The following is a 72,089-nucleotide window of genomic DNA, read 5'->3' on the forward strand; positions in this document are numbered from 1 at the left end:
AGCTGTATAGTTAAATTTTAGTGAATAAACCGTTACAACGCATGTAACCAAGGGGTGAAAGGAGTGTCATACGTCAATGTGAATATCAAATTGTTCGAAAATTTGTTAAGATTGACACTTCTGACGTGTTTTCGACTTTTGTGTCTTATTTGTGTCAAATTTAACAGTTGATAACCCTTATGTGACCTTTATATGACCTCTGAGGTCAAAATGGAGATCACCATTGAATTCGGGGTTAAATTTCAGTTGAAATTGAAATAGATATGTCCTATGACCTTTACATGACCTCTGAGGTCAAAATGGAGGTCACCATTGAATTTGACATTGAAAAATAGTTAAAAATGACGTGTCACATGTCACAACTGAAAAGAGACACTTTTTCGTCACTTTTCGTCACCGTGACGATGTCATCGTCACAGGTGACGTCCAAACACAAAATGACATGAATTTTCGAATTCCTCATTGAAAAATAGTTAAAAATGATGTGTCACATGTCAAAACTGACAAGTGACACTTTTTCGTCCCTTTTCGTCACTGTGACGACGTCATCGTCACAGGTGACGATGTCACAGTGTCCAACTTCGAACTCGTCCTGTCCATTGACGTTAGGAGTTTACGTTCAAAATTTCAAGTGTCTATGTCTTTTCGTTCAAAAGTTATCGGAGCTACGGACAGACGGACGGACGGACGGACGGACGGACAGACAGACAGACGGACATAACGATCTTATAAAGGGCTTTCACCCCTTAATAAATATGAGGAAAATCTATGTACAATGCTTAAACACGATTAAATATTTCTTGGATTTTGAATACCTTGAACAAATAATGCATTATGGACTTTTCTTTTTTATTCATTGGAGAATAAATTGTATATATTCGCAGAGTATGCATTATACATGTATTCCATTTTGTTTAAAAAAGCTAAATGACCATCGCTGCACAAAATTGTCCCCACCCTTTAAGGACAACTTAGTTCCTTCCTTTACATATTTGGTACACTTGTATGCAACACATAAAAGCCAATAGTTGGATAAATTTTATTTATATAGTATTATTATTTTCTGTAAAAGTAACTTGCTTCAGCAGACTCATGAATTGAGCATTTTGTGACAAAGTACCTAAAATTAAATAATAAATTTACGAATGAGTGAGGATGTAGATGAGATTCGGCTTGAAAATGGGAATGCTTGTGACCAACAACGTAGCGTACTTATGTAGACTAAATCCTATAGCAGGTGGATCACTTGGTGGTTAGTACAGCTACCTAGTCAAAAACAAGTTTAGAAATCTGAAATTATTGTTGAATAAGAATAAGGTAAATGTATACTGTCCCTAAAATTTCACAAGTTTTTCTCGAAAGAAAAATTTCCGATCCCATTTCAAAGCGAGTAAGTCGAGAAACGAACTTTTTGTAAGTACCAAAATCTGAGCGGGAAATACTCCAAGAAGGCCCGACTACATTTCAACGGAGAAAGGTGTGGCCGTGTAAAAATTAAGACATACATACAAAGGTATGGAGAATCCGAAAATGTAAACTACAAATGACCACCATTTGAAAAAACCATCATATCGACCCCTCAAAAGTTAAAAAAGATTAAATTTTCTTTTGAAAATTATCCATCCACGTCGGTGCCTGATGCGGCCATGAAGTCAAAGATGAATACAAACCACTTCTATCATATTAAGGCCTATAAAATAGGGGTCAGAGGGTATGCAAAGAAATCTCCAGCAAAACATACGGGAACTGAAGAAAAAGTGGTAACCGCACGACCTCCGAAGCTTTACAAAAAAAATCACCAAAAAAGTTGGTCATTCACGACCAGGCCTTAAATACGTGGCTGAAACTCCGGGGAGGCAATTTTTCATGGGAAATATATCTTACAACTGAAAACCGAAGAGAAATTAAAATGTTGTCGAAATTTCATAAAAAATCTCAGGTTTGGCTGGCGTTGGGTCTATTTGGGCATGTTTCAGACCCCTCAGTTTAGTTTGGCTGTGAGGATGCAGAGGTTTATTTTCAGAAATCTGTGATAAACGGTCTGATTCCTTTCATCAAAGAGTATCAGAAAATATACAATGTAATTTATTGGACCGACCACGGACCAATCCACAATCCAACAACTATCAAGTAAGAAATCGAAATTTGGGAGGGGATGGAGGTGGAATTATAAATGCCGAGTGATTTGGCGTTCTTTCTCCCCACTGGCTACCTACTTCAATACCAGAGAAAGGGTGAAGTCCTTGACTTCCAACCGACGGTATAAAATGAATGGACGGCGAGACTCGGCGTCACTATTCTCTCAACGTCAAAAGTTGTTGTTTGTTTAATGGCGACCAGGTCCAAAAAGAGCTTGTCTAACATATACCTTCCCGACCTCTTAATTAAAAAAACATTCAAATAGGCGAACAAGCCTTGACTTATTTACAAAAGTCTTAAAAATAAATCAGTTTACTAGTGCTGGTACGAGTTGACTCTTTTCCTGGAATTTCCATATTTAGTCGTGGGCATCTTCTAGTCCCCTCACATAAAATTCCTTGTACTTTTGAAATTACTACGACAAAAGTTTAATAGCCTCTGTTGGACCGAACCTCCCGAAGTTCTTCAGACAATAGAATACGAAGGGGAGGATGGATATGAATCAGATGCAACTACATATATTCCCTCAATACAAAGTAGCCCAAACACCCAGTGAAAGTGGGTATGAAAGTGAGAACGATGAACAACAACCCCAACAACAGTCCCACTGAGGAGGGGAGCTTCACCACCTGCACCCCTCAGATCCTGATGTGCTTTGAATATGTGGAAGTGTCCCACGAGTGTATTAAAACCACCCTGAAGTGGTTTGACTCCATGGCCATAGTTACACCCACTCAAAGGCGCAAAAAACACGAAAAAACCTGTTTTCACTCGTTCAAACCCTCGCCAAAAATTCAATTTTGCTCGGATTTTAATAAAATTTACATTTTTATGATCCCAGATACTTGTGTGATTATATCCAATAGATATTTCAAGCTTTTTGAAATTTTGAATTTTTTCGAATAATTCATCAGCCCTAAAATTCCCTAAAATTTCGAAAATGTCAAGAAAGTTGAGACTGCTACTGGATATGATCAAACAAGTATCTGGGATTACAAAAACGTAAATTTTATCAAAATCCGAGCAAAATTGGATTTTTGGTGGATTTTTGAAGTTGGTAACTTTAGTAGTTTTCATCCCTTTGAGTGGGTGTTGCGGGCGCAAAAGTGGCCATGGGGTCAAACCATTAGGGTTATAGTACACTCATCGGACACTACCACATATCCAAAGCACATTAAGATCATGAGAGAAGCAGGTGGTGAACCTCTCCTCCTGAATACGGCCTGGGTAAAGCTAGAATTATATTTAGTAATGCAAGGTTTGGACCTTAGCGTTATAAGTCCTTCTGTCGAGAACTGAATAGATTCATTACCCCTTGTCGCCCTGTCCCCTGAACGTCCTTTGGATGACACAGTTACTCCCTCATCGCCCTGTTCAAGTGCATTTTGCGAAATACTTCGCAAATACACGCTTGGAGGATATCACGCTGCATTCTCCAGTCGACCCAGAAGTAGGTAATACTTTGTATATTGTGGTGTATTAATTGGTTTATGCAATTTCTATCTCTCAAATATAAAATATATTCCATTTTTGATTGCAGTTGAGGACCAGGTTGTAAGTTTGGAAAGAGCTTTGGACATAAGTCAAATGCACCGAGAGGAGCTGAAATTGCCCAAGTCGACCTCAGTTTTGGCCTCGAGACCAGAATTCAAAAACTGGAGGAGGAGGTTCTTAACCTGAGGAAGACTAATGCAAATCTTCAGGAAAGCCTTGGTTATCGCCGAGCCACCAACAATGCACGATATCATCCCTACAGATGTCCCGGCGTAATCAGCGTGTTGAATTTTGTGTAAATATATATGTTACAGCAGCACTTTGCATGGATTTGCACGATGTTAGCTCGTGTTTGCATGAGCTGTCTCATGTGTGTGAGTCATTTTCTAGTCCTTCGTATCTTGTCTAAATAAAGTAAACATGATCTCCAAAGATATCAAATTTCAGCAAGTCTCAGAGATCGATTTTGCATATACATACAGAATTGCAACATCCGTCATCTCATCTCATTCCATTCCATTCGCTCAGTCTGAGTCAATCCTTTGGGACTTAAGGAACTCTCATTTTTGGGCACTCGCTGTCCTTGTCCACTATCGCTTCATATGACGATGAAGCTAGCCGAGAAACTAATTCTCGGAATGGTGTATTTTCAATTTTTTCAACTAACAATTCAAGGATAAATATTAAACTGTCCAGTTCAAAGTCATTGACATGAATGTATGTGGGTTCTTGTTCCAAGTCCCCAAACTAGTTTAGATTCATTCATGATAAACACACATTTTAGAGATTTTGAAAGGTTAAATTCTCTGCGTAAGAAGAAATTCGCTCCAATTTTCACTCTATTTTTTTAATCAACGAACCCTTCCTTTCGACCGGGGGAATAAAATTCAATTTCTGAGTCGCTCATAATTGAATCCAAAATTTTTGGCTGGACTACTTTTCGTTGACTTTGACGGATGCAAAGTAAATCGGACTCTCGAGATTGATTTAAGTCCGAAACTGATCTTGAATTAATGTTAGTCACGTGTTGTATATTCTCCGGCGAGTAATCTCTCTTGGAGCGTTTATTCTGTGAACTGCTCAATATAACTTTTATGTTTGTGGTTGTTGCTAAATTTGCTGTCTTTACTTCCTTTAATAATATTTGTGGATGAAGCGTGGATGAAGCTGGATTTAGAAGATGTGGAATGAAAAAGCGTTCCGTTCGAACTACTAGCAATACGCTGTTACCGGCTTTATATAGACAGTGATGCATGCAAAATCATCAAATTTCACCCAGAACCAAGCTGCAAATAAATTGAGCACCAAGCTTTTCATCTTTTACTTTCTCGTGAACTTTTCAGATATCGAAAGTTCTCGAATTCACCCCTCCTTGAACCTTGTGTGGGGTGACTCGTGTGTGCCTGTCAGAGTGGGTTTATCAGGTCTAGCTTGAGGCTCACCCTCATTTAATTTTCCAGGTACGGAGGCCAGGTGCTGGAGCCAGGTACTTTCTCCTCCTGGAATAACTAACTGGAATAACCACCGAACTTGGTAACGGAAGTTTCCACACTTCTAGTTTTCATATGCATGCATTGACTTTTGTGAAATGAAATAAGAAATGACTTCTTCAGGTGGAGTAGCCTGAGCAGCAAGTGCAATGAACAGCAGCAGCAACAACAACTGCAGCAGTAAGTGCACTTACAGCCAAGTGTCCACATTTGGGGGACTTGGCCCATCGCATATAAATAAGGCTCCGCCTCAGTACAGACCTCAGTCCTGTTTGACTTCTGACCTCCTCATCTTCTCTCTTCTTGCAAAATCATCAGAATACTCTGATATGTGAGCCGGAGTCTCAATTAGTGGCACCCCATTTGGCTCCACTCATCTCTACCAGCCCAGTATGCCAGTGCCCATTCTGCCAATGGCGGTGCCACCGGTACTTTGTCTGACTGTTATAATCCAAAAAAAATGATTTGATTTGTTTCCGTCTCTGATTTTGGGAAAAATGAAAAATAATATTTTATTTTATTTCTAATTTTTTTAAAATTACAAAAAACAGAAAACTTAAACACTAGGTAGCCTAACCTGAAAAATAATGGTACGAGTGTAAGGTATGAATCGTGAATGGTGGATGATGCTGGTTTTGTTGACAGTCAGTCCGAGGACCTTACTATCGGTCAGTATTACAAGTACATACTCGGTGAAAACCTGAGTCAATACTGACACCGTTTCTTTGAATCCCTTCGCCTTTTATAGGGGTCTTGACCCCACTCTCTCAGTGCTGGACATCTTCAGTAAATATGTACAACACTGCCTATGTATATGAAATAATACTAACACTTCTTATATATATGGAATAATATTAACACTGCTTATATATATATGGAATATAACACTGACACCCCATTTGATAACCGCCATCAGGCCACCACGCCCAGATAACCACCATCAGGCCGCAACATTCTGATAACCACAACTTGGCCGCAACATTCTTATAACCACCATCGAACAATAAGGACCCAATAACCTCACATTCATTTCAAAAATTAAGATTTTTGAATTGGCTATTCTGAACCAGAGGTCAACACCGCCGATCATACGCCGCCGCGCCGCCAGACGCCGAACCGTTTTGACGCGGCGCCGCCGCCGCGAAAATCTGGTCGGCGCGCCGGCGGCAATATTCGGCCGCCGATTTACATTTAAATCTGATGAACTTTTTAATTTAGTGTATTTTTAAATATTTTTTTAACTTTTCTAAAATTTTAACAGTTTTTTAAATATTATTTTTGTTTAGTTTTGAAAATTGATATTTTAAAAATAGTCGTATTGAAATTTACCAGATCACATTTACGATACCATCAAATTCAAGTTGACCACTTGATGTTCCAGGCAAGAAATAGGGACAAAGACTTAATACCTAGTTTAAACCCCTAAAATAGGGATGCATAATAAAATTATGTAAGAAATGTTACAACCAACTGCGTGAAATGAAAAAGCCGTGATCTTTGACACAGTTTTAATGAGCACCTCAAATAGTCAAAATTTGGGCGTCAAATATAACATGTTCAATTTTTCTCTAAAATATTTCTAAAGTGCATGAAGAAACAGTTAATGAAAATATACATTCTCCAAGAAATATTGCAAATTTTAGATTATTAACAATGTTAATTTAGCGTGTTTCAGTTCCTTCCAATTTAGCGTATATACGTTTAGTAATTAATGTAGGCGCCGCCTAAGACATTTGATCACCGCGCCGCGGCGCGCCGCCGCCGCCGACCAATATAAATTTTCACGCCGCCGCCGCCGCGTAAACCGTCGGCGTTGAACTCTGTTCTGAACTTGACTTTCCATAATTTCACTTCTGTTGCGGAACATTTACTTTCACTTCCATTGCCGACAGACATTTCCGGCATATAATATAGATATGTGTACATATGTACATAGTTAAATATTGAGCGTACTCACGTCAAACTTCGCATATCTCGCATATCTCGAAAATTAAGCATAGCAATATAACTTGCGAAGTTTTGCGAGATATGCGAGATTTCGCAAAAATTTTGCTGGAAAACCATCGGATTTTTTTCGCAAATTTACCCAGCAATTGAGCATGTCCTTATTTCGCAAAATTATTTCGCAAAGTAATTCTGCAAGAGAAATTACAGAAATCCATGGAAACAATACCAAAATAGGTGTTTGTCTGTAGATTTGCGGGATAAGGGAGTTTTGCGAATCCCCTCACGACAGAAATATTTTGATATTTGCAAGTTTGTTAAATGAGTTGCGATGCGAAATAAGAAGTTGTCGTGAGTACGCCCAATACGAAAATAGGTGTTTTTGAGTAGATTTGCGAGATTGGAGAAATTTGCGGAGTTATATTTTGCGAATCCCCTCACGACATAAATATTTTGATTTTCACAAGTTTGCTAAATGAGTTGCGATTCGAAATAATACGTTGTTATGAGTACGCCCATGATTTGCATTTATGTAAAATGTACGTATAATGTATGTGAAATGATTTCATGGAAACAACAATAATAATCCTTAATGTTCCATTTGCATATACATATGTACGTGCCTTGGATAAGCTGGAGTAAATGTAGATCCATGCTGGAGGGCAAACTCGATCTTGACGCTTATCATGTGTTCATGAAGGTTCCTTGTCGTTTAATCCATGCAATTGTGGCTTTAAGCTCATTATTCTTAGTGAGGCAAATACCTGACAACGAAAAAAATTTGCTAAGTATGCATTTACCCCACCCAAAAAAAGTGACATAAGTCGATTTCTCAGCCATTTCTCAACCGATTTTGATGAAACTTTGCACAGATCATTGTCAGGTAATTTAGAAAAGATGTGCTAGTCGACTTGGCGAATTTTTGATTTTTACCCAAGTTATGTGCCAAAATGTGCAAAAATTTTCCTCTGAAAACATATTTATTTTTATGACTCATAAGTGGTGTATCCCAGCATGCTCGCTTATTGAAAATATTTTAGTCAAAGTCATTCCGGACATTTTAAGCGCAAAATGACCTAAATCGGTTGAGAAATAAGGGCGTTATTCAAGTTTGAAAATCAAAAATTTAATAAAAATATTCAAGGTGCCGATAATAACGGCGGTTGTGCAGTAAAAATAATGTCTTTGACAACCAAATTACAAGTTTTAAATAAACAAGGCCCCAAAAAATGGGAAATCTTAGTAAGTCAGCACAATCACAGTTAATAAATAAAATTAGATTGAATAACTTTTGCATCACCGCTCTCGGGATAATTTTTACTGGGTCCACTGTAAATTTAGTTTTGCATACGCATGAACTCTTGCATTCATTAAATTAATTGAGATTACAAGATGACGTTTTTACTATTGAACGAGAAGTTGAATAAATTAATCGATATGAAATATAATTGTGAACTGCGAATTTTAAATTTAGAAAGATTTGAAAATCTACAATTTCGATATACAAATTTGGATATCCTATTAATTCCTATTCTGATGAAATCTGCAGACCCTTTGAGGGGGGGGGCAATTATTCTAAATGATTAATTAATGCTTCCATGAAAAATTATACCGAGAGCGGTGATGAAAAATTATTCAATCTAATTTTATTTATTAACTGTGATTGCGCTGACTCACTAAGATTTCCCATTTTTTGGGGCCTTGTTTATTGCCCTTGCCTTTGGTCTGTAGTCGTTGCGGGATATGTCTAATGTGATGGAACATGCTTGTAATGCAGTAATTCATGCGTTTAATACGACTGACTTTAACAATGCGAAACCAATACTAGACGCTAAATCCTGCTCGGGCCCAAATATCAATGTTCAGACAATAAAAATGTTACCGACACAACGGGCTAGTCCCTTGTTTCCCTTCTAATAAATTTGGAGGGTCTAAATACAATAAGTGACCAGAAATTCATAAACTCACGCTATTCATGCTATTTGATTTACCGCCTTGAATACATTAGCCGAATTAAATATTTTATTATTGGACACCAGTTATCTTTATTTTGACGTGAAAATCATACGAAATTGAATAATTTAAACGCCAAAATAAAAATAACTGGTGTCCAATAATAAAATATTTAATTCGGCTAATGTATTCAAGGCGGTAAATCAAATAATTTGGCTCGTTCGGCTCATGTACTCCATGTGACAAAATTGAGTAATGTGAAACAGAGTTTAGCCATGTATGTGTGCACATACCTGTTCACTTTCAATCAGTTGACTGATTATGACTATGAGTGAATGGTACTGAATGGAACTGAATTCCCTGTCATTTGGCTGAAAATCATTGAAGGATTTATTCATTTAAGATGAATGATATTACGATGCGCACGTAACGTGGCACCTAAGGCCGAGCGAATTTAGGATCGATATCTTTAATTCTCATGGTATGATGAGGCCAACCTTGAAAAGAATTACCATCGATTTAGATATGTAATTAGCCTCAGAAAAACAAAAATCGAAAACGCAATTTGTTTCGGAAATATACTTTATTCTCTGACGTTCAAAAGGACGTAGCAAACATATTTATATCAGGTGGAAAACGTGCATGAGAATCTTGATGTTGATTTAACACAATTATTTGCAACGTCGTGCTGTTCAAAGAATTCTCAGGATCGGAAAGGTGTTTAAACCTAATTCACGTCTATGATTATATGGAAACAGAAGTTTCGATATATTTCTGTGGTTTGACAGGCTAAAGGTACGATACATAGGTTCATACTGAATTATTAATTAAGATGCTTGCTTGAAAATGGGGCTTAGAATTTTCATATAAAATTCCATTGTAATTTAATAAGGTTTACCAAGTATTCGTTAATAAAATAAATACATTAAACTAAATAAACCTAAAGATCAATATTATTTTTATGTATAATGGTATGATTTATTTTCAAAATAATCAGTAACATATACCTACATGTCTTCACAACTTTGCCTTAATTGAAAAATACTGATAGCGTCGCCTCACCCAATTGCATAGCTTTTCACGCCAAAAAATTAAGCATCGAAACAATACGAATTCTTAAACCATTATGAGCAAATTTACAGTTTGAATCAGGCTAAATTGCTGAATTACTAGAGGCGTCAACTCATCTACAAAGTTACTCCCGAACCTAACCTTCAGTGGTGTCAAGGATTTCAAAATTTTCATTTTAACCTTCCAATTTCTCCTGCCCTTCATTTCTCCCAAGTATGAGCGACTTGTCCCGTACAGCATTCCCGTTCCCGTTAGTAGCACCAAGTTGAAGGTGAACGAATCCAAGAAGGCGATAGACACCAGGATCAGATGGGTCAGTTGCATGGCGGTGCGGTGCTTTATGCAGGCGTACGCTCCGAGCACTTGCATCGTCGGAATTGCTGCCAGAAATGTAGGAAAAAGTCTGGATCCTATACATGAATTTAGCAATTTCTCTAGAATTTTGACTTTTTGAAAGTTCCGAGCGTTTAGGTGCTCCTTCAATTTTCGCAACTCGACCCAAATGTGCATGCATCCCGTGAATATGATATAAATCCCGTACTGCATCCCGATCAGGACGATATTGAAGAATTATATGAGTTCCAGGGTTGCCAAAAATATTCGAACGATGGCAAAACATGGGTGACAATGCCAAATTGGTAGATTGCATTGAGTCGTGGGTAGAATTAGAGAACCGAGGAAGGGTAGCTGGCATGGTGATAGGAAAACCATGACTCCCACGACGACTAGGATCAGGTATGTTACTTCCATTACTGTGAATAAAATGTTGGGTAGGAGAAAGATGCCTGTATTTTTGGACGAGTTTGGTTGATCTTTATTTATAGAGAAAGAGAAATATACACTGGAATTGTTTTAGAAATTATCGGTACAAAATCGTAATTAAAGTTGTTACCATTATCCGAAGTGATGACATTCATCAACTGAATGTTTCCTTGGTCTGCGCTCCATTCCGCGGAAAATGATACGGCCGTCGCATACAATAAAGTGCAGAAGATCGGAACAATTTTATCTGCCAGGATAACTGGTGAAATCGAAAGTGTTACAATTTGTAGCATGATGTAGACATGATTAACCAAAGTAAAAGCTGTGGCCCAGTAACGGTCAAGTATTGGAGCAGCTACTACCCTATTTTGTCCACAACTAGACCAAGCATAATGCAATCCATGGATATTTTTGGCAACTGTAAAATGCCGGTTTAAATGAGGAATTACAACATGTGCCAGCATGTCAAATAGAGGCAAATGTATGTATGTATGAATACTGTACTGAACGAGATGAATGTTGCATGCACTCTACAAAATCTGGTAGAGTCACATACTAATGTATGTATGTAGTCCTTCCTGGTATTTATTTGGTAGTAACTTTCAACTGAATTAGCATTAATTTGATTTGCTTCTGAGTGGCAAATTTTTCGTTACAACATTACTAAACGGTGGTAATGCCTATTATTACCAGTGCGGGTAAAGAATATACACATCTGTATTTTGGTAAGTATTGATTTAATACCAGTTTTAAAGCTTGTGAATAAATCATTTCATAAATGTCATCTATACGATCTGTTAATTCTATTCTATCTACCTTAAATTTTGAATTTCTTTCGTTTGATGGAGTTAACATCCTCAGTTACATACAGATAAATATATGTACATATGTATGTAGATGATAGTTAAAATTTCAGCAATGCAAATTATCTAAATGAAGTATATAATGTTCCCCAAACGGTTATTAAATAACGCATTTATGCACTTAATTGCTCTTACTCTTGCCAAGGCTACTTCCACGTAGAGAATCAGCTACTACAGAAATCGTAAATTTACCCTGCTTTAATACGCAGAATATGGAAAATTCAAGACTAAGAGAATCAGCTCCTTTTGACGTTGAACACAGCGAATGTGGGATTCGGATTGAAAACTTTACCACTTGGTTTAAAATTGAATATACCTACTTATGCCATTCAAGTATTTGCTCATTTTATGTCAGCACGTAATTTTACATTGTCAAGTTCAAATATCAAAATTATTTAAATAGCAAATCCTTATTTATTTATAGGAGTTTCTGAACACGTTAAAGTACTTGGCTATGTACATATTCAACCCTTCAGAGAAATTCTAGCATTTTTGGTTCATTTGATTCAAACGATTTTATTATTCAACACAAAGGTCATTTATTAAAATGTATCCACGTTTGCTAAACATGGCCAAAAAGAAGGTACATTCTGGCAATGAGAGACAAGTTATCCTTATAAATTCATTTATTCCACGTGCAAACATTACGTGCTCCAATCCTTGTAAATAAATACCCTAGCTAGTATAATATTTACACTTTTACACAACGGACTGTATTATTGCTGACCGGTAAAGTTGTGGTAATGTAAACCTAGCCACTCAGAAACAAATCATTACTAATCCGGAAAGAACTATTACGAAATCAATACCAGTATGGAGTATGAATATATGCGAGTCTATAAGATTTCTAACTGTGTATAGATATGTACATTGTCGGTTAACATGCTAAATTCATGGCAATGAAAGCTAGTAATTAATTACAGGTTTCAAGACGTCGATTTTTTTCACCTACCCATTATAATTGTTGAACATGCCAGCCAAGGGAACACGGAGAGTAGAAAAATTCAGCCAATTTTGCACGTTATCTTTTCATCTTACATACGCAATCACAACTTATGTAACCAAAGTTATTTAATAGTTCACACATATCAACATGCACATGTAATTTAGGTACATATGTTTATATATTGTAATATGCCGACTAGCTTGGTAAATAGAAACTGAGATTGGAGGTGCAAATCTATGTACATATTTGTAAGAAATCAGAACATTCTTCGCTATCGCTATTTGATACCTACATATGTAGAGGTTAAACACGCTGGCTCAGAATATTTCGCTGAAATTTAAGAAATCCATTCAATAATTTTACTGAAACTGGGTAAGTCTTGAGTAAGTCATGTACAATTACATAGAGATTTAAAACTTAAAAAATATAAGTATACAATTCATGATTGATAATGTAAACAATTGAAATTTTAATTTTATTCACGTATAAATTATTGAATATCAAAACATATTTATTCTTAAAAAATCGAGGGACAGATCAAACTCAATTAAGTGCCCATCTTTTGTCCATCGTCGTAAGTATGTATGTAACAAAATTCAAAGCCTTTTCAATATTTGTATAGGGAAATGTGTCACAAATTATCCGTATTAATTAGGACTGAAAAACATATGTATGTACATACCTTGCGGTGCGGAGACGAAATGAAATCCACCTATTTAAGATTATGTTAGACTCTTAGAAATCCAGTGATAATATATGTAAGTAATACCAAGCGGTATTAGTTTATGGTTACATCAAAGTGGGATTGATAAGTAACACACTGTACTAAAAGCTTCGGATTAAACCTTTATCATATCGATGGCAAATTTTTGAACACCGGGATAATTTTAATACCAAGTGGTACCAACTTTAATACCGAGAGATCAATACCTGCTTGACTAACCGTGTGCTCTTTTACAGGTCCTTCGCATGACCATCATGCACAAGCCAAGCAGTCTACACGTATGCTATTTCCTCCTGGTTTCCATAATCTTGACCACTTTCTATATTTGTGTGGCAACCCAAGAGACAACCAATCCTCCCCCTGTCCGTCCCACAGATGAACAGAAACACGCCACAAGTATTCTGGTAATAACATGTCCTAAGGGTCAACATTACTCTCAACATCAAGGAAGATGTGTCAAAATGGCACGTAGACTGGGGAGGCGATGAGTTTCACGGAAAATTTGATTTGTTAATATGCAAACTTTAAAGAAATTCGTAAAGAGTTTAATTTTGTAAAAAAGGGAATTCGGAAAAAGATGCGTATTTCTTAATTTGAAATTGTATCAGTAAAAATGTTATCCATCTCGTAATGTACACTTCAAGGTTAAATGATGGAAAACCGGAAACCAAATGTTCAAGTTGTGTTCACTGTGTAATATAATATGCAATCAATTTATGGGTTGTGTTCTCCCTGATTAATTAATTAGTCTAAATAAATGTCGACAAATAAAATTAAAAAAACACATTTTACAAAAATCTTTATTTATGGATCTAACAAGCTCCTAATTCCCCCACCCCCTGCAATCGAAGCAATCCCCCCACTTCCCGCTTCCCCCTTATTCATTATTCCACTTAAACTCTTTACATTCGCAATACCCGTTAATTTATCCGATTTAATTTCTAGTCCATCCTTTGCATGTGATTCTGTCGGCCCTTCCGTCGTATGATCTCCAATGGACACTCCTAATAATACGAATATTTTATTTAAAAAATGGTGATGTGGAAATCACACTCTTAAAAATAATGTCACCATTTTGTAAATTAAACACTCTCTGAATTATTACTACATAAAATATACTAAATCCAGAGTAACGGTAATTTGATCAAAAGCAAGGTTTACGCAGGATTTAGTATAGTTTTCTTAGAATTGAATTTGTAATTACAATTAACATTTAATATAATAACTTTTCAAAAAGGGTCACATTATTTTTAAGAGTGAATCTGAAAACAAAGTCAAAATTTTGGACATACCAACCAGACCCAAACTACGATCTTGATGATCTACCAATTTGTATTTATTATTCTTCTTTTGAATTCGTACTGATGGGATTGGGACGCAACCATGGAAACATCGAATTTTGTCGTTGCAGAATTTGGGGCCTTGTTTTTCTAGGGGAGGAATTTTTTTATGATTTAAACAGAACCACAATTTCCATGCGGATTTAATTTAATTTTTTTTACTTAAACATGATGAGAATTTTTTGTCACAAAATGCTGATCCATTTGTTTCCATGAACACTGTAAATTTTGTACAATTTAACAACAAATTTTACTTGCATTTAATGAGGCAATTCACGCCCTCCTTCGTAACTACGTAAACAGCGTAAAATCCGTAAACTTACAAACGTTTACAAACTTTTACAAAAATTGTCAAGGAAAATCAGTTTACAAACTTTTGTAAACTTACGCAGCTCACAGGCGTCTTTAAATTTTGTAAAGTATTTTGTAAACTCAATTTGCGGAAGAAAAAAATTTGCTCGATACAGAAATTTGGCATAGAGGTTGCTAATGGCCCCTAATGGAAGAATATGAAGTGGAATTGGTAAAAAATCACATCCGGGACCCGTTGGGGTGACCCATACCGATTTTCATAACTTGTCTCAAAAAGCTGAAATTCGGAACGGTGATAGCTTCTCATGAACGAATATGAAGTCAAAGATGAACAAAAAATAACCAGATGGGCAATAAGGGAGGGGCACCGATACCGATTTCTAAGAAGTTATATATTCAGCTAAGATTTAGTGTGATTTAGGATTAGAATTTAGGAGGGTTGAATTTCGAAATTTTTATAGGAACAGCCTTCACTGTTCGTGGTATTTATTATATCAATAAATGCAGCTCCACAAATTTCTTCCATTAATTTCCGTTTTCTGGAAATGATCGGCATTTTGTTTCAATTATCAGATAAATTTTTACGAAAATAATTGCGAAAGTGAATTCACGGGAAGCTGTTTGTAAACGTTTGTAAGTTTACGGATTTTACGCTGTTTACGTAGTTACCAAGGGTGCGTGAATACCCTCAATTTAAATTAAACTCACGCAGAAAGATGGTAAAAACCCAAAATGTAAATTTCCACGCACTTGTTTCCATGATAATTGAAGAAGAGTGAATGGAAGGAAATCGTAAAATAGGTAATGAACAGAGAGAAATGGTTACATAATTTTAACGACGACATTTCCTTTAAATTGATAAATTACAGCCTGTTCCATTGTTTCAAATTATAATCAAGTAAGAATGTTATACATATGTAAGTGAAGGATGCCCCCAATCTACAAAAAACACTTAAAAATCCGGTACAGCCACCTAAATGTGGATATAAGTGCTTACATATATACAGTTACTCAAATTATTGATGGCATCATTCACTGTCATGACACAAACCTTAGTGTTTTCACGTTCTGGGAATATGTCATTATTGTGAAATATATCGATTCTAAAGAAAATTTAATGGGGGTTATAAAAATCAAATCAGTTTAACGCTAACTGTAACAGTTTTAAAGATATTTTAAATAGAGCCATTAAACTTCCAAAGTGCATGCAAAATAATTAAAGGCACCATGCTAATTTTTTATTGAAATATACTTGTAAGTTCTTATCACTACTTTGTGATGCCACCTTTTGCACCAATTACTGTTTGAATGTCACGTGAAATAGAACCCTCCAAGGTTTTGACCACTTCCGGTCCTAGATTACCCCATTTCTTGCTGATGATCACTTGTAACTAATTTTTTGGTTTTGGAGTGCTGTTAAAAATTCTTTGCCCCAATTCGGCACATCAAAAGTATATGTGGTTTAGTCCTGGACATTGGGCAACGCAATAAAGATTTGTTACCGGAGTTTCCTCGAAGTACAGCTTGATGATATTCGCCGAATGCTGGAAGTACCCATACTGCTGGAATTCAAAGTTATCCCCAAGACGCCGATATCTGCATAAAGTTATCAAATTGTCCCACAAAATGGTCTTCTGTACTTCCTTAGTTATAATTATAACAATAAAGTGCGATGTGTCAACTTAACCCAATGGTTAAGGGCCCAAGATCATGACATTTCCGCCACCATGCTTCATCGTCTTCCTCATGCGCTGCAATTTCAGGGCTTCCGAAGGATCCTACTAGATTTTTAGAGTCCCATAGGACCCAAATAGGTTAAATATGCTATAATCACTCTAAATAATTCGTTAACAGTCTTTGATAGTCCAATAACTGGTTGCTTTTGCCCATCCGAGGTGATCCTTCATATTCTGAATATTGATGAATGGTTTCTTCAGCGCCACTTGGCGTTTAAATACAATTTCTCGAATTTTGTTGCAATTCGTTTGAGGTGTAAAATGTACTTTGAATTGTTGGTGACCTTCAGAAGTGATTTTAGGATAAAAGGTCCTCGGTGGGTCAAAATCTTACGGGCTATATTTGGACCATTCCGCGCAATGGACGTCCCTTTCGGTTCCCGGCCGCGTAAATTCGCCTCTGTTCCGGTTTCCTTCTATTTTTTAACTATATATCGCAAAATACACGTCGAAAGCTTGGTTTTGGAGCACTTCTTCGAGTATCCTAACCCTTTCTCGCGGACAGCGGTGACATTTTTTCGTTGCTCAATCCTCAAGTCTGTCCAACCAATTGTAGTCGACCTTATCAATATTTGCAACTGTCAAATTGCATTTGGCACATTTAAAACTAATGGCAACTCAAACTTACCTGGTGATTTTTAGCTTGGAGTTTGTATACCAATAGCAATGCCGAAAGATGATAAAGGTGCCATTGATTGTTTGGCATGAATTTTGGAAGTTTTGCCACTCTATTTGAAATATTTCGGAAACGGTTAAAGTAAGCAATAAACTGCTTTGATTTTTGAAATCTCGATTAAATTTCCCATGGGATCGATGTATTTCACAATGATAACACATTTCCAGAATGCAAAGACACTACGGTTTGTGTCACGACTTGGAATGGTGCCATCAATAATTTGAGTAACTGTATATGCATTTATACAAGGTGGTTTAAATCTCATAGGACAATGCAAAATTTTTAGATGGACAAAACCCCTAAATCTACATATCTGTATTTACATTAGTTACAGGATTTTGGGATTGGGATTTTTATTAAAGGGTGTTAATAAAGTCCGATCCCATGCATTTTTTGGAGCGTGGTTGTTACAAATTCAGCTGGAACTTTTGAACCAGTGAAGTTATTTATTTCAAATTTTTACCATGGGAGGAACAACTAAACGTGTAAGTCATGAGCATCTTAGAGTTGAGATACAAACATTGCATCAGCAGGGGCTTAAACCTACAGAAATTGTGCAAAAATTGGGCTGCAGCCGCAGAACGGTTTGGAAATGGAAGAATAAAAATTTTGTCCACGACAAAAAGCGACCAGGGCGACCCAGAAAGGTGTCACCTACCACAAAAAGAATGATTAAAAACAGACTTTGCAAGAAAACCGGTAGTTCATTACGTAATTGAGCAAGGGAGTTAAATGACTCAAAACGCTATAAAGAGAAGAAGAAGCAAATTAACTGTGTGACCGTGCAAAAATTTGTGAAAACTACGAAGTGGGGTCACACAGCTTACAAACTAACCAAAAAAACCTCTCATGTCACAAAAATATATCGATGACCGTCTGAAATTTGAAGAACTCCTTCAGAAAAGTGCCCATTTGAGTGAAAAAAGACTTGGTGAAGAATTGCGCAGTCACATCCTTTCAACTGACGAATCTATTATTGAACTATATCCAAAATTGAACCAACAAAATGTTCGTTACAGGACAGAAAACAAATCGGATGTACCATCAAGAGCGATCCCAAAATTCGGGCTTAAAGTTATGGTAGCGGGTGGATTTTGTGCACGTTGCGTGACCCCTCTACATATCATACCAAAAGGCAAATCAGTCAATGCAAAGCATTATATGGAAAAAATATTACCTATCTATTTCGATAGCATGGGGAACAAGGAAATATTTCCGAATGAAAGAAAAATAGTTTTCATGCAGGATGGTGCTATAGCCCATACAGCAAAAGCGAGTTTGAGTCTCATCAAGACGCAAGTTTCAACGGTCTGGAGCAAGGGGGTGTGGGCCGCTAACGGCCCAGATTTGAATCCCCTGAAGAACCAGTGGTCCATACTTAAGGAAAATGTATACAAAGAGCCACAACCCCGGACGAGGGAAGAGCTAGTAAAAAAAAGTTCAAGATGTATGGAATTCGATTTCCAGAGGCACATTGGAAAAATTAGCACAGAGCCTTAAACAAAGAGTTGAGGGCATGGTTAAAGTAAATGGTAACAAGACCAAATACTAAGGTAAATATGTCGAACATTTTTTGTAAGTATCACGGGTAGTTTTTTTTAATACTAGCCTTCACTTTTTTACAGGAAAAATGGGATCGGACTTTATTAACACCCTGTATTATCATCAAAACGGATGACGACAAAGTTCTTAGCATGTTGAATTTCAGAGATAACATTTCCGTAACTAATGTGAATTTACGAATTTTTCTTATCGACAAATTATCCATTGTAGCGTAACATTTTCTACAAACCACCCTGTACTTTACACTACACATTATTAAACATTACTAAACGGTTATACTCATGTATGTTACAGTGCCTGTAGCGCAATATATAGATATCTACACTTATACCCCAGGATGAAACGACTAATGCCAGTTTTCGAAGAGTATATATAATAAAGAAAAAGATACCTTTCATTGTACCCAAAACAATCTTTATACGTTTATGTACATATGATCAAAGTAAAAACTGCTTCCTTTTGGTCAGGTCCGAAGTCTGGAAAAACTTGATTGTACATATTCTAAGTAAAAATAAATTCATAGTTATAACCTTAGCTCAATGACTTGTGTAAAACGAGCCGTTAATTACCTACTCAACGTCAGAAAAACACCAAATCTAGCAAAACAATCTTTACAAACTTGAGATTTCTTACCCATCTGCATGCCATTGATCACTAAAAATCGTAGTGTCTTATTAAAAAATAAGAAAGCGAAACTTGTTTATTATCGGCAGGAAAATAACCTGATATGCACACCAACTTATAAATTACTCTTACCCCCGGAATATCGCTACATATATACGCAACCAATAATAAATGTTCATGCTACATATTTTCCCAGTTTTTGATATACTTAATGGAAAAACCGTGTGAAAAAATCAGAGTATTGACTTTTGCATACTTATGTATGAAACTACTGTGGTTAATTCCATAGCTCATTTATCATTCGCCACGTGTGAAGGTTGGCAAGTTGATATCGGTTCATATGAGCACACGCAAATTTCGCAATCTATGTATCATGAAATACCGGAATCTATTTACGCAGCCAATTTGCTTGTTTATTTGCAATTAGGAAATTTACTTAGGTAGCCTGAATAAATTCGTAATTTTATGTTTAGTTCCGTGAGAAAATATTTATACAGAGCGTTAGGCGCATTAATGCGAACGAGTAATAGATAGATAGATTTATAATTTGTACTTCCCAGTTCCCCCTTTTCCACTGTACTTTGGCACGTTTTTGCATGTTTAGCGAATAGTTTGGAATTGTTAACAACTAAATGTATGCTCTGTTGAACCATTCCAGGTTCACGTACATAAGTTGCATATATACACTCATGTTCATGCAAACGGTCAAATCGTGCAACAACCCCTCTGTAGTAACGATTTGGTCAGAATGTTGGTATCAAACTCGTTTTTTTCTGTATCATTCCTCTCATCAAGTCGACTGTATTTACATAAAATTGTGCTTCTCACCTCATCAAATTTTAGCCCATGAATTTATAAACTTGAGACAAGTAACAAATTTTAAATACACTGACATAAATATACATACGTACAGATTTGCTAACTTTTAATTAAGCTGAAATCGGATCATTACATGGACTGTTTAAAGATGGACCTCAATTGCAGTATCGTGGACATCAATAAGGATTTAATATTTGGCTTCCGGCCACAATCTTCCTTCACTTTACTCGAATTTACAAAGTTTGCTCCTGACTTTAAGTATTTATTAATAATTATCCCTCCACTACTGGTACTCTGGTATTATTTTTTCTGGAAAACTCTCGACTATTATCGGGTAATTTGCAAAGTTTCCCTTAATTTAAGGTGTTATCTTAAAAGGTTAAATTATTTACAGGATTACACCGAATTCGGGTACGATGACGCCAAGCGGATAAACGGGAGTGACGCTTCGAGACGTCATGCAATTAATGAAATGCGCAATCAAAGAAAAGTCGGTGACATTCCGCCCGTCTATCCAAACGGTTGGTTTAACATTTTGGAATCGCGCGATCTTCCCGCTCAAGGCGCGAAAGAAGTGTGCTGTTTAGGTAAATATTTAAATTTTTGGGAACATATCGAATTGGTTTTAGGGTGGGGTTTAGGGTGGTTAATTAAGTTAAATACATCGGATTCGTCGGATTTTTTTTATCCGGCCATTTACTAATGGATTCGACCGGGTATTATCGGATCGGATCCATGTTATCCGGTCGGATCGGATTCTCCGGATTATCATCCCTAATTGTTTTATTAATAGTGTCGGCCATTTATATTTTCTTAGGTTTGAATTTGGTCGTTTGGCGGGGCGAGAGTGGAAAGTCGTACGTGGCGGATGCATACTGTCCCCATTTGGGGGCACATCTTGGTGTTGGTGGCGTCGTAAAGGGCGACTGTATCGAGTGTCCCTTTCACAAGTGGGTATTCCAAGGGGGGAGTGGCGATTGTGTCCATGTTCCTTACTCTGACTCTGGTAAATACTACTGATTTACATATGTAATTCAGATTTTAAACGAAAACTTCTCCTAATTATGTATGTCTACTAGTCCCGGAATTTGCACATTTAAAAATGTGGGAAACACTGGAACTGAACGGTTTTATTTATCTCTGGTATCACGCTGAAGGTGAAAAGGTGGGTAAAATAATTACCAGTTCGCATGGGTGGTAAAGAAGTAAATAAGTTCGCAAAAAAATGGTTTGAAAATTTATGTATTTACGAACTTGCGAATATTGGTTGTATGTATTTATGTGGCTCGCATTTTTTAAAAATCATTTACGATGCGAACATGCGAAATAAAATAAATACTCGTAATGTTGACGAGGTGACATAAATACTGACATTTTATCATTTTTTGCATATTCAGCCCTCTTGGAAACCCGACGAAATTCCACAAGTTTCTAGTGGAGAGTGGATTTATCGTGGAAGGTCGGTCTTTATTACGGCGTGTCACATTCAGGTAGAAAAAAAGTTTGAAAATGCACGCATAAACTTTTGGAAATTTTTTCCGTAAAAATTTCCTCGTTGTTCAGGATGTCGGTGAAAACGGGGCTGATATGACGCATTTCAATGCTGTTCACAAACCTTCCGTTTTTGCCGGAGGAAACATTGCAGGGTTGAAATCGGCCTGGGAATTCATAAGCCATATCTGGTCTGGAAGTTGGGAACCTAACCCTGACCCAAAATTAGGCCACAAAGCAATCATGTCCTTAAATCACAGAGTAAAATTACTTAACCGTTTTACCTTAATGGATGTCCCCTTTGCCAACGTGGCAGCGAATCATGTAAGGAAAATCTCTAAAAAATGAGGGTATTCACTTCGTATTTTGCAAAAAAAGTTCGCAAAATGGTTTTTCAAAATACATACATACATATGTTGCGATACGAACATGCAAGCTCTTAGTGAATACCCGCATTTTCAGAAAGATTGAAAATTTAAGTTTTAAATGGTATGTAGCTACATATGCATATTTTTGCAGGTTGGTCCCGGAATGGTTTACCTGCATTATAAAGGATTTGGTGGCAATGGCGTCTTCTTTTTCATGACGACGCCTCTGGCACCGCTTGTTATGAAACTTACTCTAACGTTTTACTCTTCTCGGTTTCTTTTGCACCCAATCGCACTGCTATTCATGAAGGGTCAAGCTAGCCAGGTACGTAGTACACTCTGAAAAATGATGTTACCGTTTTGAACAATAATGTGTGTTACATATGTAAGTAAACGATACTTCATAAATCCAGAGTAAACTTCACTATTTAACAAGTTAACGTAAATCTGGATTTAATACAGTTTACTCATAATTTAGAATATTTAAATCGAATTTACCTTTTTCAAAAGGGTGAAATTATTTCTAAGCTTGTATGATTATCTGTAATTTAGAAATATTAAATCAGTCCGAGGTAAATTTGGTCATGCATTTTTTACCCGAATTATCTAAATATGTAGTTGGAAAGGGACATTGCCATCTGGAACAGAAAAACGTATCTGAGTAGGCCAATTCTCATGAAGGAGGATAAAGCCGTCAAAACTTTTCGTCGCTGGTTTAATCAGTTTTATTCGGAGAATAGCCCACGCTTACAAAATCAATCAGTCGTACCGGATGGGAGAATTGGTGTGAAAACTGAATTAAATTGGTAACTAAATGGGAAATACAGAAATATTTATGAAAACGCTAATAATCAATCATGAATGTATATGTTTGTATCTTCCATATGCATTTTTCCCAACGATTGTAATTACTGATTTAGTTATGTACATATCTGTAATTAAGGATGCGCTGTGATGTAAAGTGTAAATACTGCTCCGTTGCAAAATTGTATAAATTTGTAGCATAATGTGAACAAATAATATTTATGTGAATATGTATGTATGGTTCAATAATTATTTATTAAACTTAATCTCGCGTAAACATAAATATTTACGCCAAATCTTCTAATTTAAATAGCATTACAGTAAATAAATTAAGGTAAGTAAATAAATATGTGTAATAAATTATATTAACTGTCTTGATACATGAATGGTGCACATTACAACAAACCAAAATACTTACGTACACAATATCATAACGAACTCACGACGTACTTCGGCAATATTTCTGATAAATCACAAATAATTACACTTAATTCAGTAAAACTACGATAAATACAAACATAACCAGAAATTTGCTGCACTTTGAAAAAAACTATGCACGCGTATTTAAAACCCAGTCAGCAATACGACCAAATAAGATATCTCGTAATTTCTCATGGGAAGCAAAACCTGATTTCTCACATGCTTAATATTCCTCAAACACATATGTAAGCAATTCCTGCTCTGCTCCATAAATCCAGCGCTTCGATGTTTACCTGGGGAATTTTACATACGAGAATGCAAATAAATATGAAGCAGACGAAGAAATATTATGAATACTAAACCGCAACCAGAACCAAGTTATTCATTAAGAAGTAAAGTTCGGCTGGAAAATAAATCCATAATCATTCAATGTATCGCGTAATTGTGATCCCATTTCTGTACATTTGTGTCCTCATACTCCTCCCACTTTTCCTCGTACTGATCACCCCTCTTCTGCTATACCGCCGAATTGTGGCCCGCCTTTGTCAGCTGGTTGGAGGCCCATCAATTGGGAAAATTCTAAACGCCACGGCAACATCACACGCATGCATTGGCGGGAAAGGAAGCAACATCCTCCCCTTAACGGTGGAGGGGGTCCCAGATCTTGCCCATATTAAGGCACAGTTCACTGAAAAAATTTTAAATGCAAAAGATCCCGCTGGTGGTGATGCCCCACTTTACCCTGAACTCAGGCAGACAATCGTTTCCTGGGGCGGGTATTTCTTTTGGGCAGATATTCCCAACTTTACCCTGCCCATACGGTTGTTGGATATCGATCCGATCGATATTGACTCCAAGGAGGGGATCAATTTACTAAGGACGCTGTACAAAAGGGAGTGGAAATTTGGTCAGGAAGCGTTCTGGGAGCTGGTCATCGTTCCCGGTGTCGGGGGGAAATTTTGCGTCCTTTTTATCATGCATCACGCCCTAGCAGATGGCTTCTCTATGCAAAAGTTGGTGAATAAGGTTAGCCAGCCGCCAATTGTGGAAGCGAAGAAGAAGGTGACTTTACAAGTTCCGGGAAAACGTGGAGCGGCTGTGGTATCTCTGGTAAATTACGAAGTTAAGAAATGAATTAGACAAATAATACCAAGCGGTATTAAAGTTTTGCCATATCGGCAGCAAATTTTTACGGATCGATATTCATAATTTTAATACCAAGTAGTATCAGGTTTAATACCGAGAAATCACAATCTATGTGATTATTTATACCAGATTACTACTCCTAAGTATACAAAATTTTGTTAAATTTGCGATTTTTTCCAGGTGAAAACCTTACTTAGAATTCCATACGACATTGCGACGTACCTTGAGGCGCTTTTAACAACTCTTTTACGAAGTCCTGGACAAGTTAATTCCGGGAATATGCAAGAAATTGAAAAAATTCCAAATGCAGGAATGACCATATCCACGGCGTCAGTAAGCTTGGCAGAGATGAAACAGATTTCAACAGGTCATGCCGTTTCGTTAAGCACCCTCCTCATCTCTGCGGTGCAAGGATCAATCCGGAAATTCGGAAATACGCCTAATGGACTTTTGTACTTCCCGCTGCCTCAACCATTTCATCCTGAGAAATTAAGAAATGTTGCGTACGTTCAGGGAAATTTTATAAAGATATAATTACATATTTCAAAAAATGCTAACACTAGAGGCCACTTAGCGTTTGCTCTTGGATTTTGCCCAAATTATTTAAATATTGTCCACCGATCAAAGATTTAATTAATATGAAATTAGCAAAATACACTATCTTCCAATGTGAGGCTTTGGCAGAGATATTTGCATCCACAGAGGAGAAAACGTGCCTTAAAGTCGACAAGTTTTATCGACAAATTTACTCCAGTTTCTCCTCCTCTAATGCAAATATCTTTTCAAAACATTGGGAGATTGTGCCCGCAAATTTCATACAGATTAAACATTTGATCGACTGACAGTAATTTTGCCAAAAAATTGGAGGGCATTCGTTGAGAGACCTCCATTATAAGTACGTAAATATTTTGTTGTTGTATAAACATTTTCAGGGGGATGGGATACATCGAACTATCGCAAAATGTTACTTGTCCCGACAATCTGAAACGAGTTGAACAACAATTTCAAACCTTGAAAGTGTCCACTTTTCCTGGGATGGTAAACTTTCTGGGTTCCTTGAGCGGAAGTTTGCCCCCGTTTCTCCTGCGTAGGACGATAAGCGGTGCAAAGTCTGCTAGAAACATGAGAAATTACGTGGCCTCGATTTTTGTCGTGTACCGAAATCCATTTCATCTCTTTGGATATCCGGTAGTCGGACTGGGATCTTGTGGATCTGGGCTGGAGGACACAAACGGTTGGTTTGCCAATTTATGTATGTATGTACCTTGTCAAATTCGCGAAATAATTTAGCAACATATTTATTATTTTGCAGCTATTGCATTTTTTATAATTTCGTCACACGACAAGATTTGTATAAGTGTGATGGGTGACAGTGAAATTTTGACGGAACAGGAAGGGAAATCTCTGCTCGATGGAATGCTAGGAGAAGTGGAACTATTTAGAGATGCGTTGGACCCACGTGACCATGTCCAAATTGCAATTGACAAGAATTAATTAAGCCGTGGATTACGTTAATGGAAATTAATTAGTGAGACGAGTGAAATTTGTAAAAAAAATTGCACGCGAATATGACTCATAACTTTTGCAAATTTTGTAATTTAGTTTGTTCTACATAAAAGATTTATAAACTGAGATACCTATGAACATACATACATAAATCTTTTAATAATTTCATTCAATCTAAAATGTGCCAATAAATCTGAATATGTGTACGTGCGAATATTTATTTACATTATTTTCCTACTTTTATTATATAGGTATTCGTGAAAATAAATATTGAGCGTATTCACAATTGTCTTCGTATCCTTCACATATTTTTGTTAGTATCGTAAAACAGTTTACGAATAGAAACCAAGGGCCCAACTTCGTAAAAAATCGTAAGCTTTTTTACCACCTCGAAGAGAGATTTCTATCGACAACGTATTCCGGCCTTCGACAAGACTAATATTCGCGAAGGTATATTGACTTTTGGGTTATTTATCTAAAATTATGAAGCGTGCGATAAACCCTGACTTAGCAATTGTACTCCACGATGATGACATTTGGTTTTCTTCTTGGGGCCTCACATGCACATGTTATCTTTTAAGAATTATTTTGTCGTCCGTTATTTTTGTGTGCAAATTTCGATACGTATGTATCATAAAATGGTCTGATATCGTGTTTAGCGGGTGTCATAAATCTTTTTTTAAATTAGTTAATGCCTTCCTTAAAGGTTACCACTTCATCCACCGATATGGACATGAAAGTTAAGATGTTATGATGTTAATATAGAATTGAGACTGCATTAATTATTCAAAAGGGTGACATTAGCCTTAATGGCGTGGCCTGCATGAACAAACTGATGAAAATATTTAAATCGTATAGCTATGTACATATGTATAAATATTTATTAATAACCGCGACATTTGCAAATTCGTGACTGTCTTGGCATGTCTATTTTAGAAAAATACATAAGTGGAGAGAAAACGCGATGGAACTATTGCATATGTCGCTCACGATACATACTTCAATTTCTGTATATATGTCGCATAAGTCGATAATATAGACATCACCATGATAAGGACTAAAGGAGGGAAAAGAACTATATTTAAATAGAAGGCAAAGCTTGTGACAAAAATTGTTTTTCTTAGGTGACAGCAAATGACACGATTACGGCAAATCTTAAATACACTTAAATTTACATTCCTACACTGCCAAAATCTGGTAGAGTCACATACTTATGTGCACTCTAAATAATGTTAGTAAATCAAGGATTTGCAAATGATACAACCGATCTATAAAATTTACTCAAGGTTGAGGCAAAATTCTACAACGTTCGATAACTTGTAATTTTCATATGGTAAATTGTACCTAGCCAGTTGTGTCATCGTTAGCAATTTGTGAGAAAATGTTGATCATATATATTTAGGGCGTTGGTTTGATAATAAAGGAGGACGCACCCCTTCTTATGAGAAAATCCCCCCCCGTGATATTTGCCCCAAATTTTGATATGTTGTACACCTCGAGGTGCTGATCAAAAAATGTATTGGTCCCTAAGCCCTAAGTGACCTGGTTCGACCGGAAACCGAGGTCAAAGGTCAGTGCACTTTTTCGCTCGAAACCCCACAAACCGTATATTCTTGGAAAGCTACGGACCTCACGAGTCCCAATATACACCATAATAGGGTCAAAGGTCAAGTCTTGACCTTTCGAGGTCAAGCAAAAAGTTGCAAATGTGTGTTGCTGTTGCAACACAGTTGTACACACAACAGCCATAGAGTCGACTAAGCTTGCTCGACATGCACTCGGCTGACCGGAGTGCAGCGGAGCGTGTAAAAATGTCCGTAAGGTCCATAAACGGTCACCTTGCCTAAATAGCTGACCTCAAAAGGTCAGGGGTTGACCTTTGACCCAAGTATGGTGTATATTCGGACTGATGAGGTCCGTAGCTTTCCAAGAATATACGGTTTGTGGGGTTTCGAGCGAAAAAGTGCACTGACCTTTGACCTCGGTTTCCGGTCGAACCAGGTCACTTAGGGCTTAGGGACCAATACAGTTTTTGATCAGCACCTCGAGGTGTACAACATATCAAAATTTGGGGCAAATATCACTGGGGGGGATTTTCTCATAAGAAGGGTGCGTCCTCCTTGTTACTGGATTGGTAGTAAATAGTTCGTTTTTGAGTACTTATCCGCAGTATAATTCTCATTACTATTTTTGCTTACTTAACCAGAATGGCGGTGATTGTCACGCCGGAACTAAATATAAGTACTGCATGATATTTATCTGTACTGCGCCCACTATTAATTCAAGACCAGTTTTCTAAGAGTGTGCATATATTTCGCTGCATAACCAGTGTTTCGGGTGCAAGTAACCACCTGCAACAAATAACCACAAGAAAATGGTTTCTTGCAGCTATTTTACCCTCAAGAAACTCCTTCCCGCCGCTGTAATTCTTAGGGCGCTTCGCTAGAAGGCGCTGTGTTTCTTAAATTTCTTGCAGTGCACCTTGGATTTCTTGTATTTCTTGCTTTGCAGTGCAAGAAATGAAGCAAACCCGCAAGAAACGAATCACTGTGCATAACAGAAATTACACATGTTAAAGTGGTTTGCAATCATCGTGACTAGCGGTTGGCACGAAACCAAGAAAGTCAAGAAAACAAAGTTATCAGTAATAAGTTATCACGAAGCCAACTCTTTTAGAAAATAAGTTACCGCCCACTCTAAGCTTCACCACTTCATCCACCGACATGTACATGAATAATAAGTTTTCGTCTAATACCAGTGAGTGCATTTTCATCGCCCAACCTTATCGAACACTCTAAAAAAGTCTAGTAATAAAATTAAACAGCGTTGTGTGATATGAATGACTCTGTCAATGTCGTAATCGTAAATGTTTGCTTAAAACCTAAAAGTAATGTATGTGTATGCAGCTCGGTAACAAACTATCACCATACCTGCACCCAATTTTCACAGGTGTCCGTATTCATGCGCAAATCAACCTTTACAATTTCAGCTCCATACACAATTTCCAAGCGCGTGATTTCCACACCAATTATTTTCACCAAGCGGTAAAATTTTTCTATCAATTTGTGGAAATTTTAATGTCGAGAAATCCTTATCAACATATCTGCACTACATTTCTACGAGTGCATGTTATTCGCTCCACGTATTATTTGTTCAACTCGATACCTTAATTTCCCAGCCTACATGACTTCTTCGTGTAGTCAGCATCACACTGACGCCAATAGTTGACTTCAGTTTTCAGTCATAACGATAAAAGAATCGGATTATATATTAATCTATACATACATACCTGAATTATCGAAAAATGTATTCCTTCTTGATATTCCTAATTTTCTTAACCTTCATTTCATACTGGACAGCGGGGAAGAGGACATTTGGGAATCTAGATTAGAAAATTGCTTACCTCTTTCGTACCATGACAGTATAAAAGTTATACGAAATTTTAATTCTCCCGCAAATATCACCTCGTTAGCGCAAATCGAAAACCGAATTAAAAGATCTCCCCGTTCAGAAATATTATTTATTTCAAAACCGTCCTTATATTCTGTCGAATTCTATACTTCTGTCAACTCAAAAACCGAATACATCTTTGTCTTTCGGTCTCATGCATTGCACCACGTTAATGAACTTTCCGATGTAATCGGGACATCCAAGATAATACTTTTCGGCGAAGATGGCATTTATATTCCTTGCTTTCCCTGTCAAAATTTTATGTTTGTTAAAAGTCAACTTTTTTTGTTTGAAATGATCAATTCAATTTGGCACCATCAAAACGAGATCAACATGCAGGGAAATATTTTAGGTGTCCCAAACAGGCGCTTTGCAACAGAGATATCTGATCAAGCAAACTCTTGTGGGCCAAATCTAAGTAAATTCCTCCCCCCAGATTCTTATCGATATTGTATGACTTTTACGATTGGAACGCAACTCAATTGCACCACGATGTATGTAAAGCTTATAGAGACTCTTAGTTTGGAGCGTTTGGATACTGGAATAAGCTCGACTATCTTTTTTTATTCTCTGTTACGAGATGATATCTTAAACGACTTTTACAAAAGGAGACACCAAAAAATTCTCACCTTAACATTTCAAAGGTTTAGATTTTCCATAGTCACCCAATTTCCGATAGCGGAAAGTAGTTTTGGGAACGTTTTTACCCCGTTTGATCTTTCGACGTGGACCTTAATTTTATCTTCTTGCATTTTAATAACTGTTGTGATTCAATTTAACCGGGATATGCACAATCTGCCTAATAACAAAATAGAATATAGTGCTATATTTATGCGTGATTTAATAACATTTACCTCAATTTTGATGAGTCAGTATGGCAGTGATATCGTACACTTATTACAAAAACAGAGAAAAGCTGTTCCGATGCTTTTCGTGTGGTTTTTGGGGTGTTACGTTCTCATGCAAAATTTGTACAAGGGATCTATAACGTCAGACTTGACCGCTACACCCTTTCCCGTGGTCCCCAGAAGTTTCAAAGAATTAACGCAGTCAAATCTCACCATAATTACAACTAGCACAATGAACTGGGCAAACGGAAAGCATGGGTCGCTCATAGACTATCATCTATCAAAGTCACTTGCATCGATTAGAAAGGATTCGTCAACAAGCGGGAAAACATTTGCCACCCTTCTTTCAACCTTTTTACACCGGTGTATCTACGTTTCGCGCAAAACGTACAATTTGTCCTTAATTGTGAATAATATTTCTAACTCAGAAATAATTTGGACCAAAGATGCGGGAATTCCGACGCGGCACACGTTTGCAATTGCAGATGACGAAGGTGTCTTAGCATTGTGGACTTCGTCAATAAAAACAATTGGGCAGCGGTTGGTTCTCGATAACCTGCACGACGTTCCCTTCCAGTATAACGTCGTAAGGTCTGCAAGCTACAATTATATTTCGGGGACGATATCCACATGTTTCGTATGATTAATGGAATCAGGTATATCTGGGAGATGGCTTGCCATCGAGCTTACGGGGTTGCAGCTACGTAACATGCAATATTTTGGTCCAGATTTAACGTCAAAGTTAATTCGAAAATATAATTCAAACTTTAAAGAACCAAACGTCCAAATTTTGAATTCTCACGAAGAAGCCTTTCCCGCTCTATTTTATGTTCTGGGTTTATGCGCCACGATTATAGCAGTGGCGGTCGTAACTTTGCTGGTTGAGTGCAGGTGGGCGGTCAAGAGGGTTCTAGTAACAACCGCCAGAGTTTCATGCGACACATTGGCAACTATATGTTCGGCTACTTGGCACGGTTGCGGTATACTAGGAGAATGCAAAGGTGGCGGTTAAACTTGTATAGATATTTGCATATTGGTGCATAATACTTATTTAAGATTGTTCAAGGTCCATAGAGTAAGTCTGTATAGTATACTAAAACGTTTGTTTAATTGGTATTTAATTATGAAAATTGATTAAAATATTGCTCATGAATGCATGAGCTTTTTGTATTATTTTGTAAAATGTTCGAACCAGATTTTCATATTCGCGAAACTATTTATGTTCCTGATTTCTTAAATTATGTAAGTCTAATTGGAATTAAAAAACATTAGTTTGAAAACCTATAGCCATTAGTACAAAGGCTTCCTGTTAACGATTTGGAAACTTTATAATTTTAATACTTGAAGTGTCAATGACCAAATTTATTTGATTTTAATGTAATTTGTCCACATAATATGAAAATATATTTAGCTGTGTGTCACAATTCGCTAATAAAATGCATAAAAAGTCATACCCATCCATCCAATTAAGGTGGAAATAAACTGGTATGTATGTACACTATTTACGTTTTATTGATTCGGAGTATAAATTGTATTCGCACAACGCTTATTATTACATTTCGTATTTCAAAAAATCTAAACGATCAACGATTTCATGTTAAATTTACTGAGGGATAGGTAAATAATTTGTGTACCAAGCTGTACTAAAGTAATAAATAAGTATTGAAGTTTTCTAGGAAATTGAGTCTACAGAGTATGTATGTACAGCCATTCCCCAAAAGTATCCGTTATTTACATATTTGTAATTTTGGTATGATCCCGTGCGCTTACAAGGGAGCATACCGAGGTGTCCAACGAGTTAAGGGTCGACACCTATACCAAAATGACCACAACACATGACTTATTAAACAAACTGGAGGAATTTCCGTGTAAAATTCACTTTTCGCCAAGTTGTGACGATATTTGTAACGAGCGTGTTTCCAGCGGGGCAGGTTGGCCGTTGAACGATCAGGTCAAATATATGTTGCTTTCAGAGATTTTGAATTATTTCGAATTTTGAAAAAGTTCTGAAATTACGAAATTTTTGAAATTTTGATATTTTTGAAATTTTGCTGAAATTATAAAAATGTTTAAAAATTTTTAAAACTTTGAACAAATTACGTGAAATTTTGAAAAACTTTAAATCTCTGAAGAAAAACATGTGTTCGATCAGCGGCCGACCTCTCCTCTACTTTTACTTCAAAAAAAACTTTTTAGAAGTCGAACATTTCAATATCATAGTGCAGATGTAAATTTCACTTACTTTTAGAAAAATGATACAGTTTCCATTAGGGTTGCCGCGGGTAACGGGTCGGGTACCCGTTACCCGCATACCCGCTCGATTCTTGCGGGTACCCGTTTTCTGCGGGTAGCGAAAACTACCCGTACGGGTAACGGGTAGTTCAGTTTTTATTTAATTTTGGACATAAATCAATTCACAAGGAAACTTGGCAGCAAGTTAGTCTATTTACCAGCAATAGCGTCAATTTATTATTCATCCATTTCAAAATTTGCCACTTGCCAGCTACTGGCGTTTTCACCGAGTGTCTTTTCGGAGGTCAGAAGCCTACGGCAGCCTCAAATGGTTTTCTCGTCCCAAAAATGCGGAGAAATTATTGTAACCAAAGTATAATTTGCCTGTTCTCAAATATCAGTAATAATTTGACTTGAATTTGTGTGTATTAACGTAAGACTCATGAGATTTCAATTTGTGCTTTGAAGGTGAAAAACCTAAATCCGATTGAAATCAAATATTTTATTTGTAGATAATTTTTTTTTTCAATCAAAATTTAAAAAGTCAAACTTAACCTTTTTCAAGTACACTACTTTCCATGTAGTATTTATATCAAAAAGTCAAGCCAAAAATTAGGAATCGCATGATATTTTCCATTGAATCTCCACTTTGAAGAATAATATTGGCGCAAAGTTGAATTTTTAAGTAAATGCCCTGCATCTTTTTTTCCACGGGACGAAAACTATGATGGACTTTGAACTCTGTCCCCAATACATATTTATCGTTAAATGGGCTATTCAGCAGAAAGATAAGTGATAATTCCTAATTTTTGGCTTGCTTGTTTTAACATAAATCGCTAAGAAATTCCGGTGTAGCTTGAAAAAGGTTCCATTGTCTGCCTAAGAGTCTGGTTTCAGAAACTTCTAACGAGATCTAGCAAAATATGGCATTCGTAACTTGCACAGCAGTATCTCAAACTACTGAACAACCCAAATGGGCAAATAATTGCTAAATCAAGTTAATTCTGAAGGTTGGTTAGTTCTTAACTTAATTCTCATAACGGGTAGCGGGTAACGGGTACCCGTGCGGGTACGGGTAATTGTACTGCGGGTAGCGGGTCGGGTAACGGGTAGCATTTTCGCTACCCGCGGCAACCCTAGTTTCCATCAATTGACTTAGGATCCTTTTGATTTATTTCAGTAAATTTATTTGAAGTAAATACAATATTTAATTGTGATTAGTTTTGTTAATTAATTAGGCTAAATAAATATGTATGCTCTACATTTGTCCACGGTGTTTATGAATGAGTTCACCATTTTGCCTCAACTCAATCACCCCATCTTCCGAGTATCTTTGAGCATAAGCTATTGCGAACATGTGTCCCACGATGAAATTATCCATGACGCTAACAAACCCCACAAGCTCCACGTTTTCCCGGTAAGACTCAAGCAGAGATTGACGAACTAAGATGTAGTCATCGATGTCAGTACTAAGCGTGAGAAGGTTAATTAAACATGATGCACCCAAAATTTATAGAAAACCATTGGGGGTATTCATCACGAGTTCGCATGTCCAAATCGGAACTTACATTTGACATATATACATAAGTTTTGCGAACTACATGTCTTTGAGATGCAAAATTTCGCGCATGAATTTTATTTTTTTTGCCAACGTCGCTCAACATGTAATGAATACCCCCATTGTTTCCTCAAAAGCATGAAAATCAAACCTCATTCGTCCCACTTCTTCATTAATAGCGTGGCAAATGTCTTTCCCGTTCCGAACATTGTACATAATCAGACTTGTAGCTTCTTCTTTTGCCATTAAATCTTTCCAGACGCCAAGAACGTCGTTTTGCACACAGCAAATTTTTTCGCAGAGGTTCATCAAGTGTCCCAATTGTGGATGCGACTTTAAAAACGGGGGTAGCTTGATACCACTAACGACCCCAATCACTCCGACCATGGAGAGACCACCGAATTCCTGGTAAACCCAAGTAAAAATTTAACTTTTAACCTGTGACTCAATGACTCATCACCAAAATCGTCAAAATTAGCATATTTTTGTCACCTATCTACATATACGAATTTATTTTAAGATTCTGGACGGCAAGTTTACTGTTCAGTAAGTTGATTAGTAGAATATGTATTATTGTTTTTTTAAATTAAGGTACATACACCAGGCTTAATGAGTTCAAATTTTTCCGATGGCTTATCAAGCTTAAGACTCCCTCTGTCACAAACCGTTAAAATATGTACATATATGTTTTAAAAAGTGGGGACGACCCGCTCTACCAATTATATTATTGCTCAGAATTTTAAAATAAATTCCTAGACCCGAGAAATGATTAAATATTAGTGATTTTGACAATTTTAATGATAATTCATCGAGGTATGACACGCTACAGTTATTGATAAATTTGCACACCTTTGCTCTGAACGATCTATAACAAGATTCGCTATACTTGTGTAAATTGTCCGCTTTGCTCCATCCATGGGCTTGTATATATGCGTGCCCTTGGCGTACTCGAAGTTATTTTTGGTCAATTTTTGCACATCTTTCAGCACAAGTTTTACAACGGACAAGATCTTTTGGGCGAATTCTGTCTCCACAAATTCAAATTCGGTGATTGGACATTTTTCACAATTCAAGTCAGAAAATATCCCATTTTCAAGGTCGAGACAGGTGTTCAATGCGTTTACCAATTGCGTGCTGGAGTTCTTCTCCATCGTCATTTTATAAATTTGTGAGTCGGGGTCGTCAAAAATGTCGTCAATGATTACAGCGAGACACATAATGTAACAATAAATTTGGTAAGGTAAGTCATATTCTTGACTTAATTGTGGATAAGTCCAAGCGCAGAAGGGAATTATATCGGTAACGATATTTTTAATTCGAGCGGAGGTCAAATCTTCTGAAAAATGGCGGCGAAGAAATGTGTCCACGTGCGCTTTAGCGGTTTGAGCCTGCATTTCATAAAATGTATTTCATTTTAAATCCAATAGCACACTCTTAGAAATCCGGTATTAAAATAATACCAAGCGGTGGTATTTATACTTGACTCTATCAAAGTGGTACTGATAAGTAAGACCATATAATAATACTTCGATATTAAAATTGCACATTTTTTAAGACCGATATAATTTTAATACCTAATTGTAGCAACTTTACTACCGAGAAATCAAAGCCTGCGTTACCATGCCAGATTTCTAACAGTGTACATTTATTGACGATTACGTAATAAGCATAATGACAAATTTATTATTCAAACTTACCACGCTGGAACTAATTAGCGGCGCGTATTTATATGCACCCGGACGTAGAACGGGAAACTTAATTTGCATCCCGTCCCTTGGAAATGTTGGAAAGTCAAGGTTGCCAATTTTGCAGTCGATCCACACCTTTTCGATGTCCATAATTCAAATTGTTTTTTTCTGACACAAAATTCCAACTTGTTTAAGAATATGTAGGTTTTGTAAGGACTGCTTGACTTTCAAATGTGCACTAATAAACTTCCAGATTTTGATGATTCGTTTATTGCGCCAGGTCGAATATGTAAATTACTTCCTTTAATAAAATATATCCATTTCATTCATACTTTTCGATGAAGGACATCCGATGCACTGTTACATCCATGAGTAACTTCAAAATTTTATGGACAATTTATACATCATTGGCTTATATTTAAGTACACCACAAATATATTCTAAATAATAAAGATTTTAGAGTTATAAACTGTGCTACAGACTAAGCATATTTCGTCTAACATCTGGCGTGTTAAATTTTATGTAGCTATGTAACTTTAACATTATTTAGGAGAAATTTCGCCACTATTTATGTACATATTTAGGAGTTTTGATTTTCAGTTAAATTGAATTGTGCCCAAAATTAAATACTTAATTACGTTATGTAACTTATGCACACTGCGAATACGCAGGGTATGCTCTACATTTGGAAAATTTGGAAAATTTATCCTTTAACGTCATTGGATATCAGATTGAAAATCAGGTTTGCAAACCAAGACGGTTCCTCTTCACCATATAACTCTGATGGTGGTGAGAAGGATCTTCTCACAGAGAACGGACTCTGTGAGGGCTCCCTTTTACAGCATTGCCAGACCGTCTGGCCGGGCTCACCCAACCATGACAGGAGCACCCACCACGTACTAACACCGAGCCGAGTAGGATTAGCAAATAACTGCCCAGCGAGTGAGGAATCGAACGTGTGACTGCGTGGTGACAGTTCCACCCCCGATCCACCAAGCCAAGCAGCTACTGCTTTACATTGTTGTACATTGTTTAGAATTTATGACAGAACACTTTAAGAAATACGGTATTAAAATAATACCAAGCGATATTTATATGACTCTACCAAAGTGTTATTAATAATAAGTAATACCCTGTAGAAATCTCGCGCTACTAAAGTTTTACTGTATCGGTAGCAAACTTCTACCGACCGGCATCATTTTCGTAACAAGCTGTACCAACTTTAACACCGAGAAGTCAATACATGCGTCACTATGCATAGCGATGGTCCATAAATTATTACACAGAGAGGGGGGAGGGGGGGTCTCAGGCTCCAATGATATCGTGCCTATGTAACACATGTCAAAGGGGGCAGAGGTTTAGAAAATCCAGATTTTTTCGTGACATAATTTATGCACCTTCCCATACTATGATTATCCACAGGGAATAACCAAGGAATTTATAAATTTAGATTCACTCAATGCAAACACATTTACTTAAAAGTAGGAAAATTAAATAAAGTACACAATTAGTTGCAAAATTAACATTTTCTGATGAGTCTCACGAAGGAGGAGGGGCCCTCTACCATTCTCATTAGCTTGATTATTTCCTTCTATGGCGAATGGACGATTAACCCCTTTTGTAAATATTGAACCGATTTGTCGTACATACATTTGTATATAAATATATATTTGTACAATGTCGTGCTTGCATACACTCAAAATAAGGTAGTAATGAATCATTACCATGCGGAATCACTATGTGTCTATACCACGTTGATTACGATTTGTCGTAGAAATGGTAATAATAAGTTCAAGGAAATTCAAATTCATTACCAAATATTAAGGAAGTGAATACAATTATGTATTAAATTTGAATTTCCCTGAACTTATTATTACCATTTCTACGACAAATCGTAACTGACGTGGTAGTGACACATAGTGATTCCACATGGTAATGATTCATTACTACCTTATTTTGAGTGTACTTGCTAAATTGCATTGTCGTGTCGTGCTGCTACATCCGAAATGGTGAAGGGTCGTAGGTCGAACCACAAATAGCACCCGTGTTATTTGATTCTGTTTTTTTGAAATTATTAAGTTGACATGACCCAGTCGCTGTGGATGCAGATATTTCGGATATTTTATTTACGACATTGCTGTTGACGTGACATTTTCTCCTCGCAGAAAACTCATCGGTGGGAATGACAAGAATGTATGATAGACACAAAATCACAGATTTTTCTTCGCATTTGCATAATTAATTGATAACTAAACTAGCCAAACCTTTTATAATCATCCGAGAGTTTCATGTGCCCGAAACATGTATAATTACGTATGTAACTATCTACAAAAGCCCACTTTGTAGGCTTCTAGTATACCATGCAGCGTGCCAAATAGCCTACACAATCGCCAAGGACCTGCATAAAAAGTCTACCTGTTTCTGAAACCCTCTTGATCGCAGACCTGATCTCTACCAGTAATGTTACCACCGCCACCGCTATAATCGTGGCGCACAAACCGAGAACATAAAACAGCGCGGGAAACGCTTCCTCCATTGAATTATAGATTTGAACGTTTGCCTCCTTAAAGTTAGAATTGAATTGAAGCAAGAACTTTCTGGTCAAATCTGGTCCAAACTGTCGCATGAAATATAGCTGCATTTGCATAGTCCCGAGTGATTTCCACCTCCCAGATATCCCTGATTCCGTCAATCTCCCAATGCATTTAGATATTGTCGGAAAAATGTAATTTTGGTTGCCATATGATACTGTGAAATACTTTAATGGCAAGTCGGTCAGGCTGTCGAGGACTAACCGCTTCCCAAGAATTTTTATTGAAGACATCAATTTGATCAGGTTAACGTCCCGATCGATAATTGCAAACGTGGTATTCGTCATAACTTCCGCCTCTTTGGTCGAGATGATTTCCGAGTTGGAAATATTATTTACAACCGCGGTCATATTATACGTTCTGGGCGAAACATAGATACACCGATGTACAAAGGAAGATAAAAAGGTGGCAAATTTTTCACCTCTTGTTAACGAATCTGTCCGAATTGATGCAAGTGAAGTTGATAGTAGAAATTGTATGAGGGGTTCATGCTTCCCAGTGTTCAAGTTAATTGAGCTGGTTGTAATTACTGTCATATTAGACTTCACTAAATCTTCCAAAGTTCTTGGAACATCGGGAAAAGGTGTAACCGTCAAATCTGACGTGACTGATCCATGGTACAAATTTTGCTTAAGAATGTAGCACCCCAAAAACCAGACGGAAAGTATCGGAACGGCTTTTCTCTGTGTTTGTAAGGATTTCACAATATCACTGCTATTCTGACTCATCAGAATTGACGTAAATGTTATTAAATCCCGGAGGAATCTGGCACTATATTCTGCCTTGCTTTTAGGGAGATTGCGCATATCCCGATAAAATTGAATTACAACAGTTATTAGAATGCAAAAAGCTAAAATTAACATCCATGACCAAAGATCAAATGGGGTAAAAACGTTCCCAAAACTACTTTCTGCTGTCGGAAATTGAGTGACTATGGAAAATTTAAACGTTTCAAAAGTTAGGGTGTGTAAAGTGATTTGTCTGGTTTTATAAAGTTCCTCTAGTGCACCCTTTGCAAAAATATTGAAGCGGATGTACGGTCTTACGTATTTAAAGCTAGAATTCTTTAAATATCCGTGCCACGTGGTGAAATTTAGTTGCGTTCCGATCATGTAGCTCAGACAGTGATGTAAGTTGGCGCGGAATTTGCTGAGTCTGGGACCACAATAATTTTTTCTCTCAAAAATTACATGACTATTAAAAGCGTACTTGACAGTTAAAATATTTCCCTGCATGTCGATCTCGTTTTGTTGGTGCCAAATTGCGTTAATCCTTTCGAACGAGAAACTGCGCCTCTTAACTAATGTCAAACTGTGACAGGGAAAGCAGACAATGAAAATACCATCTTTTCTGAAAAAGATTATCTTGGCGGTCATGATAAAATTGAAAAGCTTATCATTGTAGCTTAACGAGGAAGACACAAAGACAAATACATATTCGGTTTTTGAGTTTACAAAAGTCTTGAATTTACTTGAATACAATAATGATCGTTTTGAAATAAATAATATTTCTGGACAAGGGGATCTTTTAATATGGTTGGTATTTTGCATGAAGGCAGTGGTATTTGTGGCAGGATTCAAATTTCGGATAACTTTTACACTGTGCTGATACGAAAGAAATGAAAAGTTTTCAAGTCTGTGTTCCCAACTATTCTTCTCCCCATTTTTCAGCAGGAAATGCAGGTCAAACTCACCCAGCCCTTCACTGTTCCTAATTCCTATAGCCAAAAGAATTAGTGATACCGAGAGAGGAAACATTTTTTTCAATGGGACAGACGGTGAAATAATTAGGACAATTCTTGTTATTTGGGGAGGTTTGTTTTTGCGATGTGCTTCATTCCTGGAGTCGAATATGACTAAAAATATTTATTAGCGTCAGCCTAATGTATGCTGCCCAAAGAAAACATGCACATGGTTATAGGATGAGATATTAATACAGGGTGTTAATAAAGTCCGATCCCATTTTTCCTGTAAAAAAGTGAAGGCTAGTATAAAAAAAAACTACCCGTGATACTTACAAAAAATGTTCGACATATTTACCTTAGTATTTGGTCTTGTTACCATTTACTTTAACCATGCCCTCAACTCTTTGTTTAAGGCTCTGTGCTAATTTTTCCAATGTGCCTCTGGAAATCGAATTCCATACATCTTGAACTTTTTTTTACTAGCTCTTCCCTCGTCCGGGGTTGTGGCTCTTTGTATACATTTTCCTTAAGTATGGACCACTGGTTCTTCAGGGGATTCAAATCTGGGCCGTTAGCGGCCCACACCCCCTTGCTCCAGACCGTTGAAACTTGCGTCTTGATGAGACTCAAACTCGCTTTTGCTGTATGGGCTATAGCACCATCCTGCATGAAAACTATTTTTCTTTCATTCGGAAATATTTCCTTGTTCCCCATGCTATCGAAATAGATAGGTAATATTTTTTCCATATAATGCTTTGCATTGACTGATTTGCCTTTTGGTATGATATGTAGAGGGGTCACGCAACGTGCACAAAATCCACCCGCTACCATAACTTTAAGCCCGAATTTTGGGATCGCTCTTGATGGTACATCCGATTTGTTTTCTGTCCTGTAACGAACATTTTGTTGGTTCAATTTTGGATATAGTTCAATAATAGATTCGTCAGTTGAAAGGATGTGACTGCGCAATTCTTCACCAAGTCTTTTTTCACTCAAATGGGCACTTTTCTGAAGGAGTTCTTCAAATTTCAGACGGTCATCGATATATTTTTGTGACATGAGAGGTTTTTTTGGTTAGTTTGTAAGCTGTGTGACCCCACTTCGTAGTTTTCACAAATTTTTGCACGGTCACACAGTTAATTTGCTTCTTCTTCTCTTTATAGCGTTTTGAGTCATTTAACTCCCTTGCTCAATTACGTAATGAACTACCGGTTTTCTTGCAAAGTCTGTTTTTAATCATTCTTTTTGTGGTAGGTGACACCTTTCTGGGTCGCCCTGGTCGCTTTTTGTCGTGGACAAAATTTTTATTCTTCCATTTCCAAACCGTTCTGCGGCTGCAGCCCAATTTTTGCACAATTTCTGTAGGTTTAAGCCCCTGCTGATGCAATGTTTGTATCTCAACTCTAAGATGCTCATGACTTACACGTTTAGTTGTTCCTCCCATGGTAAAAATTTGAAATAAATAACTTCACTGGTTCAAAAGTTCCAGCTGAATTTGTAACAACCACGCTCCAAAAAATGCATGGGATCGGACTTTATTAACACCCTTTATATCGAGTTGCATAACAAGCAGGGTCTATTGACTGTGCCGTTGCATACTCTCTTTCTAGGTCATTCAAAATTTTCCAAATTTTCTTTAGAGATTTTTTTCAGATATATATTTCAGAAGGTTCAGAATACGTATGGGTGATTTGTGCTAATCGATCATAGCATGCACAGGAATAATTTTTAGGTACAGTTTCTTATACCGATCCTGCTTCAATCACTATTTTAGTAATAATTTAATTAGCACTTTAAATTGTTTCAAAAGTCAACTCACAATGTCTGTCTAACGTACAAGGTACGTATGTAGATTAGAATTTCTCGGATTTAAATTTTCCGCCTATTTATAGTAACATTTTACCAATCAGGATTGTCATAATAATTTGGTTTGCTTTGGTATGGAAATAGTTAAGTGCAAAAATCACTGGCGTAGAAAATATATACAGGTGTGGAAGACGGAAAATTGGTTACTTGTATGTATATGTATTGTAAAATTGTACTACCGAACTATGCGTTACTGTAAGGTTATAGGCAAATATATATTTAAGAATGTCACTTTAAAAGTGTGTTATCGCGCGGTACTATTCTATCTCTAGATTTCCTAGATTTTACGCCCACAGTTGGACGATGAATAATAACTCGCTGGTATTTGAGGGAAATTAATTTTTCATGTGTTTACACATATCGGTGGATGAAGTGGTAAAGGTTAAAGTGGGCGTCAACGAATTCTGTAAAAGTGTTCATTTCGTGTCAACCATTTTACCATGCATATATGCGTTATACTATAACGCCCCAATTCTATTATGGGGTTTGCGTGTCCCCAGTCCACACCCACTTTGTTCGATGCCCCCGATTTTATGACTTTAGTGCGATTAAGTTGCATGTACAAGCTCGCTTTCCAATGATAACTGTAATAGTATTTATTCATGTCAGTACTGACTGAAAAATATTGACCTTATCGAAATATTTGTATTACTAAAGACGGGGGAGAGCCAATAGGTATAGGTAATTATATATTATTCAATTATTTAGATGGGAACTTCTGCTTTTACAAATGCTAAAACATTATTTAACTGTGGATCTTAAGGTTTGGAATCTCAAGGTTACATTAGCTGCACCTGGGTGAATCCTCTGCTACTTTCTGTGTCTAAAAGATATACATATTCATTTCCATCTCTCAATTTTTCATTTGCTTTATTCATTCTGTAATAACAGCTATGAGTGGACAATGCTTGCATATCTGCTGTCACACCCAACGCTACTCCTCCCTATCCAATTTTTACCCTTCGTGATCACAGTTGCTCAAGTCATCACGATTTATAAAACTTCTCATCTTCCCAGTAACACTGTAGGTCCAAATCCCACCCCCTGAACTTCTCCTGTGAACGTAGGTAATGATTATAATATTAAAATTATCATTAACCTGATTATAATGTTCGCAAGGGCTTAACACGTATCATGGGGTCACAAATTATTTTACAAAATTCTCACTCCTCACTCCTGGCCGGCTTATCATAACTTTGCATATTTATATATATGCGAAGCAACATATGTGAATTGGACACATTAAACTTGTACGGTCCCATGTGCACATGCAGATCAGGTTTTACTAATGTGATCACTCCTCTCTCTCTTCAGCCAGTCTGATCTACACTTGTGCCTCAACAATGCAAGCAACCTGACACGCCCAGCTAAATGTGGTTTATTGTCGACTATGCAACTTTCGATTTTAAACTTAATCACTCTTCTTACATCGTCTAAAGACAAATGCTGCTTGTTTGATTAGGCTTATCAAGAAGGGCCCGTAGCTCAGATGGTAGAGCGCTCGCTTAGCATGTGAGAGGTACAGAGATCGATACTCTGCCGGTCCATAAGCACTTTTTTGTCCCCAGTCGTCCCCATATTTTAGTGAATTTCTATATCTAGAGATGCATATAAATGCGTAATGCAAATTAACTCTTAGGACCTTAAACTAGTTGCTCCAGTAATTTTTTTTACGAAACTAAATTTAGAAATCAAACCGTGAATTCTTTATTTCATTTATTGCTATCAATGTAGGTACATACATACATACATAATGTTAATTTATTTTGTACTTAGATTTTACTGACTTACGTAGATGGACTTTTTTATGCTACTTCAGTTTTTACCATTGAGTTTACAATGGTGTGAAATAATCTGCAGGTAAAACTATATTATTCACGTTAATATATAAGCGGAATTTTTACGAAAAAATATTAGGCTCAAAGTAACAAAAACAAGACCCTGCTCTGACATGATACAATGTTAAAACCTCAAAATACCCCCACATGCCTTAACTCCCACCCACCTAAATTATCAGCAAAAGTGACACCGTCCAATTGAGACAGGAATCTAAAGGGTGTTAATAAAGTCCGATCCCATTAATTTTTTGGAGCGCGGTTGTTACAAATTCAGCTGGAACTTTTGAACCAGTGAAGTTATTTATTTCAAATTTTTACCATGGGAGGAACAACTAAACGTGTAAGTCATGAGCATCTTAGAGTTAAGATACAAACATTGCATCAGCAGGGGTTTAAACCTGCAGAAATTGTGCAAAAATTGGGCTGCAGCCGCAGAACTGTTTGGAAATGGAAGAACACAATTTTGTCCACGACAAAAAGCGACCCGGGCGACCCAGAAAGGTGTCACCTACCACAAAAAGAATGATTAAAAACAGACTTTACAAGAAAACCGGTAGTTCATTACGTAATTGTGCAAGGGAGTTAAATGACTCAAAACGCTATAAAGAGAAGAAGAAGCAAATTAACTATGTGACCGTGCAAAAATTTGTGAAATCTACGAGGTGGGGTCACACAGCTTACAAACTAACCAAAAAACCTCTCATGTCACAAAAAAATATCGATGACCGTCTGAAATTTGGAGAACTCCTTCAGAAAAGTGGCCATTTGAGTGAAAAAAGACTTGGTGAAGAATTGCGCAGTCACATCCTTTGGACTGACGAATCTATTATTGAGCTATATCCAAAATTGAACCAACAAAATGTTCGTTACAGGACAGAAAACAAATCGGATGTACCATCAAGAGCAGTCCCAAAATTCGGGCTTAAAATTATGGTAGCGGGTGGATTTTGTGCACGTGGCGTGACTCCTCTACATATCATACCAAAAGGCCACACAGTCAATGCAAAGTATTATATGGAAAAAATATTACCTATCTATTTCGATAGCATGGGGAACAAGGAAATATTTCCGAATGAAAGAAAAATAGTTTTCATGCAGGATGGTGCTATAGCCCATACAGCAAAAGCGAGTTTGAGTCTCATCAAGACGCAAGTTTCAACGGTCTGGAGCAAGGGGGTGTGGGCCGCTAACGGCCCAGATTTGAATCCCCTGAAGAACCAGTGGTCCATACTTAAGGAAAATGTATACAAAGAGCCACAACCCCGGACGAGGGAAGAGCTAGTAAAAAAAAGTTCAAGATGTATGGAATTCGATTTCCAGAGGCACATTGGAAAAATTAGCACAGAGCCTTAAACAAAGAGTTGAGGGCATGGTTAAAGTAAATGGTAACAAGACCAAATACTAAGGTAAATATGTCGAACATTTTTTGTAAGTATCACGGGTAGTTTTTTTTATACTAGCCTTCACTTTTTTATAGGAAAAATGGGATCGGACTTTATTAACACCCTTTAGTACCGTCAATGACGTTAAATGGTCCACAAAATTATCCGCGAATCGTACCTTTAACGGAAGCAAGGATTTTACGAGCCTTCTCCCATACGATTTGCTTCCCAGTCCCTCCAATCTTTTCCAACTTTCTATCACTTCAACCGAATTTTTATAAACATTGCCCACCGACGCGAGGTCCACTCCGACCGTGAGAAGAAAATCCCACAACAAAATGACAAAGTAGGACATGCAAGCCATCGAAATTGCATCGAAACTGACAAAAAGACAGAAAACAATCCCGTTGGAGACAATGGCGAATAAGGCGGGGATAAAGAAGCCGCGAAATATGATGTTCATCTGGGTGACGAGGATTTGAATTTGGGCGTAAGTCTGGGAGGAGACTAAACCCAGGTGATCCCTTTCCCGCGTGGTTATATTAGATTTGCGCGTTGGAGACCTAAGTACAAATATTTTAATTTAATTTAAATCTGTATTTTCGAGTTGATAATTCGGCATTTATAATTCCACCCCCACCCAAATCCACCCCCAAAATTCTTATGGGGCATCGTGAGATACCTTGGGGCAAAGTGAGAATTTTATTTCATACTGGGGTATCGTTAGGGGGTAGGGATGGATTTGGGTGGGGATGGGGGTGGAATTATCAATGCCATGACAATTGCGAAATTGCAAATAGTGGAAATTCGTAAAACATGATAACAATAAATTTTGCAAGATACAGAAAAAAATGGAAATCTTACTCCGATATGACGACCAAATATTCCTGAAGTGAAATACCAAACCCCATTAGAAAACTTGTAATCACTAAGGCAGCCACAGGACCGACGTGAAAGTACATCGCAGAGTCGACTAAAATGGAGGCTACAGAAAGCATGTCGATCCTACTGGTTGTGGGTGATTCTTCATTTAAACAGCTTTCTTTCATGGAAACGAGATACGGCGGGGTGCATGGACTGAGGGATAACTGAAACGCTGTTATAATTCCGAACGACGCACACGACATGTTTCCTAGGACGAATATCAATTTGCGAAATGTTGAACCCTTCCTTATTTTCCAGTTTAGCTCAAGGAATTCTGTAAGATAATGTACATTAATTTTGGCTAAAGCTTTTAATTAGCGTGACTTAATCGAGGTTAATTTCTAACTTCACACCATCAATTATTCATTTAATATTCCAAATTTTATTGAATATTGAATGAATATTTTATTCTGATTTTTGAATAAATGAACATTGAGTGAATATCTATTCAACTCGTGTGAATGAATAATGAGTGAGTATTTTTTCATCGTTTATTATTAACTCAATGCTTAATACATAGGGAAAGTTGAGAAATTCATCTAATACTATAAATTTTGAATAAAATGAATATTGAAGGAATGGCGAGTAAAGAGAAGATGTAGAATAATTAACCAGTTGCCTCCCAAGCACATGAATGTCATGTGGCGCACAAGCCGTCGCCAAGGGCCCAAGTACATCAAAGTCATGTACTCCTTGAACGGTAACCATGCGCCCAAATACATCAATGTCGTGTACTCCGACTGCGGTAAACATGCGCCCAAGTACATCAATGTCATGTAATTCCAAAAACACAATTTTCCGCCCGAGCACATCAACGTCGTGTATTTAAAAAAAAAATCCGTAAAAATTTCTAAATAGCTTTAGTTTGTTTGGAGCTTGTATATTACAATTGCTTAGATCTTCAAGCATGTCAGGTAAGTATTTATCATCAACAAGCATATATATAAATATATATCCTATATTCTCACACTTGAAAATACGTGCAGACAGTGAAGACGTCGAATTTTCTCTCGGCCAGTTCTCAGATTGCGACTCCGATGAGGAATTCTTGCGACACGAACACAACGACGATGATGACGAGAACCTGGTAACCTTTCCGGAAGATGAAGATGAAGAAGGCGCGGATGTGGATTCTGAAACCGAGTTGGGTGACCCCAATGAATACCCCGATGTACGTATATTATTTGTACATATGTATATTACTAAATAATTGTATTTTCCCCTCATTGATTCGTATTTCAGACCAATGTTATACGCTATCGTAAAAATGTCCCATTTACACCACAAGTTAGTGATTATGAGGATCCAGGGGAATTTCTAAAGCCGGAATTTATGGTCACGATGGAATCTACTGCTCTAGAGATTCTACAAAAATTCTTGGACCCCGAAATTTTGGATGAAATCGTCCTTCAGACAAACATGTATGTTCAATACCTAAAACGCGCGGATCGGAACACAATGAAGGATTGGACTGTGGTGAATGGTGAAGAAATGAGGCAATTCTTTGCCCTGGCGTTGATGATGGGGCTCATTATCAAACCGGAAATAAAGGATTATTGGTCTACTGATTCGATGTTTTGTACCCCATTTTTCGGTCAGGTCATGTCAAGGAATAGGTATATAACAATAAAATACAATGAATATTTATGTACACTACTTATCCTACCTATTTGCCTACTAGATTTGAGTTAATTCTTCGTGGATTCCATCTTGTGAATAATGACACCGTCCCACCAAACAATAAGGATCGGTATATAAAGTTTGGGAGTTTTATAGACAAGTTATTTCAAAATTTCCGCAAAGCAATAAATCTGGGATCATTTCTCACTGTGGATGAAACTTTGCTCTCGTTCAAAGGGAGGTTATCATTCAAGCAATATCTAAAAGATAAGAGAGCCAGATTTGGAATGAAGCTCTATATCCTCTGCGATTCGGCTAGCAGATTCGTGCTCAAAGTTCTCCCGTACCAAGGAAGAACGACCAAAATAGAGAATTCAAGCTGGATTCAAGAACTTGGATTCGGTGGGGCTACAGTGATGACTCTTCTTCGTGGCTATTTTAATAAATTTCATAGAATCACCCTCGACAATTGGTTCGTGTCTCCGACCTTGGCAATGCGATTGAAGCAACTGGTACATACATTCTTGGGACGGTGCAGAAAAGAAGAAAACTGATGCCGAGATGGACGGACAAATTAGCAAAGGGACAAGTTGCTACTTATTCTTCCTCTGACATTTTAGTGGAACGGTAAGCTTGTGCAGAGTTTACCAATAAACACAATACAATAATATGAACGTCAAATTTCAACAGAATGACATGAATAATTTCATTTTATGATTTTTAGGTGGTCGGACCGGAGAGAAGTGATTATGTTGAACACATTTATGGGACACCGAATGGAAGAAATCACTACCACAAACCCCAACAACAACTGAGAGAAACCATCAACTGTTCTCGTTTATAATGCGACAATGGGCGCTGTGGATAACGTCGACAGAGTCACTAAGCCCTTCACATATGTCCGCAAATCCTTCAAATGGTACAAGAAAATATTCTTCTACTTCTTGGACATAGCAATTTACAATTCGCACATCATTCACTCTTCTTTCCGGCCAACGAAGGAACACTCAAGTTATAAGGATTTTGTACGAATTATAATCAAACAAATATTAGAAAAATATCCACCACAACGTCGATCATTGGGGAGGAAGTCGAACACCCAGTTAGAGCGGCGAATCGGCACCCACCTTCCAGAAAAGATTCTAAAAGACGATGTCTCGGTCTTCCGGGACTGTCACCTCTGCGGTTTGGAAGGAAGAAGGTGCACCACAGCTTTCAGGTGTGAAAAATGTCTGAAATTTTTCTGCATCAAGAGCCAAGACTCGTGTTTCAAGAGATTCCATACACTTCCGAAACTACCTGTTAAAAGGAAACATGCTTCCGCTACTGCATCTTCAACAACGACCAGTCAAAGCCTCATGGACCAATCAGTACCTAGGTCAACTAACTCTGAAATTGGATCAGGATTCGGTGAAGCGAATGAAGTGAGATTTCAGGAAGCGAATTTTGAATCAAATGTTGAAGGAATGGAGGAAGAAGAACTGTTTTGTATTTAAAATGTGAAATTAATTGTGATTGTGTGAAAATATTTTGCCGAACTATGAATAAGTTTGTGAAATTTTATAATTCGTGATTTATAGTTGTTTTGCCGAGTTTTTCCGGCCTATATTCGAATTGACTATCATGATGTTGTATGGTGTTTTATTGTGAAAAAAATTGCTTCGCGGCATAAGTAATGATAATTAAAACGATTTCCACTTATCATATTATCAGTATCACCCTTGCATTAATTTGGGCTATAGCGTACTTGTCAGCATTTCATATCTTGGGTCGCAGTGAAAATGCTTCTCCAAGAAAAGTGGTACAAAACTCACGAAATTCAAAGGCTTATCTTGGGGGCTTAGCAACTATTTTATGGCTTCAAATGTGGCAGGCAACTGGTTAATGAATATTTTTTTTTACAAATTATGAATGAGTGAATAAGGAATGAATATTTTTTCAAGGCTTTGAATGAATGAACTTTGAATGAATAAATATGTTTTGAAAATGTATGTATGTAAATATGTATTTCTAAGGAGTAAGAAATCCTAGCATTCAGGATAACTTGTCTGAAATGACGGAATCTTCCAATCAAATGAAAGGAAATTCATACTAATTCACTATCACTCAAATTCATGAATTGAACAGTTACGCGTAAAATTGACCCGAATTTTTGCTGCGTATTTATGTATGGAAGAAATTAAAACTTGAAAAAATTATCCAAATTCTTACTTTTTACTAAATTTTTCTCAAACCCAAGAAACCCGTTGAGCAGGAGCAATCCGTCCTTCTCCCAGATGAACAAAGTAATTCGACACACAGCCGAAGACACGTACGCAATAATGATAACCGACCCTTGCAAAACTTTTAGGACAGGCATCTTGTCTCGGAATAGGTATAAATAGACACAAATTATGGTCAAATATAGGACGTGGGATAGCAGAGTGGCGTTATATATCCCTTTCGATTTGCGGCCTATGATTTTCACCGAATCTGAATTTCCATCGTATTTGTAGGGAATAGAGAAACTCAAATTGCTTAATTTAATAGCGTACACAAAAAAGAGAAAGTAAGACTGGCCCTTTGACAGCATTTTAGAAAGTGGAAACCTTAACAAAGTATTTTAAAAAATGTAACAAATTTGAAATTCTAGTTAAATCTAGACAGGAAATTTAAGTAAATGAAAATAATCACAGCGTATCTGGTCCAGCCTTAAAAATCGAAACTTCGAAATATGTATTTATTCATTTAAACTTAAAGCGTAGAAAGTACGATGATTGTTAAAATTTACTTGAAATTTAGTTCCTTCGACTTTCTCTATATTACAGGCACAATTTGCGGTTCACAATGTATAAATAGGTTACGGAACAAATTATTTTTGACATCCGGCTGATTCACAGCAAGATGCGCAATACATACATAGTTTGCTGTTTACATACTATCGTATTACATAAATAATCTCCTGTTACATAATGTCAGGAGTAATTAGTGGCAAAACAATTGATCTAATAGCCATGTATTTCATAACCGTTTATCACTTAAATACACGAATTTTGGCAACTATAATCAGTCCTCATCAAACATTACGTAAGGGTGTGTTGTGTATTTGTCTAGTAATTAATCAAGATTGCCTTATACATGTCGGCAATTAGCCTGAAATATGTTACCACCACTGGTCTTTCTGTCTCTGTTAATGAGTAGTCAGCCCACGCAAGTTACTGTATGATCCTCAAGTTGGTTAAAATGTCGTGCTGTGTCACAAACTACTGTAATTGTGTCAATTACATGAGGCCACGCTTAAGTTTAAGTGAAGTGATGCAACAACCATGTAACAAAATAATCAATGTTGTCTATATATTGAGTTAAGGTGAAAATATACATATCTAACCACTTGCCGTAAAATCGTGGGGTTGAGAAACGCACAAGAATTTATAAACTCCTTTCCCCACTCTTGTGTTTAAGGTCGCGCTCATTCTAATATCCACTATTTAATGTCTTAGTTAGCAAGAAACCAGGTAACTAAATTATTACCAGGCGGAGTATCGATGTGACTCTACCGCATGGTAATTTATTTATTATTGAGTGGTAGAAAATTAGTTACCAACTGGTAATATTTCCAAATGTCGCGACCAGGATTATTACCGGTTTGGTAACAAAATGTCTACCACTCAATAATAAATACATTACCATGCGGTAGAGTCACATCGATACTCCGCCTGGTAATAATTTAGTTACCGGGTTTCTTAGACTGTATCTGTACATATATGACTTTGCAGCAATACATTGCCGCCAAGTAATTTTACTACCACGAGAACTACGGATCTGTATCCCGGCGCGTGGGAACAATGACGTCCACTGGTCAATCACTTGAGATTAGTAATCTTCGAACTTTAAGAAGTGAATATTATGAAAAGATGTATTAATTTCATTTTCAATGTGATTGCCAAAAAAATTGCATGAAATTTTTCAGTCAAGGCTAAATTACAGGACTTGTAATGTTTTTGAATTCTTTTGCCAAAAAATTTATTCTTGTGCATATGTAAATAAATATGAACAGTCCGTAGTTTTCTCCTTAACAGCCAAAAACCCCGAACAACCAAAAAGTTTATTCGCCCGAAGTTACACTAATTGCGCAGGAAATTCAAATACGCACAACTATACAGTGAAGTATTCAGCCCTCGAAAATCCCCGTAATCCAAAGTTTCGAAATTTTTCCCACCCAAATTTTTTGAAAGTTGGGACTCGTCAATTTCCTCGAGCAAAAACTGTTGCCATTCTTTCTTGTTTCGACCAAAAATGTGTAACATGTCGGTAACATCCCTGGATAAAATACTTTTGTAGATGTCATAAATTGGAAGCGCTAATTCAGGGGCTGTTGGTTAAAATTAATTCAAACTTAAATATAATTAGTATAACGTGATAAATTGCAATGTGTACGTACTATTTATTGCGATAACCCTATGTGCGAAATTTGGGTAGTGTTGCTCATAAACGGCCAGAATGTGCACAAATATTGGTATACCTGTCCAAAAAAGGATAATAAAAATTCGCATAAAATTTAGCAAAAAAACTCGATATTTTATCTGTAATCGTTACAATTTTGTTACGTAAAGAGCAGAGTTAAATTGGTCGGATATTGCTATATCATGTCCGACCAAGACTTTTAAGTATGCAAAACTGCATACTGTGGGTCTAAGGTGACGATCACATATCGCGTTAAAGCTATAAAAAATTGTTACCCCTACATTTTTAGTTTTTACTCAAAATATGTGTATCTTATTGCTGGGAGTCATCCCATTTGTGTAAATCTCACTTTGCCCATTGTGAAGGACATGGACCTTCCACATTAAATGAACTCTCACGTCTAATGCATCAAATTATGCAAATGAGGTGACCCGCAACAATAATTCTGAGCAATCATATTCTGTGTGTGCCTCCCCTTCCATTCATTTGCAGATATTGGACGTTAACTGTCACCCATAGATAACGACCCAGGAGATATACCCAAATTGACCTGTGAAAATCTTACATCTCGCACATCCCTGTTGGATTAAGTTGAAATTTCCCATGTCAAAAATCATCGTTGCTTGGACAGCTCTTTGCTCATTTTTTTGAAACCATCTCGTCACCATGGCCGCCTCTTCGAACAGTTTGCTGAAATATCGCATGAGACGATCCGATTGGCCGGCGACGATGGCCCGACGAAGGTCCCAATCGCCGACCGGAAGTGAGAGGACGGGTCGTCCCGATTTATCACAGCCTTCAACAAGGACCCGATACTCGCGGTCGAAATCGGACCAGTCTTCTTGTAAAATGTGGTCAATATCGTTGTCCTCTCTCCACTGGACATCCTTCAAAAATAATTTTGAAATTTGGTTATTGCACATTCTGATTATTGAATAAGTATTTGCAGAAATTATCTACTTTCAAAAGGCGACTAGTTGCTCTAGATACATCAAACTTTTGATCTGTAGATTTTGAAAAAAAACACGAAATTATTGCAAACCATGATAACACAAAAGGTCGAAAATTAAATATGTGACTCTATTTAAACGTGCGAAATTTGGATACTTCTCGTGTAAAATCCGGATTTAAATGGTAAATATGTTATTTTAGAAATATGTAAATGCTAGTATGTAAATGCTTCACGTCTAACACATACATTGATCAATATATTTCACGAAATCAATTTTTTTACGCAAAACCAAGTTTTCAAACAAATCGGAACAAATCAGATTTGTTGTTCTGTGCATATATATTTATGTATTTACATGTATACAAAAAATTGTGTCATTGGCGTCCGAAAATCTTCATGGAACAATTTGTGTTTTGGAGTATGCATCAAGATCTACTTGTTCAAATGGACATACATATATTTTTTAATTAAATATGGTTGTTGACTTTCTATTAAATCAATACCCTCTTTGACTAAATTTGTGTACACGCTAAATAAATTTGATTCAAATTTACTCGATTTTGAGTCAAATTGCCACTAGCACAACTATTGTATAAAAGTTACCCAATAAAAGTTAAAATTTATCCAACTTTGAAAGATTTTTGCTCAACCTTGAGTAAATTTTACCTTTGTCGGGGTAAATTTTACACAATATTTGTGTTAATGGCAATTTTACTCAATTTTATGTACAGTGTACCAAAGTTGAAATCTTAACACATTTAAAACCATTATGATGATTTTATGAAAATTTATTCGCAATATAAGCTCACCTCTTAACCAGCGCATTAAAAAGACATCCTCCCTCATGTAATCGTGTGGTAGTTTGGAGCTAACTGCATCACGAAACTGCAAGTATTTAATTGTGCATAACTGAAAAATGTCGGAAACTATTTAAATATCTCAACTTGAGATTCTCAAGTATATATTAATTATGCATCTAATTACTAGCGTCACAATTATTTAGATCAGTTACTGTCTGCTTTTACAAAAGGCGATTAGAGATGGTTTGCACAAATTCATAATTTAATTATGCGATGGTTTTTGGTTGGAGAGATTTCTAACTTTTTTTATGTGAAAGCCCATGTCTCGAACTATAGGTAAACATATTTGGCTTCCGATTTTGTGTACTCTGCGAAATGAGGCAAGGTCAAATTTGGAGAGGTGTCCTTTTTTAGTTTTCCAAACCAGTGTTCTTATAAAATGGCGTCGAACAAAAGATTTTTTCTGAGGCCCTAGTGCAGAAATCGTCTTTGCGACTATTATCAATGGATTCAGCATGCTTTTCGCTATATAAAACCACTTTTGTCTCATGCTTATCTTTTAAGTCCATTTTGTTGTTTGACTTCATATTTACTTGTCCTATGGAATGCTCTCACGAACGCAACTCCTCGACTTTTAAGGCCCCCACATTTTAGGACTTTGGCACTAAAAATCCCAAATGTTGTTTATATCCAAGGTACATATAGTATATTGCACTGTAAGTACTTTTGATAAAATTTTGATAAGTGGTTACACCCCAGGAAATGAGTTTCCATCAAACCATATAAAATTTTTACAAAAGTTCTCCTCGAAATTGAAGCGGAACTTTAAAATTTTTTAACTAATCAAAACGCAGTAATTTTATTATTTTGTCACTTGTACCTTGTAGGTAAAATAGTTCTGCAGCAGGGGACACAAAAAAGTTATTAAAATTTGTTTTCAACAAAATTTGACTATTAATTTTCTAAATAAGTCCAAGAGTTTTTTAGGATTCCACGTCAGCTGATTAGCTCGGGTCCTTCTCCAAAACTGTTTACCCAAAATCTTCACTGTTTAAGTTAATATTACTTAGGACACTTAGAGCTTTGCCCTTAATCTTCATTTCACCCAGTCGGTCCGTTTTTAAGGTCAGGAGGTCAATTTCCCGGTGCACGGTCCGATTTATCACTTTTCATGGAAAAGTATCAGCGATGCTGGAGGGCCCACATTATTTTATTCATTACGGATTCTTTCATTATTAGATATAATCATTATCTGGGGTTATAATAATAATAATTTTTCACCTCTGACCTCTTTGGTTATCATGCCACATGAATAATTACAGTTTGGAAAGTGGGTTTTTGACACCTTCCAACTCTGGGGGCTCTGGAGGGGACATTTGTGAAGCTATCGCCTTAAAAATTTAGAGATATGTTTTTGAGAGTATTATCTTGCTTGTCTATCAAAATAAACTCAAAATTCGAGTGTGCACCAGAGATATTCAAGCGCAAAGTCGTGAAAACCATGTCTAATCGCCTTTTGTAATTGGTTTTACATCTAAGGGGTCAATCATAAATTAGGTAAAACAAAATACAAAAATCTCCATTTTCCAGAGTCCCCCCCCCTCCACCTCTTTAATATGTATGTATGTATGTGTAACATATTAAAAGATATTGGAGTTTTAAATCCCCCTCCCCCTTCTTAATTTATGGACGGCGTCTAACGAAAACCTCTATCTGAACCCATGTGGACATAAATAAAAAGCTCGTAAGTTGGATAATCCAGCTTGGGCTTTTTCATTCGTTAACTTGTACGTAAGCTTGCAAGATTTGCAAAATTTGCAAAATATGCATGTCGATATCTTTTCCTAGCACAACATGAAATCCATGCTCCAAGATCTACCATGCTTTAAATTTTCAGCACTAGTTTTCAAACTATTATTTCCTAAATGAGTGTATACGATTACAAGCATGGATAAAGTCTGACATCCTGAATACGTTAATACATACATACCTGATCCAGTGCATCTTTCTGGCTACTAGTCAAACTTACAAATTCATCCAGCGAAATTTGCAAGGAAATCTGAAAATAAAGTAATAACACTAAGGAATAAATGTTTCTCCCCATTGTTTAAAATCCTTAAAAATAAATATAGAATATGAACATGACGAAGAGAACTTGCACAAGGTCAGGAAACGAATATGTATATATTAGCATTATTCTTGATAACAACACATCCTACGTACTTTGTTGTACCTTAACCAGAAACGTTATAACCTGTTTAATCTGTTGTATTTAACCTGTTTAATATCATGCATGGATAAGAATGTGTTGTTATCTTTTATATTCTTCACATGCTAATAAATACATGCATATGTGTATGTGGTTGTTATAATTCTCAACCACTTTAAAAATACGGGAAAGAGCTACACTCTTAAAAATAATGTTACCGTTTTAAAAATTCAGAGGACTCTGAATTCTAAATTGAGAAAACTATCCTAACCTAAACCCAAAGCAACCTTTAGTCTTCAATAAATTAACATTACTCTATATTTAGTATAGTTTACTTTATTTAGAATGCATTTATTTGTCAAAATTTCAACGTTATTTTTAAGAGTGTAGTACCCAACGACTGGACAGGATTAAGCTCAAGTTTTGTGCATGTACATGGCCAGAGAAAAATTAATTACATGTGATGTTTAACACAATGTAGATAAATTCTCAGGTATGGGAATGCTCACTATTGCGTAATTTCTAGTAATTTACCACGAGAGTTCAGAGATTTTTATTGCTTATCGTCGTTATCGATGAGTTTATTATGTACGATATCACAGAGTTCCTCAATTATACAAGGAGTAAATATCTATGTCGAAAAATGAAGTACATTAAAAATCATAAACCTCTAGAAATCAGAATCAATGACCTATGAAAGACTAAATCGGGGAGAGCAATCTAAGTAAGAATAACAAAAATGTATCCAAATAAAAATAACTAATACAAGTTTTTCTAAGTACAAATAGAGGATGACTCCTGACACCGCAATTGGAAAAATTTAACCAACTGCTGGGGAAATTTTGAACAACTTCGCCATTTATACTTCAACCTTGGGTAAATATTAGCTATTTTTATTTTGAGTGTATCCATATATGTATGTCAAAGACAAAGAAAAAAATTGCTTATTATGAACAGATGCTTAATTTTACTTAATCGGTACGAGTTTGACAATTATTTCTTAGAAAATTACAAGGAACGGAAAATTTGTTCATATATATATAGATTTTGCCGTGTTTCGTGACTTGTTGAGCCGATTTAATCGTCAGATCTTGTACAAAATCGACATTTAACCTGATTCCATGTGTCCATCTCGTCTTTGATAATCCGGGAAAGACCCCAAGTATTTTTATCGCAGCTTTGTCCAAATTGGTTTTCCAAGTTGTAATCCTTGAAGGTACAGTACCATCCTTCGAACCAAAACCGGCATGTCGGGGTGGAATACTCGCTCTGCCGATAAGATAAGGTAATCGAGTCGCTTGCCCCGGCTTGTTTGGCGCAATCTACGTTGACTTTCTTCACGGAAGGATCGCATGTCATGAACTTGTACGTGGATACAGATCCTGAAAATTCAGGAAGGAACATTTAAAAAACACCCTTGAAGTTTGCTAAATTCAGGTTTAGCTAATTCCAGAATACTATTGTGGCCTACGCATTAAATTTAGACTCTTCGTGCATGTTTTTCTTATTGAAAAAAGGTCCAATTATAAAATGCCAGCGATAGTTTTTCTCAGCATAAAATAACCTTGCAAGAAATTGGTTTCTGTTAGCATGGTATTACATAAACCCCGATTCACGTTACTTGAGTCTATCACACTAGCCTAATTATTTTATTATTTGACACCAGTTATTTTTATTTTGGTGTTTAAATTATTCAATTTCGTATGTATGATTTACACGTAAAAAAAGATATAACTGGTGTCAAATAATAAAATTATTCGGCTCATTTGGCTAATGTATGTACTCAATTTGAGGAACTCAAGTAACGTGAGACGGACTTTACTTCTTGTACGAGTGGGAGAAATCCACGAAATAAGCGCCATCTTTGGTAGCGAATCTAGCCTTGAATTACATAAGTGTGGTGGATGGCTAGGTGGCGCCAATTTCTAGCATTTCTTGCACCCTGTATTGTTGGGTCTAGAAATTGCTGAAAAACTAAATATTATTGAGAAATACATATGTCATAAATAAATAGATTCTCACCTCTGTATCTGGCATTTAGAGGAGGACTGGCCAGCAAAATAAGTATGCAGGCGAATATAACAAAATTCTCGGGTAACATTTATTCAAATACAGCAGAAAAAGTTTTTGACAAGTAGACAAGAATTTTAAAACTTGGTGGTATCGTGTCCACACACAAGTGACACAAGATTGTAATGTGCATAAAATGAAGTGTAGTTAAATTCAGTACTTAATTGGGTTATGTAATTTACATTATAATTCACAGGATGTGCTTTTTCATTGTTTATAATTTATGACAACGTATGCCTATATCCGGCTACAAACTTATCATCGAGTCATGAATGGCGATGTTAATATTTCATGTGGAAATCTACATATTAAAACTAGCTACATATGTATGTAAATACATAGATAAATAAGTGGCCGAATACATACACTCTAAATAAAATCATTACCAAATCATTACCAAAATGCACACGTATATGACTCTGCAGAAACGGTAATAATAACCACCGGCTGGTAAAGAAATTGATTGAACCCGAAGTGGTAATAAAGAACACTTTTCGGGATAAAATTAACACCATGATGTATGACAGATGTACTACAATATGTTGTAAAATGTCTACCGCCAGGTAATAAACCGTACCACTTTGTATACGGTGTGCTATTCATACCGGTATTAATGCTTTGCATTACGTATACCCCATTATTACCAAATGTTGTGCAGATTTCCACCGAAAAGAATAGATTTTTTGCTTTTCTTTACAATAATCTTTTAATCAATTATATTCGTTGTAAAATCATTTTAAAACATACTTACATAATTACAAAATTTAAGAATAATGCAAACTATTGAGTTACATACATACATATACATATTTACATATTTATTCTTCTATTCCCCCTTCAAATTCTGATAAATCGTCGATTTTGGATGAGTCCACATCGGTTGACGTCATCAAATAAAATGTCCTGCAGATTAAAAATTCACAATTTTTAGAAACTCTCAATACAAGAGCAAATTTAAATAATTCACGAAATTTTCACTCACCAGACCGTCCCCTGACTTAGAACATCTCAATGAAGGCAGTAGCTTAATTATTACAGCTGTTAAGTGTTTCTGGTCGGAGGTTGTAGGAGAAAGTCTGAAATTTAATTGGTCAAATTAAATATATTATTAAATATTAAGAATTCTTAAGCGTCTCAAACTTTCACCTCAATTACATAACTACGCAACCAATTCATTAACTAAAGTTGTCGACGACGGTTTATCGAAGCAGTTTTTCTGATTGCACTCTGCTACTAAACGGAAATTTCAGCGCTCTCAGTCGTTGCAGCGTTTACAATCTTCAAAAATTAAAAATAATTTTATAATTATTTTCGGATTTCGGATATCTAAGAATATCATTAAATGATTGTAACCTGACTGAAAATATCAACCTCATTGGAAATTTGGGTTTTTCGGAAACCATTACTGGATATCGACGTCTCATCATGACGTGCAACTAGAAAGATATAATATGTTGCAGACTAGAAATAATTTAAGCTTAATAAATTACTGACCGTAAATTATTGATGAAACTGGACAGGCCGGATCCAATTTTACTTCGGTTTGTATTTCGCCTTTGACAAAGAATTCAAAGTTTTGGGTTATAAGGTTTTCAGCAAGGATAGGAATACTTCGTCGTCGATCTCCGCCCCCTTGGTCGTCTTGCAGAAAAATCTCTGCTCCGATTTCCAACTCAAATTTTCGTTTCACTGAAAAAATAAACATAAGGTTGTTATTTACTCGTTCCTATTAACATGGTGCTCGATCACCATCTTGATAAGGAACCTACCTATGATAATTTTATACTTACCTGTTTCCTAAAATCCTATTTAATTTCCAAAACTTTTTATCAGTTTTTCCCACATGCAGAATTTGGAATTGGACACGGGGATTATTTCGGCATGTTGACTTGAGTTGAGCTGAGCGGAAACTAAAACTGAAAAAAGCGCCGCTGCGTAGCGTCTCACAATTCATACAAAATGTATTAAAATTCTTACCTCTGTGGTAATAAACTACACCAAAATGTAGATCTCATCAGCACCACAACGGAAAAAATTTGTACTGCACTTGATTAAAATTATGGTAAAGAGTGCTATATAAGTTTGAACGACATTATTACTAGCTGGTAGAAATTTATTACCAAAATTATAAAGATAGCTTAAAATATTGCGGTGGAAGGCTAGTTACCCGTTTGGTATTGATACGGTAATAATCCCGTATACTTTTTGTAGGACGCGTAATTACCAAGAGCTCGGTAAAGACGCTTATTAGGAATTCTTTACCAAGTTGCTAAGAGTGTATGTCTTTTGATCCGTGTTTGGATACGCGAATTGGTCAAGAAAATGACAGACATTTCTGCACAACTGATCCAAAAACTTGCTTCTGTTGAAGAAGATGGCAATGCTTCCAATGGAAATTATTTGATAATTACACGGAATTACTATTTTATTGTTTACAATAAGAAACCGGGTAGATTCAAAAAATTCCCTAATTACGAAGGCTATCCAAGTAGGCACAAGTATACAATGAAGTATTCATCCCTCTAAAATCCCCGTAATCTAAAGTTTCCACATTTATTCCACCCAAATTTTTCGAAAGTTGGGACTCGTCAATTTCTTCCATTAAAAATTTCCCCCACTTTTTCTTGTTTCTGCCAAAAATGTGTAAAATTTCGGTCGAATGCTTGGACAAGATTCCTTTGAAGATGTCGTAAATTGGGAGTGCAAATTCTGGAGCTGTTGTTTAAAATTATGTCATTAGAAATTTGAAATAACATGCTAAATTGTAACACATACTGTTTATAGCGATACACCGATGTGCAAAGTATGGATAGTGTTGCTCATAAACGGCCAAAATGTGGAAAAATATTGGTATACCTAGTACAAAAGGTTGATAAAAATTCGAATAAAATTATGTACGTCCGTTTCGTTTAATACAATTATTGCAGGTTTTCGCATAACGACCACCAGATTTCAATTCTTTGTCGGATATTCCTATATCATGTACGACCAAGATGTCATAAGACTTGCTTGTTGTTATAAATCTTTAGCTTCAAATCATTGTGGCGGGTTACCTCATTTGCATAAATCTCACTACGCCCATTTTATACGGCTTTATGCATACGTTGAGTAAGCTCTACGCCTCAGGAAACGACATAGGAAATATCCGACCAAGAATTGAACTCTGGTAACAAATCTCACATCGTGCACATCCCTGTTGAATTAGGTTGAAATTTCCCATGTCAAAAATCATTGTTGCTTGGACAGCTCTTTGCTCATTTTTCTGAAACCATCTCGTCACCATGGCTGCCTCTTCGTACAGTTTGCTGAAATATCGCATGAGACGATCCGACTGGCCTGCGACGATGGCGCGGCGCAGGTCCCAATCGCCGACCGGAAGTGAGAGGACGGGTCGTCCCGTTTTATCACAGCCTTCAACAAGGACTCGAAACTCACGGTCGTAATCGGACCAGTCTTCCTGTAAAATGTGGTCGATATCGTTGTCCTCTCTCCACTGAATATCCTTCAAGAAAGATTATGAAATATATTGAACAATGTACTTTTTGGATTAGTTATCACTGACGGAACTGACTTTTAAAACACGATTTGTTGCTCCCAACACGTCAAAATTTTGTTCTGCATATATTGGAAAAGCAAAAAGTTATCATTAACCATAGCCGAATAAAATAACACTGAAACTTTTTAATTAAATATCTATGTGACACAAAACGGGCGGTCGAAATGTACAAATTTCTACCGTCAACCTCGTGTCGGATTTTGATTGTGAATATTTAAGATATTGTATTTATTATAAATATTCGAAATATAATCTCACCTCTCAACCAGCGCATTAAATATACATCTTCCCTCATATATTCGTGTGGGAGTTTGGAGCTAACTGCATCACGAAACTGCAAGATTGAATTGTGCATAAGTGAAACATGTTATTCTGGAAAATAAATTTCTTAGCTTTTAAGTATAAAGTATTTATGTAAATGTAATCAATTAGTTAATAACTATCTGCTAATTAGTGAAGACAGTAACGACAACCGAAATACTATCCTCGCATTTAGGCGTGTCACCTCATTTGCATAAATCTCAATAGCCCATTTTCGGCGATATGGGCTTTCCATGTTGAGCAAACTCTATGACTCTCACGAATGCGTTAAAATATGCAAATGAGGTGACAGAGCCGAGTACGAGGACAGTACATGTGAGTTGAGCACGCCAAGTTCTGGGCAAGCTTGTAAAATTTGAGTACTTTTTTCCTCAAACAATATGGAATTCTTGCTGTCAAACTTACTCGAAAACTGTGCATTATTCAAGACTTTTTTCTAAATGAGTTTAAATATGATCCGAAATAGTGTGATACGCATACCTGATCCAGTGCTGCTTTCTGACTACTGGTCAAACTTACAAATTCATCCAGCGAAATTTGCAACGAAATTTGAAAATAAAGTAATAACACTATGGAAAACTTGGAATAAATATTTCTCCCCATTTTATAAAATCCTTAAACAGTAAATGTGAATTCTGAACACGACGAAGGTCAGGAAACGAATGCAATCAAGAATATCAAAATTAATTCCTTATCATAACATACATATCCACGGAATTGTTCTGCACCTCACTCAGAAAAAGTTATAACCTGTTTTAATATCAAAAATATCTATGTAAGTTATAGGTATGTGTTATTATCTTTCGTGTTGTTCACATGCCATGCACATACTTTTGCCTATGAAAGTATTTAGCTGGCATACTTAATCTGCAACAATACGGGAAATAGTTACACTCTTAAAACCAATGTGACATTAAAAAGTAAATGCACTCTAATTTTGGTTGTCTGTAATAAAGCCAAAGTAAATTTTCCTCTTTATCAAGTTTACGTTTATGTATATGTAATTAGTGTAGTTTACTCCAGATTTGTGATTGTTTACTTAATATAGTGCAACTAAATACTTTTCAAAAGGTGGCATTATGTTTTAGAGTGTAGTACACAACCCCTGGACAGGATTAAGCTCAAGTTTTATGCATACATACATACATGCCAGAGAAAAAATAATTATGTACATGTAATGTTTAATAAAATATCGATGGTGTGGGAATATTCACTATTGCGTAACTTCGTACTTATTAGCCACGAGAGTTCAGAGATCTTTATTGCTTGTTGTTGTTATTGATGAGGTTGTTACAACATCGCCGGGTTCCTCAATTATGAAAAGATTATGTGTACATACATACATATTTATGTATGCGAAAAGTTAAGTCGGTGTGCGTTACAGATTATATAGCCCTAACCTCGAGAATCCTGAACCATGACCTACGACTACATCGGGGGAAAATTACAGTAATTTATGCTTGCTTCAAGTTCGCATTTACATAATTAATGCTGCTATGCAAGACGACAACAATGTTTCGTGATTTCCATGTTATCTAACCAATTGTTATGTTTGATATGTAATTCCGTTGTTAGGGACATTTTTTGAGTTTCATGTATATTGCATACATATTTCATATAACTTTTTTGCACGGAGATTACATACCAAGTGATCCGTCATCATGAACATCCCACATTAAACAAAGTTTCCAACTCATTAAGGACTATGCAATGGTAAATGTATACTTGTGGTGTAAGTGTTTACCTACTCGTGCAATAAATAGATTCACATACAATTTAGTTCATATACGTAGAGAGGACCAATATGAATGGGGTTCGCCTGGATAGCGTTAAAATTCTGGGGTTTATGCATGGTTCGGAAAAACCCGGGTTTTACTGGGTTTTCCTGGGTTTTACTCCATATGTTTGGGGTGAAGTAATAAAGCTTACAACGTCACGTTAATTTGTTAAATTAATGAATTTTATCAAGATTTATTAAAAAACTTCAATTCAAAATGCCAGAAACACAGGAAAAATACGAATTTGATCAAACTCCAAGTTAGGCTGTAAATTATGATTTTTAGATCATAAATAAAAATTCTAAATAAATAGAGAAATTTACGGAATATTAATCAGAGTACTTAATTCGAGTTAGATATGCACCTGCAAACCGATTCTATTGATTTATCTACTTGAATTTGAGATAAAACTTAGTAAAACCCGAGTAAAACCCAGTAAAACCCGAGTAAAACCCTTTTATCATAGTAAAACCCAGCGGGTTTTACCGATTTACGACCCAGTAAAACCCAGTAAAACCCCAAAACCTCAACCCAGTAAAACCCGGGGTCGGAATACCCTGGGTTTATGATTTTTTTAAATATAGATTAACTGGGGTTCAGTTAAGGCTATTGAGAAACATATTGAACGGGAAACTGATGAGTTGGTGAACAGATGACATTAAGGACTATGTTGTTTTCACAATTTATGTAAATCATCACCCATAATGTTTGCAAGCACATAATTTATGAAATATTTCATTACGAATGAAATATGTAAATATGTCTCACGACAATATTATTCTAAATTTGTGCACATAAACGAACATAGATATTTATTTTTGCGATTAAACAAGAGGCTTTAAATATTTAATTTTTTATTACATTATTACTTGACCAACAACTTTACTAACAAAGACCAAAATTATATTATTATTTACATCATGCAGTACAATTATGCTTGTTTTCGGAGTTAGTAACACTAATTTCAGATAATCAATTAAAGGGATACTAAACATACAATTTCAATGAAATTTGATTCTATTAAATCATAGTCATTTATAAAAATTAAATTCATTAAATCATATGTAATCATTTATAAAAATTTAATTCCTTTATTTGTTATCCTATCTTGCACGGTATGGGAGTATAGTCATTCAAAATCACAAAATATAATTATTTTCTTATAGATAAACTAGAGATGTGCAGGGCCGACATTTTTCAAAGCCCGCCCTACCCAATACCCTACTTGAAAAAGCCCTACCCTACCCTGCCCTATAGGGTAGGGTATAATCGAAAACCGGGCCTGCCCTACCCGGAAAAAATAAAGCCCGCCCAAGCCCTACCCTAGATTTTTTTAACCAATAAAAGCCCTACCCTACCCTATAGGGCTTCGGGCCCAGGCCCTATTTAATGATTATTTATATAAATCGTTTAATGCAATGATATATATTATATAACAACTGAAATATTTAATATCAATAAAATTTGAAAGTGACATTAAAGCATTTGACAAGAATGGTTCAATAATTTTTGTGAATGAAAGTTAATTCTGATAAGGTTCCAGCCGACAACAACGTCCTTCCTTGGCGTACTTGTTGCCCCTGTGCTTGAAAATACTCGTTCATCTGTAGATTGTGACGCAGGAATTGCAAGCAGTCTTTGGGCAATTTTCTGCAAATGAGGAAACTTTGTGGCGCCACACCAAAATCCGAGAATGTCAAAGTGGACTTGAGATTCTTTTTCCTTGTCGCTAATTTCTTAAAAACGAAAAAGAATATAAGAATATAAGAATATTTGTTAAGAATAAGTTCAAATGGATTTTGCCAAATATCTTACCACTGATAAGAAGCTTCTGGTCCGGGGTCAGTAGGTCTTGGTTTCTCAAAATGACCTGCGTCTTTGCCAGCCTGATCTCTTTCTTTCTCGATTTCTCCCATTATGAGTTGCTTCATTTCCTTCCGGGCTTCCTCTTATTTTTCTTCAGACGCGAATTTAAGTTTGCGAAACCTTTACAAAATCGGACATATTATTGGGGCGCCCCACTGTATGTTATGCTACATTTGATGGCTTACTTTGGGTTCAATAAAGCTGCAACATAGTGCATAGTAGAGGTTTTACAATATTCAGCAAAACAAATCATAGCCTGTCCTTTGAGCAGTTTCAATTCATCCGAATCATCCTCGTTTATCTCCAAGTGTTGATGTAGCTTATGGAACCAGGGTGCAATTTGATGTAGAGTTGGCTGACTATCCTGGCTGAAAACCTTTGTGCACTCTTCAAACGGCCTTAAGAAATCCACTAATTCTTTAACACTTTCGTTGTCGATGTTGCTTAACTTGTTTATTTTCCCGTTCTGTAGAAGTAAATTTTGTACTTCGCTACAGAGCGTGAATCAAGATACAAAACTCACTTTTGTTTTTGAGATAACAAGTGTTAGAGACATCTGGGATTATTGAAATTTGTATGCACCGTACCCAGATAGTCAAGGAACAGTTTGCAAAATAACTCTTAGCTCTGTGCATCAACATGCCCCCACTCCCCCCCACGGAGTGCAAGGTAGCCGTAAAAGGGTTTTCCAATGATGAATTGTACCATAAAAAATTCTTAAGAAAGTGGCGACAATTGAATTCAATGCCAGTAGAAGTCATGAGTCCAGTGTATCAAATGACACTAGCATAAAGAAGCAGGGATCATTGGCTGGAGTTCCACCTCCACCAAAGTGGGGTCTAAGATCGCCTAGGATCGAGGATGAGTTGTACTATATCGCAAATTTCATCAATAAGGAAAATCCGTCATGACAGAAAAGTATCCAAAATGTTGGGGGTGAGTCAGGCAATAGTTTTTGGGGTCAGTCACTCTGATCTAAATAGATTAAAGCGGAGGAGGACCTTGTGTACGTCCCCACGCCGTCTTACTTCAAGTTTTTCGAAGCAACTTCGCGATAACTGAAGGAAAACTTAATTTCCAGAAATAAATTTTTCACTGAAATTACTCTTGACGAGTGGCATGACATTATTCAGATAGATTATTTTGGATTTTGGTACTTAAAGCAGAGATTTTTAAGCGGACGTCTCGGGCGCTAAGTGGGTTTTGGAAAACGTTTCAAAACGGGTAGAACAAAATCACTCCAAAAAAGTGTCAAAGGTGATAATGGCGTGGAAAAAGCGATTGCACCTCGTTTGACAAACTAATGGGCTACACATTGAAGCAATTTACAAAATTCACAAACGAAAAATAAAGCTGTAGGAAAATAAACAAAAGTGAGTTTTGTATCTTGATTCACTCTCTGTAGCTGCCTTTAGATATGACTCCAACATAATTAACTCGCTATTCCATCTAGTGGCAACTTCTTGCTTAAGTGTGGATGTTAGTTTGGAGTTCAGCGAAGACTGCTTGAAGTAGGTTACCACATCTTTAATTGACACTAGGGCGCCCTAAAATAAAACTGAAATTGTAGATTATTCTAACACTCCAAATGACAAGTTTTGATAAAAATGCGTACGTGGAATCGCGGACAACTTTCCTTGAACGAAAAAAATTTTTTGGGATGAATTTCTCGGCCATTCTTTTCGGCATTAGCTACTTGTGTAGCTGTTGGCGTGGGTTTTTTATTGAACATCCCCTCCACGCACGTATTTAGACGATGACAAAGACATGGCTCTCTTTTTTCAAAAATATGCAGCATATTAGAACCGGAGTCTGTGACAATCCAAGAGTTTGTCATAACGTCGTCGACGTTGTTGCCAAAAAACTTGGATAAAATTGGGCGACATTGTTGTCGGATGTTAATCGTTGTTTTATGATCTTCAGTAAATTCGTCAACCCCCAACATATGCGATGTCAGCTTCCAATTATTGTTGATGTAATGAATTGACAGTGATAGAAAGCTTCGCTGTCGATATTTGTCGCTCCACATATCTGATGTAAAAGCAAAGAATGGAAATTGCGGTGCCGCACCAACTAGCATTGAAATATCATTTCGCTTCGCATCAACTAGTTTATGAAGAAATTCTCTTTTTAAAGTAGTTCTATGCTTCAATATTGATTTTGGATCTTGATCTCCATACATTGCGCCAAAATGTATCAATGATTTTGCTATTTTTAGAAATCCTCTAGAACCTACTGAATTTAGTGGACGAAGGTCTTGAGCCAACCCTATCACCACGTCTTCATTCAATGCTGCAACTGCCCCCGATGGAACGTTTTTTCTTAGGTGAGGCAAAAGTAACAATGGGTGCCCGCAAAAAAGCGTCACCATGGTTACGGCGAAGCCTAAGTATGCTTTCGTATACACCCTTTGAAACTGTCAGCGAGGCTAGAGCCTAAACGGTTAATCCTACGCAAATGGTGTAAAGAGCAATCGTGCAGAGGAGAATTAGGAGATGTGGTTTTTCAATATGCCCGATAGAAAAGTTTTATTCTTCGCTCTCAAATTTGGATTTGAAACTTTACAATCAAAATTTGAGACACTTGTGTCAAAGGACTATATGCATAAAACCTGATTTGATCATGCAGAAATCGGTTGTGCGTCATTTAAAACAAATCCGACTGAGATCGGTCCAAAACTGAAAAAGTTTTGATGGAAGCATCTGAAACCATTCATGTTGCTAACCAAAAATTACAATATTCCTAGTTGGTTGCTACTAGCTATCAATATAACAATTTTCCAAATGCAAGTAGTTGTGTTAGGCAATTTTAATTTGCCAAATTAATTGGTCAATTGTAATTTCCATTTTTGGCCAATCGCACAAAAACTTTCCTCCTGATCAGTGTTGGGCACGATTATTAATCCATATTAATTACAAATTCTTTTGCAAATTCAAATTTCAATAATTTTATATTTAAGTACTGTGTCAAATTTACAAATTTTAAATTTGAACATCCTATATGCATATATTTTGGATTTAAATGTTTATAAGTTTATTTTGTAATTTATTAATCTAATCCAGATTAAATAATCTTCCTCCCTAATCCAGATTGTTCTTGTGAAATAACTAATCCCCATAAAACCTAATATCTGAAAAATTATTTTCTGCTAAATTAATTTAAAAATTTGGATTATTGATCCTCAATCCGTTTTTAAATTAATTTTGCGACCCTCTGTACATATTTTCAACTAATTTTGTAATGAAAAAGATTCAAGACATTCGGTCTTCAAAAAGTTTAACAATTTTGAGGTGCAATTAATTGTCTGCAAATGTGCATCACCTAAAATCCATGAAATAAAATAATTTTAAAAAAGCTTGCTTAGGCGAGGCGCTGCTAAAAGTGAAAAACAAGGCCTCTGGGAATATCTTTTAAATATCTCGTACCTTTATCATTGTAACAGGAGTTGGTGACTTTGCATCACCGCGAGGCCAAACATTTTACGCCAAGCCTCTAGTAATAAAGAATATATTCTCAAGAATTCCCAAGAACCTAACTAATCTGGGTTCACGTCAAAATTATCATTCATCACTTTTTAGTTCGTACTAACAACTAGTTGTTTTAATATGTAAATAAAATTAGGAAATACCCTCGCGTTGTTATTCGTGCGTCGGCATCTTAATTTTTTGCATAACACCTATTGAAAATTGTGCACATCCATCAAATTTTATTAGCTACCTGAATTACTGGTTAACTATCGAATTTAATTATGAGCTAAATAAACATTATTGATCATATTGGTCCTCTGCATAATAATTTTACAAAATCCACTCAATTTTATAACCCTTTCGAAGCAATAAGTTTGTTTAAGCGTTTATACATATAGATACAATTTTAATTAGCAATAATTGAATATCTTAGCAGAAAGTGTAAGTAATAAACGTCGTGGTATGGTAAACGGTAAAAATGTTTGGCCTCGCGGTGAGACAAAGTCACCAACTCCTGTTACAATGATAAAGGTACGAGATATTTAAAAGATATTCCCAGAGGCCTTGTTTTTCACTTTTAGCAGCGCCTCGCCTAAGCAAGCTTTTTTAAAATTATTTTATTAAACCAAAATTTAATGTCGTCTGGTTATTACTTGAGCTTTTGGACGATTTTGGTGCAGCGCTGCATGCAGAATTTTGGTGTCTTGAAAGAGCCGTCGTTCCGTCCTTTAGCCTGTATGTCAAGCATTTTTTACATGACACACATCGAACTACATCTGTGTGCTTGTTGTCCACGAGAACTTGCTCAAAAGTATTCCACACATCTGACTTAGAAGATTGTGATTTTAATTTTTTATGAAATGTAATTCTTTTACTATTATTTGATATCAGTTTTTCAATATCAGATTTTACAAGCACTGGATCCACGACTTTAAAGATGGCGATGTCTGTTTCGGTGGATGGTGTGCTGTCTGTATTTCCACTTCATTCATGGGAAAATCAATATTTTGATTCGACATCCTAAAAAAGTTCGAAAAATGTCAGCTGGTGATTAAATTAACTATATGGGGCGCCCCAATTACCTTAGATTGCATTGAGCCACAATGTAGATTGAGAATTATTAGTAACTCAGCGACTTTTGAGCTTTGCGAAGTTTAAATTATTTATTTATTTTTAAAGAGAAATCCCATCAAAACGTTAAATAAGTGAACATCATTCGGATAATGTGAAATATGCAGTAAAAATGCAAAGGAAGAAAAATAATTAACTTCAAATCTCGCGTCTCATTTCTGATGCCCCACTCTATGACTGACTACGCTATTTTTTATTTTTAAAAACAAAAAGAAAAAGCCCTACCCTGCCCGACAGCCTATTTATGTACATGCAAAAAAGCCCTACCCTACCCTTAAAAAGTAGTGATAATGAAAGCCCGCCCGCCCAAAGCCCTATAGGGTAGGGCAGGGTAGGGTTTTTTAAGGGTAAACCCTACCCTATGCACATCTCTAAGATAAACACGTGTCAGTTTTGAGTGTTTAACACTAGAATACATTCCTATATACATCATGCGCTGTAATCGACGATCATTTTTTTCATAGGTGTTTTTTTGCACTGGAGATTATTTCCACTGGGGATTTTTTTCGGAAAGGTGGTTTTTCCGGAAATCGATTCAAAATTCTAATCACGGAGGAGATCTATATTCGCACAAGTATACATAGACGTGTTCAGCCCTCTGAAATCCGCGCAACACTTCGGTAACATGTTTGGACAAGATACCTTTAAGGATGTTAGAAATTGGGAGTGCAACTTCTGGAGCTGTGGGTTAAAATTGCATACGTACTTATTTTACATTTATGACATTTATGACCAAATTGCAATAATTTGGCACGTACTTTTTACATAGACAAGCCGATGTGCAAAATATGGGTAGTGTTGTCCATAAACGTCCAAAATGTAGAAAAATATCGATATACCTGAAATAATAAAATTTGCAAACACGTCTAATTTTTTGCACAGCCATAAATCTTACATACATCGTAGACATCCCTGTTGAATTAAATTGAAATTTCCCATGTCGAAAATGATCATTCCTTGCGTCGCATTTTGCCCATTTTCTTGAAACTTTCTCGTCAAAGTGGACGCCTCTTCGAACAGTTTGTTGAAATATCTCTTGAGACGATCCGACTGACCGGCCACGACGGCTCGTCGGATATCCCAGTCGCCGACAAGAATTGAGAACACGGGTCGCCCCGATTTATCACAGCCTTCAACAAAAACCCGATATTCACGGTCAAAATCGGACCAGTCTTCTTGTAAAATGTGGTCAATATCGTTGTCTTCTCGCCACTGAACGTTCTTCAGGAAAAATTTGAAATTTTTGAAAAATTGCATATTTGGATTATTGACTACATAATTGCAGAAATTAATTTTTTTAAATTATATATTTGAATTGTTTATCATTCGAAATTACTTACTTTCAAAATGCGACTTGTTGCTCCGGACACGTCAAAGTTCTGTTCTGTAATTTTTTAAGAGTATCAAAAAATTGTATGTGGCCAATAAGAATTTGAAAATCTCGACTTTTGCATGCAACGCACAGGCATCTTGTTCATTCATATATGTAAATTGGAATAATTCCGATTTCAACTAAATTTTCAGAATTTTTTTTAGCTTAAAATACATATTAACCAGCGTATTAAGTAGACATCTTTCTTCATGTATTGGTGTGGAAGTTTAGACTCGACTGCGCTTCGGAACT

The 72,089-nt window shown here is 36.4% G+C and overlaps 6 protein-coding genes across 15 annotated transcripts in view; 2 read left to right on the forward strand and 4 right to left on the reverse strand.

Annotated features, from left to right (window-relative positions):
- Nucleotides 1-14,190: 14,190 nt before the first annotated feature.
- On the reverse strand, nt 14,191-19,762 carry LOC118437471. Its single transcript, XM_035856495.1, has 5 exons — nt 19,647-19,762; nt 19,405-19,514; nt 14,889-14,945; nt 14,679-14,816; nt 14,191-14,390 (listed from the first exon to the last, which is right to left on the reverse strand). The coding sequence occupies exons 2-5, from the start codon at nt 19,409-19,411 to the stop codon at nt 14,191-14,193; spliced, it is 402 nt and encodes a 133-aa protein (XP_035712388.1). The 5' UTR covers nt 19,412-19,514; nt 19,647-19,762.
- Nucleotides 19,763-20,398: 636 nt separating this feature from the next.
- On the forward strand, nt 20,399-23,448 carry LOC118437339 (cholesterol 7-desaturase-like). Its single transcript, XM_035856285.1, has 8 exons — nt 20,399-20,790; nt 20,851-21,043; nt 21,274-21,462; nt 21,536-21,621; nt 21,854-21,946; nt 22,020-22,271; nt 22,467-22,640; nt 22,934-23,448. Exons 1-8 carry the CDS (start codon nt 20,590-20,592, stop codon nt 23,123-23,125), a joined length of 1,380 nt encoding a protein of 459 aa, XP_035712178.1. The 5' UTR covers nt 20,399-20,589; the 3' UTR covers nt 23,126-23,448.
- Nucleotides 23,449-23,924: 476 nt separating this feature from the next.
- Nucleotides 23,925-26,405, forward strand: LOC118437466. Its single transcript, XM_035856486.1, has 4 exons — nt 23,925-24,649; nt 24,866-25,188; nt 25,618-25,919; nt 25,998-26,405. The coding sequence occupies exons 1-4, from the start codon at nt 23,969-23,971 to the stop codon at nt 26,177-26,179; spliced, it is 1,488 nt and encodes a 495-aa protein (XP_035712379.1). The 5' UTR covers nt 23,925-23,968; the 3' UTR covers nt 26,180-26,405.
- A 25,532-nt stretch (nt 26,406-51,937) lies between these two features.
- LOC110855756 (SEC14-like protein 2) lies at nt 51,938-56,254 on the reverse strand. Its single transcript, XM_022104154.2, has 6 exons — nt 56,058-56,254; nt 54,077-54,152; nt 53,276-53,319; nt 52,881-53,202; nt 52,293-52,373; nt 51,938-52,223 (listed from the first exon to the last, which is right to left on the reverse strand). Exons 1-6 carry the CDS (start codon nt 56,169-56,171, stop codon nt 51,976-51,978), a joined length of 885 nt encoding a protein of 294 aa, XP_021959846.2. The 5' UTR covers nt 56,172-56,254; the 3' UTR covers nt 51,938-51,975.
- Nucleotides 56,255-59,072: 2,818 nt separating this feature from the next.
- Nucleotides 59,073-62,868, reverse strand: LOC110855759 (SEC14-like protein 2). 10 transcript variants are annotated; one of them, XR_004836130.1, is made up of 13 exons: nt 62,704-62,868; nt 62,161-62,236; nt 61,918-61,961; nt 61,527-61,848; nt 61,122-61,202; nt 60,514-61,061; nt 60,324-60,418; nt 60,137-60,245; nt 59,841-60,035; nt 59,700-59,782; nt 59,493-59,624; nt 59,329-59,422; nt 59,073-59,249 (listed from the first exon to the last, which is right to left on the reverse strand). XR_004836130.1 is itself a non-coding variant. In XM_035856536.1 (11 exons), exons 1-6 carry the CDS (start codon nt 62,824-62,826, stop codon nt 60,814-60,816), a joined length of 894 nt encoding a protein of 297 aa, XP_035712429.1. In that variant the 5' UTR covers nt 62,827-62,868; the 3' UTR covers nt 59,073-59,249; nt 59,329-59,422; nt 59,493-59,624; nt 59,705-59,782; nt 59,841-60,035; nt 60,137-60,813. The 10 variants fall into 10 exon arrangements, 5 of the variants coding, with proteins under 5 accessions (XP_035712429.1, XP_035712430.1, XP_035712431.1 ...); XR_004836129.1 differs by having other exon boundaries at nt 60,137-60,262; XR_004836127.1 differs by having other exon boundaries at nt 60,137-60,418.
- Nucleotides 62,869-71,012: 8,144 nt separating this feature from the next.
- The window catches only part of LOC110855769 (patellin-2), a 1,546-nt gene continuing 469 nt past the window's right edge, over nt 71,013-72,089 (reverse strand). Inside the window, exons 2-5 of the mRNA XM_022104160.1 lie at nt 71,806-71,849; nt 71,365-71,686; nt 71,224-71,304; nt 71,013-71,146 (exon numbers count right to left, since the gene is read on the reverse strand). Of these exons, the coding sequence (XP_021959852.1) occupies nt 71,013-71,146; nt 71,224-71,304; nt 71,365-71,686; nt 71,806-71,849 (581 nt within the window). The remainder of the gene's footprint in view (nt 71,147-71,223; nt 71,305-71,364; nt 71,687-71,805; nt 71,850-72,089) is intronic.

This window comes from Folsomia candida, unplaced genomic scaffold (genome assembly GCF_002217175.1).
Source record: "Folsomia candida strain VU population unplaced genomic scaffold, ASM221717v1 Fcan01_Sc013, whole genome shotgun sequence".
Classification (NCBI taxonomy): Eukaryota; Metazoa; Arthropoda; class Collembola; order Entomobryomorpha; family Isotomidae; genus Folsomia; species Folsomia candida.

What these genes read in the sequence shown, in the direction of transcription:
- LOC118437471 (XM_035856495.1), bottom strand. An exon ending in AAAATTCTCATCATGTTTAA is followed by an intron (nt 14,817 to 14,888) that starts GTAAAAAAAATT and finishes TTCCTCCCCTAG; the next exon opens with AAAAACAAGGCCCCAAATTC. An exon ending in TCGTAGTTTGGGTCTGGTTG is followed by an intron (nt 14,391 to 14,678) that starts GTATGTCCAAAA and finishes TCGTATTATTAG; the next exon opens with GAGTGTCCATTGGAGATCAT.
- LOC118437339 (XM_035856285.1), top strand. Translation starts at nt 20,590, where the DNA reads ATGGACTGTTTAAAGATGGACCTCAATTGCAGTATCGTGGACATCAAT. An exon ending in AAACTCTCGACTATTATCGG is followed by an intron (nt 20,791 to 20,850) that starts GTAATTTGCAAA and finishes AATTATTTACAG; the next exon opens with GATTACACCGAATTCGGGTA. An exon ending in CCAACGTGGCAGCGAATCAT is followed by an intron (nt 22,272 to 22,466) that starts GTAAGGAAAATC and finishes ATATTTTTGCAG; the next exon opens with GTTGGTCCCGGAATGGTTTA.
- LOC118437466 (XM_035856486.1), top strand. Translation starts at nt 23,969, where the DNA reads ATGTATCGCGTAATTGTGATCCCATTTCTGTACATTTGTGTCCTCATA. An exon ending in GAGAAATTAAGAAATGTTGC is followed by an intron (nt 25,189 to 25,617) that starts GTACGTTCAGGG and finishes AAACATTTTCAG; the next exon opens with GGGGATGGGATACATCGAAC. An exon ending in TGGGCTGGAGGACACAAACG is followed by an intron (nt 25,920 to 25,997) that starts GTTGGTTTGCCA and finishes ATTATTTTGCAG; the next exon opens with CTATTGCATTTTTTATAATT.
- LOC110855756 (XM_022104154.2), bottom strand. Translation starts at nt 56,171, where the DNA reads ATGGGGAGAAACATTTATTCCTTAGTGTTATTACTTTATTTTCAGATT. An exon ending in CCAACAGGGATGTGCGAGAT is followed by an intron (nt 52,374 to 52,880) that starts GTAAGATTTTCA and finishes TTTTTTGGACAG; the next exon opens with GTATACCAATATTTGTGCAC. An exon ending in TAGGGTTATCGCAATAAATA is followed by an intron (nt 52,224 to 52,292) that starts GTACGTACACAT and finishes TTTAACCAACAG; the next exon opens with CCCCTGAATTAGCGCTTCCA.
- LOC110855759 (XM_035856539.1), bottom strand. Translation starts at nt 62,826, where the DNA reads ATGGGGAGAAATATTTATTCCAAGTTTTCCATAGTGTTATTACTTTAT. An exon ending in TTTAATGCGCTGGTTGAGAG is followed by an intron (nt 61,962 to 62,160) that starts GTGAGATTATAT and finishes CAATATATGCAG; the next exon opens with AACAAAATTTTGACGTGTTG. An exon ending in CAACAAATCGTGTTTTAAAA is followed by an intron (nt 61,849 to 61,917) that starts GTCAGTTCCGTC and finishes TCTTTCTTGAAG; the next exon opens with GATATTCAGTGGAGAGAGGA.